The sequence below is a fragment of the Strix uralensis genome, chromosome 8 (assembly GCF_047716275.1).
Source record: "Strix uralensis isolate ZFMK-TIS-50842 chromosome 8, bStrUra1, whole genome shotgun sequence".
NCBI classification, from domain to species: domain Eukaryota; kingdom Metazoa; phylum Chordata; class Aves; order Strigiformes; family Strigidae; genus Strix; species Strix uralensis.
In genome coordinates this window covers 22,337,338-22,409,426 of record NC_133979.1, presented here as the reverse complement: position 1 = coordinate 22,409,426, position 72,089 = coordinate 22,337,338, and positions in this window count along the sequence as shown.

Here is a 72,089-nt window from a genome sequence, read left to right as displayed (position 1 = left end):
AGTCCCCCAGATGGCTGTAGAAAACAGTAACTCCCTTTCTACGCAGCACTGGGAAGTTAATTCCCCTGGAATAGATAGACATACATTCTTTTCCTCAGCTAAGGCTAAACTTAACAGTGTAAGAGCCTGAGTCACACCCATAGCAACATGGTTCAACAGCAACAACAAAAAAAACCACCACCAAGACCAAAACTTACAGATTTTGAAATCTCACTGTTAAAGCTTCATAGCTATTTTTTCCCCTCTTTCAGTTCTTTGCATTTTTCTTCTCCAAAATTTACAAAATAAAGAAAAGCTATATACACAGAAAAATGAAAATGCAAAGGACTGGTTGTCAGTGTTTACTGTTAGAAGCATAAAAAAACCAGAAAGAAAAAAGTAATATTTCCAATTTTCAATATGATTTTATTTAAACTCAAGATCTATATATGTATTTATCTATAGTATATGGAAGAACTAACAATCATTCTGTTTTAAATCCTATAAAATAGAAATAAATTTAATTTTTTAATTTTTAAACATTTTTTTCTCAACTTGAACTGTTGAAATAAATTATGATAAAAAATTGGAAGAATTTAAAAGAAAACAAAAATGCCAATGCAATTTCCAGGTGCCATGAGCATGAGTAGAGAATATTTCAATACCCAAACATTTTTGAAAAGAAATATTACATTTTCAAAAGTTCATCTACACTAGGTTGCAATTCTTATGATCAATGCTACTATATTGCTTCCAGAAACATTGGTTTCTATATAAATCAAAGAACTTTAAAAGTCAGGTTTTATCACAACTCCAGAAAGTAGAAACACAAAAAAGATATTTTATGAACCACAATAACTGTATTTCTATTTCTAATTAAAACCTGTCTTGTATTTAATACTACACACTATACAGACTGGTTTTGAATTGCTATAATTACACATCTGAATATGTATATAATGGAAATGGGGTAATCAGAGGTAAGTAGTTTTCCAAAATTTTATAAATAGCAAGTTTAAAATATATCAACAGATGTGCTGAGGGGTTTTTTTGATAAAGTGATGCTGAAAATTAAAAATAATAATTAATGTATGATTTGCAGAGTCTTTATACTTAATTACATTGACATTGGTTCATTTTAATGGCTGTTTTAAATGATTTACTAGTTATTGTCCACAGCTTAACCCAGGCTCTCCAGAATTGTCCTTTATTTCCAGTATATAACAAACTTCATGGAAGTGTTGTGATGATTTTTGTTTGTTCTAATTTTATGGCAATGAAATATCTAAAATCATTGTATTTCTGCATCTGGAATAGTCCTGATGTTTATAGAGACTTGTGCATAATGAAACAGTAACTGGCATTGCACTATCCAAGCAAGATGCTAGAATGAATGTTTTGTTGACTGTGGCACCCTAACACTGCTTTGGAAATGTAGACTGAACCCTGTATCACTTATTTGAGTTCTGTGGCCAAGACCTAACTCAAAGGTGCCCTTGAGTTTATCACATCAGACACATGTTTATCTTACTGCTGGACTTGTTTATATGGGAAACCAATTTTTCATTATTTCCTTAATAGATGTAACCTATAGAACAGACACAGAAAAAGACAGTGTAAATTGCTTTGGTTCTGTATTCACCAGGGCATAAATTGAAGTAGAATGAATTTTCAGATTCATTGCATTAAAAAAAATATATATTTTCCCTATATTTAGGATATTTTATTCTACTCACAAAATCACTATAGATCTTTTCAACTTATAATCTTGTCCATTAGGTACAGATGTTTACATCATAAAACTTGAGTTGTACGATAAAAATTTGTAACAGTGTTTTTATAGCAGCTATTATAACGGCTTTGGAATTAATGCTTAACTCAAGGCTAGAGAACAGCAATTATTCAGCTGGATTTATTTGGAAGGAGCAAAATCTCCCTTATAATTGCTTTAGCAAAACAATTATCAGACAACAGAGAACATCAGAAAGAAGAAAGTAGCCTCAACAAGAATTATGTTTTTAAAAGTGCCTTACAGAGAAATTGGTATATTTATCTTATCAAAAGCTTGAGAAGCAACTTGACTAGTGTGTGTAAGTAAGTACCATCATGAGAAGAAAATACAGTATCTTTAAGGAAGCAGAGCAAAGCTTTATATGAGTCATTTGAACAGGTATTTGAAACAATTCTAAATCTGAAGGGTTAATTACCAGACTAAACCATCTAATGCATTCAGGTCCCTTCTTCAGCTAACCCGTCCTAGTAGAGGGAAACATCCATCTTCCCTCAAGATGACCCAAAATTAGGGGCTTGTCTATCAACACAAAGATTATGTCCTTCTTTCTATGAAAAAATCAGATCACCAACATCTTAGGTCCAGTATCAGGATTAATAAAGTTTTATAAAGATAAATGATCTCATAACTTCATAAATGTAGCTTTTCTTCTTTTAATTGTCTGAAGTAGTGTACAAAACACAGCAATTGGTAAATTCAGTGGAAAAAGCACCAGCGTGGTAAATGTACACATACAGATAGCTTTAAGTTCATTTCACCAGAAATCAGTAGCAATTAGTACACTGTACTAGTTATGTATCAGTACATACATTAGTATGTATACATTAGTACAATGTATTATTGCACCCAGACCAAATTATTTACTTGGTCTTTATAACTCCACTGCAGAGCACAAATGCTACTTCACTTATACTTTTCACTTGTGGTACCTTGCTTGGTCTCTGCATTGAATAATGGTCCCTATTTGCACTCCTGTCCTAAAAGCAAGTGAATATGTAATGCATTTGATAGAAAGAACTCCAAGTATCATTAAACTGATTTTCCTTGCATATATGCAATGCTTAGGCATTCCATGAAAAAAACCTTGTGAATCCAAAATAAGAGAATGAATTCTCATTTGGAAAGTCACCTTATGTAAATGTTAATTACTATTTGATTATGTTGATTTGGGGGTTTTCATAATGAAAGCAGTACATTTCTTGCTTCAAGTGTCACACTTTTAAAGGACTGCAGTAAGACAATGCAATCAAAACAGCAGATTTCGTTTACTCAGTCAGGAGATAGAAGCACAACTGTTTCTGATTTCAAAACTTGCCACAGGGAATAAATGAATCGGATTAAAGACACTGTGCTGTGAACAGCATTACAAGTAATCTGCTAAAACATCAAGGCACCCTCAATCAAAAGGCTGACATTCACAACTGAGGTTACTAAAACATAAGAGAATTTTAATTGCATCAATATTTTAAAGCAAACCAAGTCAAATACTAGTTTGAGTTCAGTGATACCAGTAAATATGAAATTATATCACAATACAATTTATAGAACATCCAAGAGTCTTGTAGAACAATGATACTGCATTTTTTAAAAATCTAGGCATTTACTTCATCATGGTATAGATGTTTCTTAAGTACTCATATTTCTTAGAAGCATGAATCTCATTGATTTCAAGTGGTGTTTTTGCTTCTAAATCACTTACATGTTTCTAAAAATCTCACTTTCTGGCATAAGTTTCTTAAATATGCTTCTCATGCTTTGGATAATTATTTCACCTAAAGAGCTCCTGAAGATTTTTTAACCTCACTTTTATAACAGCTGCCAGTGCACTTGGTGTTGCTTGTTCAAAATAACATGATTTACATTACATATTATTCTTTGAAATCTGAAAATACTAGATGTCTAAACAGTGAAAAATCCTAGGCTGTTATCTCAAGGGTTTTATTTAACTCAAAGAAACCTGAAATAAGGTGTTATACATAGAAAAACTAAAATCAGACATTCTGTATTTGATAAAACTATAATTAACAGCTAAGTTGTTTGGGTTTTTTTTAATGAGCATGTTTGATTCAATACTCAGACATGCAGAAATTAAGAATCTGATTATTAAACTTTTGGCACATTTTATAACAAGCTCCCAAAACTTAATTTTCACTGGCATGTTTAACCCTAACAGAAAGTTAATTAATTCCCTTAAGAGCTCATTTGTACAGCTCCAAGTAACTGTCATAAATAGACACTCAACTAAAATTTCTCAATGTTTCAATACAATCCTACTTCACTAGACCATTACATTGTTGAAAATTACATTTGTGCAAGAAGCAACCTGAGCACTGTTGATCCTGCAGGAAGAAATTTAAGAGAGGTAAGTCCCACCACCCCCTAAATAAGACAGCCCCCTCCTCAAAAATATGCTTAGGCAGGGAATATACCAATGAATACCCCTTAATTTGGGTCTGTATTTTACCTAATGTGTAGATTAACAGGTTTGTTATTAATCATGTTTTAATGTAAACACGTTGAAGCTCTTGCTACTCAGTAATGTTCATTACAAATAGTCCCTGTGGGAATCACCAGCTTATTTCATTAAAACTCCCATCTGCTGTTAATTGCTCTTAGGAAAACATGAACAAATTAACTGTGTTTTAAGAGACAGTGGTGTAAATTTATATGCTTGTGTGTTTGATTGCTGGGGACTAACAATGTTCCTGATAATCCTCTGCCATTGCACTACACTATATAATAGCCTGCTTTAATCAGTAACAGTTGATGTTACACAGGTTAAAGAAGAAAATATGGTTTGCAAACCATAGTGTTTATCATGCCAGGTAAGACACAGTATCATTCTGGGTCATGGGCAATTAATTTTTAAGTTTTAATGAATCTCTCGTGTGAAAGAAATTATGCTCTTTAGCAAGGATGATTGATGTATATTAACTGAGCAAATTTTAAAAAGCAGGATATTTTTACTATGACAGTGACATAAATAGGATATATGACACCTTGCTGTTGAAATCAAGGGTTTTCCATAATTCAAAGAACTATGTGACTTTGTATAAATTGTAATAACATTCAGTTAAAATACTGTAATAAAGAAAACAGCATTTAATTTAAATGTTCTCATTCAAAAAGTTAGTAAATATGCTCTATGTAGTAGAAACATCCTACAGTACAATTTGCACAGGAATGTTTGAGCAAAAAGGAAATTTTTTTTTTAGCAAAAAAATTAAGTCATGTTTGCAACAAATGTTAAAAAAAAATAAAGTTATTTATTATCTTCCTTACAAAAACCTATAGCATGATATGACATTCCTGCTACTTACCTGGGCTTAGATGCCTTGGAAAATATGTGGCTGCAATCCAAAAATCAAAAGGAATTGAGTAAAGAGTAATCTGGGAATATATTTATGTGCCATTAAAGAAATAATTATTCTCTCCCCTATTAGCACAATGGATCCTGAGCATCTAATTTGTGTATTCAGTATAACCCTCTAACTTTTTGGGGAACTTATATTTCAAATTCAGATGGATGTCTAAAAATTGGCAATGTGGTTGTCATTAAACTTATGCATTATTAGTCACTTGATCTCTTTCTCAAAAAAAAAAAAAAAGCAACTTAATGGGTAACCAGGGAGTGGGATACTAAAAATGCTGGGACTTTATTTGGAAAAAGATAAATCACAAAGGACACACTAAGAAGTATAAACAATGAAGGAAGATTAAACTTCTGTTCTCTTTGTCTCACAAGGTGAGAACATGGCGACACTCAAAATTGGAAGCAAGTTAATTTTAGACTGGTCAAAGGTAATAGTACAACACGGAAATAGACTTTACGAATATTTGAAAAGGACTAGAATTTGTATGAATTACAGGAATGTTCAGTTATGCTAGTGTGGACAAAGAAAAGAAGATTTAGGGTCGATGTAAAAACTGGATCTAAACGTTGGTTCCTTTGAGGCTAAAGACAATTGCTACTTATTAGGCATTAGGGGAAAACAAGCAGATTGTCCTAATTATTATGTTGAATGCTCTACTAAAGCATCTGTGGTTGGCATCTCCTGGGAACTGGATACTGCACTTGATGGTCTCCAGATCTCATCCAGCATGGCCACTGTCTCAATTCTAGCTGAATTGAGGGGGAAAAAAAAAAAAAAAAAGCCTATACATATAGTATCAGTAAATTCTGCATTTTGGATATGAAAATTATGCTGGAGCTGCATTAGATCACATTATTTATGTTTCAGTTACTGCTTGTAATATTGATCTTAAAACATATTCCTCATTTAATAAATAGTCCTACATACTTCATTTAAGCCAAAAATGTATAATTACACAAATGCATGCTTGCACCAGCAAGGAATGGGCTGAAAACAAACATGGTGTTTACATTCATGCTTAACTACATTGGTATGAATATTGTGCTATGGAAACTGAAAATATTTTGGACCATGTGGTGTCTAAAGGGCCATTCAGTCTGTGTTAAAAATATTTAACTAATGAAGTATAAATTAATTACTTTTGTAAAGCACTTTGTAATTCTGTAAGTGAATACTAAGTATTCACTTGCTGTTATTAAATCAATAGGGACCAGCTTATAATAGACATGTTTGTATTAATTCACACACTTTATAGATCATGCAAAGAGAACCTGACTGAGCCATACCATATCTAGGTTGATTTAACTGCTGTAACAAAGCTTACAAAACTACAGAGTCCAACGTATACCAGAAACTGTGCAAGTAAGTTGCAGTAAGCATTCTGCTGTAAACCATTATTGAAATACGAGTGAACAAAATTTCTTTTACCCTGCAATGTAATCTCTTTTTCAACACTGTACTGCTCAGACTTTTCTTTCACCACCCCAGCAGTACCTGGGGCTGATGCTAAGGAAATATGGGGAAAAGGGACTAAGTGAACGTGCAGCATAGTGCTGACACACATTTTAGGACCCCAATGTATCTGTTATACCAGAGCTAAACAAAAAGATGCACAAGGCAGTGAGAAATGTTATTGCTCTAAATTAGAATCCAAGAGCCCTAGCCTGTCCTTTTAGCTGCTGTGGTCACTTCCTATCACACCATACAAGGTTCCCCTTTTACTCATTTAGCAAGAGGGAATAACCACTTGCAAACAAGGCTTGAAATGCCCTTGCTAGTCATGGATTTGACTCCTAAAAGTTGATGCAACATGGCAGCTCCTTCTGTTTGAGATATGAATGAACAAATTGCCTTCTCTCACACTTTGCAATAGCTTATATAGGTGATTATGTGGTACTAAATAGGAAAATGGTAAATAAACCCCATAGGGTTGATAATGATTAATTGAATTACTCATTAATATGTAGCTGCTTTTACCTGTTCTGTTGTCCATGTTAAATTCAATATTCTGGAATGTATAGTAACCAATATCATATAACTGAAAGCTACTTTGGCTGAGAGGATATGCTTATAAAATATCTGTGATATGATACTAGGTTACATTCTGATCATTTAACAGCTTGATCTATTAGAGAAAGATGCAAATTAAACAGCATCTGTTGCAAAAGGGAGAGAATAAAGTCTCGCTTGGAAATTTGCCTTGTTCCAAGATGACTTGCTATATATTTATCTTTAGAAATATTCCTAAAACCCTTTGAAGGAAATGTATCCCATTTTCCAGTTATGTTATTTATTATTGTTATAGAAAAAGCATACAATGCTTAAAAAGGAATTTAATTGTAACTATTTTCTCAACTTGCTGAGTGCCATGAGGTTCTGAGACCACTAGGAGAGAAAGCTGAGATTCTGTCAGTCTTGAAAGTTACCATTCTTAGATTATATCATCTAAACACAGCATTAGTATTTTAAAGCATGATATGATTTCAAGGCCCTGGATTTTCAACACATGTAAGCCTATGATTAAATCTGACTGTAATCAGAAGAACATTTTAATAATACATGAATAAATTAAAATGTTTCCTTTAGTCCTACTGAAATTTTCTAATTAGCCCATTTTCAGTAATTTTTAATCAGCTCTATTATTTTTGCTGAGCAAACTAGAATTTCAGTACCACTCTGAGCACTCCTGATTATTGTTAGCACACAGAGAGATGACCAATACAGTGAAGGCCCAGTAGCTGTAATTGAGGGCTTTGGAATTTTTACATCAGAATTTGTCCCTCAAAAAGAGAGTATCATTGATGATTAATTGGTTTGTCCTATGTATCAACAACCTTATCACACTTCTGTTAATCTGTTCAATCACAAGAATCGTTGACTTTCTTCTCTCTTAAACTATGAGTGAATGTTTTCCTAGTTCAATATTTATCAGAACATAAACTACCACAAAAAAGCAAAGGGCTAAGGCAGAAAAGTTTAATAGTTGCTTAAATAATTCTCTGACTTTCTCTGTGTAAAATGGGTCTAATCTTGAATTAAATGACAGGATCATGTTAAATACATCCCTCCATGCATGAAGATTTTTACACAGATGTACCTGTTAATTTGCAAACCCTAGCATCTCTGAGACACTCAGACCTCTGCTTTTGGAGTTAAGAAAAATGAACCTCAGGATTTTTGGACTAGAAGGGGAATAAAGCAAACAAAAAAAAGAAGCAAAAAAGTTAATTCTTGGTTATATGGCTGGTTTACAGAAAAGCTTTTTTGTCTTTTAACAGATGGAGAAACCAGAAGTAATTTGACTTGTGGCAGTCAGTAGAGTCTTGTAGGGAGGAGGAAAATGAAAGAACAATTTTGGATGATAATTTCTTTAAAAAAAAAAAAAAATATTTTGTTTATTTGCTGATTCATACTTTCCCTATTTCCCTTGAAACTACAGCTTTCCAGGGGCTAGCAGTACAGATTTAAAAAAACACTTGCTGACACTGCAGAAATTCTACACGGTCACCCATCCCCAAAGTCAGTCATGCTTGCAGAGGACTTCTCCTTTTACAGATGGAAAGAGAAAGTTAATCAATTCCTGAATATGAGCTGAATCAAAAAACCATAATGGACTTGACTTGGCAAGGGTTAAAATGATGCAGGGAAATTAGTTTATATGTGCTACACAGACTGAACAACCTGACAAGGAAAATGCAATTCTCTGGCATGTTCACTGAATGAGCAGGTTTAGTACATGTTTCACAGTTGCAAAAAAATCAGATAATCTGTAGAAGAAACAAGCTTGGATCAGCTAGAAAGGACATCAAGGACAATATTCATAGTGCATTTTCACTATAAGAAACAGTCTGAAAATGCCAGTGGTTTTTGTGTCAAAGAAAAACTACAAGAAATTTGAGCATATGCATGGAATTTCCAGGTCAGTGAAAACTTTGGAAAAATACCAGAATACATTTTAGATTCATCAGCGTGTTTGGGCTAATATGGAGCCCAAGGAGATTACTAGGATGATTCTATAACTGTCTAATTTGGAAGGTAGTTTAATTGTTTGGATTCCCAGAAGGAGCAAAATGGAATAATAAGTCTCCCATGGAGCTTGATATTTGGAAGCTGGATTATCACAGAACAGCTCCAGAAAGTGAGACTGCAAGAGTAATTCAAAGTGTATGGAGTATGGTCAGAAAATCTTTGTTCCCTGACATGATTTCATGTGGAGGTGATACAGTATTGTCAACCTCTGCACTGGGAAGCAGCAGTGACAGGTTAACCTAGTAGAGAAGGATTCAGTTGGACTGGCAAATCACTATGTGTCTGGAGTCTTACCACATTTGTTAACTTCTTTCCAAAACAAAAATTGGCTGAAATTTTGGAAAAAGGCTGCCAGGGTAAAATTGCAGTCTTAGAACATATGAAACAAAAATTGGTTTAGATTTTGCAATGTCTGGTATCTTTTATGGTTACAATCAAAACTAGAGGCAAAACTTTCAAATTTTCAGTGCTTTGAAATTGTATGCCAAAATTAACTGCAATGAGTGGTGAACTCCCTGAAGTGGGAATAATGAAAAAAGTGATAGATTCTCTGGATATAATGTAGAGGTTACCTTAACCAGAAAGGCATCCAAATATCCTTTTTTTTTTTTTTACCCAGAATAAAGGCTTCATCTGCCTTATTACCTGGGAGAAGCATTTTCTCAACATCAACCTTGCTGAAACATATCTGGAATGTAAAGTACAATAAAAAGGGACATATTTAATAAAATAGATAGTACTGATCTTGAGATTAAGGTAGAGAATAGAACCTACACACAATATTTGACAGTGATTTATGGGAAGATTATTTTAGAACATCACTGGTTCACAGCATCAATATAATTTACAGCACCTACTATTAAAATGCATTTTGAAGTCATTTGAAAGATTCTTGAAAGTTTTTTAACTGTAGTATTGTAGAACGTAAGGAAAAATATTTAATTTTCCCAAGATTCCAAGCATATTGGAATAATACATTATTTGTAGTACTGGATCATCCATAAATCTTAAGAAATATGTGGTCACCATTCATTTGGGTCCTTGCAGTAAGTTCCAATAGACTATAGTTAATAGTTCAAGAAGCATATGTTTTCTGCTACAGTCATTATTCATTCTAATAATAGTAGTATTCTGTATGAGCTCAGCTGGATCAGAACCATCAGTAAGTGTTAAAACAGTTGTTAGAGGTTCCTGAACAGATTACAAGTGACAATGGAACTCAGTTCACATTTCAAGTTTCAACTATTTGTCATAATAAATGGTATTAAAAATCTCACATCAGCTTCCTACCAGGTTCCCAGAAATAGATTAATAGAAAGATTTGATCAGACACACATACATAAATGATTATAACTCCATATACATTGAGCCTACAACACAAGGTTACATTTTTTTACATTAATTATAGAACCACATCCCACACTATTATAAATCAGACACTAGCAATACTGTTTATCAAATGCTTGGCCGCCTTTGTTAGAGCCGGAGTGACCAAAAAGTTTCCCCAAAAAACAAAGACAAGGTTTTTTTCAGTTTATATTAAATAGGAAGATTACCTGCAAGATTATGTTTTTGACTTTGAATGACAAATTATTTTGAATGACAAATCAGCATGAGTAGCCATGCTGGACTGCACAGTTACCTAGAAAAAAAATATAATAAATCTTAAGAGTACAGTTTCATATTACCGTTAATCTAGGATAATTGAGGTTTTCTTCCAAAAAAAAGGAATTTCAGTTTACTTATCCCTGGCCTTGCTCTCCCACTGTTTTTCTTGCACTGGATCTAATTAACGATCATACAGCCAACAAGGTGAGTTGGTTCAGCTCACAGATCTGATAGAAATCCACAGATAAAATTAATAGTTTTCTAACAAATCTACAAACTGAACAGATTCACCTCAAAGGCATGTGATCAGTAAACTCAGTGCAAAGGGAGGGAATCCCCAACTGAGACATGATAACGTCTGCTCAGTATTATGCTCAATTAAGAGTAATGTTAAACCACATTTTAGATTTGAGACTACAGAAACATTATAATGAAATTCTGTATTGATTATGCCTAGTCATATGCCTTGCAGAGATTGCACTGAAGTAGCACGTAAAAATATGTGAACCAGCTTTCATGCACTAATTCTGGAAGAGGTTCTATAATCAGAATTTCTGATGAAAAAGCCAGCAATCTAACCACAGAGAGAAAATTGTGACAGCCCCCCACAAGTCTCTATATTTCTAAGGAGATACAGCTAATACTGCTGTTTCAGAAAAAATACTCTATTGGTGACAAAATTTCACAATAGTGACAAAATCCAAAAGGGCTTTTTCACCACATTGATAAAGCACATCACATAGCAAAATGAAACAAATATACACTTTATCTCAGTCTAATGTCTTTCAGATCCTCTTGTTTGCAGCAAAGTCTATCTGCATATAGATGTCTCAGAGAAAGTGTCCAGAACAACTGGAGATAGTAAACAGATATTATATTACCCAGTAGTCTGATCGTGTCAGCTTTAAAATTGTTTCTGTCAGAATCAAATGTGATGTAACCTTCTCATTTTATTTGACAATGAGTTGAAAAGATTTTAAAATCATAGTGGTTGTATATGGAAGTTTAGATTTAAAAAACGCCAATGTTTTTGTCAACCAGACATTCCTGTATATTTGAGAAAAGCAGAATAAATCTGCCCTTGAGTTTTATAATTTAAAAAGAAAACATACTGTAGCTTTTATGGTTGTAATTCTGTCTTCTTGATTTTGTCCAAGAACATCAGGCACAGAGACTAATTTTAAGTCAAGTTTCCAAAGACAGTCTGTGAAAGACACCTGCAGAAGCTGCTGCATTCTCCAGACAGTTTTAGTTTGGTCAGCTGAGAAATCCAAATCCATGAATGGTTGTGGCAGTCACAGGCTTTCTGAAATAGAAGCCAACATATAGTTTCAGCAGAAAAGTGCTCTGAGGGGGAATGTGTCTTTTTATTTCTGAAGTAATCCACTTGTATTGAAATTTATTGAATGAACTATAGTCAAAGAGAAGGTACCTGACTAGCAAATTGCTAGGAAAAGACAAATATGCTAGATGCCCTGCAATTAAAACCAAAATCAATCAATTTTTAATTGATAGACTAATTAGTTATAAAGCCAGATACAATGGTTTGACTATACTCAATGTATTCATTTTAACTATTACACTAACATTCAGTGACTGTAGCCCCAAACCCAGATTCTTCTCTACTAAAAAGACCACAAGATCTCTTCTTAAACTGAACTTTTCATTGATTTAAATGTTCCCTCAATATGTTTAAGAAACTTGAAATTCTGCAACTATTTCTGAAGGAACCTGGGATTTAGAATGCCTGTGCATTGTACTTCCCTCTAGCTTTAATTGTAACTGAAGTGGTAAGTAAGCAATCCCTTAGTTCAGGACTAAATAATTTGTTTATAGCAGTCTGGAGCTACATGCTACATTCTGTAGAAGTAGCAAGAGACACATCAATTTTGCTCATTCCTGAGGAAAGCAGAGACCAATTTATCAATTAGTCTTTAAATTTCTTTCTCTTTAGTTCTTTAAAAATAAACTCAAAAATGTACTCTGAGAATACAGCTAATTTCCAAGACACAGTAACATAAAGTGCTTTTTTTCATATATTTCCTCTGACCGTTCACTCCAGTTACTCTTCCCACACTGGAATCACTGGTTACAACACTGTTCTGACAGAGAAAACCCACACTTGTGTCACTCCCAAAACAGCTCTGTGCTAATGTGGCATAAGGCATTACATCCAGACTGACTGGCAGATGCCAGTCAAGTGAGCAGTCAGGTTCTGCTCTTCCATTCATTACTGGTCAGTGTACAACATTTCCTTCCAGTCCAAACATCAGTATTTCCTACCCACAGCATACACAGATTTTCTCATGATAAAAAGAGAATAGAAAGGAAAACTGCAGTGCAAAGAGGGAAGGCTAAGTCCTGCATTTTCCTTGATTACATCTAGCCTGTGCACTGTTTTACTGAGCAGTGAAACTGATTTTTTTAAAAATCACATTAACCAAAAATAGTTTACCTTCTGCTATTGCAACAGTTAGCTGAACTACACTAACAGAGAAGCATACCCTTACTCAAGGACACCATGCACTGACAGAAAAAGCCATGACATCCAGCTCTCAGTAAAAGCAGAGTAATACCAAGAGTAATTTCATATAGTTCACATGGGCATATCTGTGATTAGACTTATATAAACAAGATCTGGCTCTGATGTACTGACATTCATGGCAACTTCTCATTGTCTGCTCCTTGTAACTCATTGAAGCATAGGACGTGCTTTATGACTTCAGTTACAGAATCAATTGTTTTTCCCGATGCATGTCACACATTTGTCCTCATAAAGCATTAATAAGTGTCATGGGAAGAGAAATGCCTCTCAGACAACCAGTGAAACCTAGGAGGAGCTGAAAGCAGCATTAACTAAAACAGAGACACACTTTAATGGGACAGCTTAAACTCCAGTGTGTCTCTTATTTCAAGAAATTGCTGTAGCCTCTAGTTTTACCCTTGCCACCAGTGACTAAAAATGTTTTAGTGCTATCATACCGTCTGCAATATTCTCTAGACTGTCTGTAGTTAGAAACATTTACATTTACATTTAATGTTCATGTCATCAGTGATATGAAGTTTTCTATTAAATCAAATGATTTGGGAGGCTGTGCCTATACACCTAGGAAAGGCAATAGAAATATGTTATAAATACTATTTCAGCTGACCTTTATGCTTTTTAACACCCTAGTTCACATTAAGGAACACTTCATGTCTATGACAATACAATAAATAAACTGGATGACTACTTCCTTGTCAGGTACTCAAGACTTTCTCAGTTCTGCACATCTCACCATTTTTTCCTCTTGGAACCTTCACTTTTGAAAATATGTTTAACTGGCATGTAAAATCTGCTGCCAACATAGCCACTCTCTGTGAAGGATTAAAAAAAAAAAAAGTCTTGCATAAGCTACAGCAGGCTAGCAGCTTGTCAAAATATCAGTTGAAACAGCAGGTTCCAAGTCATTAAATCTCAGTCTATGTTATACTCCAGAGACTCCTGAAGTAGCAGACTGGTGTGCATTACTGTGTAGGCAAAATAAGGAAGACAGATGTTGTATTGACCTCTTCGCATTGGCATCTAGTCTACTATACTAACAGTTGCACTAAAGATGTCTCTAAAGTTGTACTGTGGACTCCACAATAATAAAAATAGAAGGTGAATTAATGAAGATAATAATGCCTGATTCACATTGTAAAAAGACTGTAAATTTCTTGATAGGAAGATGTTCTTGGGGGTCAGTTAATATTGACCAAAATCACTCTGTAACATAACCAAATTATTCCTCACCAATCCTAAAGAAGGGGGGCGGGGGGGAAGAAGGGGACAAAAAGAAGAAAAAGAAAGACACTGATATTCTAATGCAATATTTCTTAAACTATCTGGGAAAGCTTAAGTGAGAGAGCTTCAATATTGAGAGAATTCAAGCAACATCCGAAAAAAAGTGCAGCTCTGCTGCAGTTAGCATAAGCATAATTAATGTAGTTTGAAACTTCTAGTGTCTGCAGGAATTAGAAAAGCCAAAGCAGAACAGGAGTTTAATTTTTAATGGTTAGTATTATGTTATGCTTTTAGGGTTGACTGGGCATGCATTTAATGCTGACATTATAAAATAATTAAATTAAAACTTAAGGAAGAAAAGGGACTGTCACTTCCAGATGAAATGGGAAGAAGAAAATGATGGGTAAACAGGCCACATTAACAAATTCTGGAGGAATTTTCTATGGTCTTGTTCTACTAGGGGCTCCATGCTGAGAATTTCAGATGCTGAAAGCTGAAGCATAGTTCAGCAAATACCAAAGACTGCTCAGATGAAGTGTTCACCTCTGCAGCAAAGCTACTCAATGACATGCAATAAAAAGATGTGGCTGCAAATCCCCCCAAACGCAGGAGTAAAGTTTGTTTGAATACAAATATCCACATCTCTTCAACTCGCTTTCCTCCTTTCCTTCAAAATTTCTAATGTAGAACTGTTGCAGAAGTTGTTCAACATCTATCTGCTCAGTCCTTCCATCTTTATCATTGCTTAAAAATTTTTGAAAGCTGAAGATGATTTGGTCACAATGAGAATTAACTGTAATTTTTCCTAAACTTAACGAAAAAAAAAATATTTTCAAGAATTCTGTATCTTTCCAGCTTTCGCTTTTTTTTTTTTTTTTTTTTTTTGGTGGGATATTAGTTTCAGTTTTGCACTGAGGACCACAGCTGTGGCACTATATTTAAGCAACCGGAAGAAACAGTTGGTTTTAGCAATATCAATCAGAACATCTAAGGACAATTAAGCTTTTGGTTTTACCACTTAAAGTAATTATTACCTTGTAAAGACCCTAATGATTTAGTAGTGCTTTTTGTGAACCTTACTATCTTGACTTCATCTGTGCAGAGCACAATCACTTCACCCTAGTCTAGCACAAGATACATAAATGTTGGAAAGGTTTCCCTAGTGGTTAAACAATCAAAAGTCCTAAATTACGGTGGTAACTGAACCTGTGTGTAATCTTAATGTACTGAAGCCAGTAAGGCTAGTTATATGCTTGAAGTTTTATACCCTCTTGCTTTACCATATAGATTTCACTTCTGTAAGAAATATGAAGAAAATTAATTGGTTTTTGTAAGTTCTCTGATAAGATTCAAACCAAGATACACTTATACACACAGTATGGGAGTATTTGGTGAGGGGCATTCTGTCATTCTAACACTGTCACTGATGTTTCACCCATCTTTCTGAACTGGGTATTTTTAAGACACCTATCATCAGGGGTATACCATCTGGTATATACCATCTGGGGTACCTGGTCTGCAATGGTTGATGATCATTACCTTAATTAAACACATTTTATCTACCTCACAGGGATGTCAACAGTAATGGACTATAGTGGTAATGTGCATCACTTGCATATACAGGGTACACACCCTCCCTTGTGGGATTTAAAAGGCATTTGGAGAGCTTCTAAAATATAGGTGATGTGGTAGAAAGTAGTATTAGGGTCTGCACAGCACCCTTTTCTTCCAGCTGCCCTGATCTTAGCTTTTCTTCTTCTACCATTTGTCCTGCATCTTGCAATTTTTCTATAGCAATAATTTGCAAATCCCACTGGGAGTTTGTAGTTTGTATATATTGCATATTCAAGCACACTGCAGAACTGCTGTAATGACTCTGCACAATATTCACTGCAAAAAATTGCAACCCATTGGCAAAATTTCAGCCAATGCTGAAAAAGAAACACATGCTAGGGCCCTCAGAGTAACAGGGAAGTATTAAGTATTTAAAAATGGACCACCTGCAGATTAAATGGAAAGGGAGATTACACATTAAAAAAAAAAAAAAAAAAAAAAAGGATAAAACAACATCTTCTGAATTGTTTATAGACTCCTTGAAAGATTTCTTACAAACCAAATTGGAAGTGACAAAAGCATATAACTGTAATTAGGATAGGATTTAATAAATTGAATGGAACAGATTATGTATTACCTATTTTAGAATATTTAGAATGACCAAGGTCCTTTGTGCAGTGACAAACCTGAGGGAAAAAAACCTAGTACACCAGAAGTGATCCACTTGAGAGGAAAATACAAGTATATGTATTCATATACAGGGGTCCTAATGAGATTAAAAGCCACTAGAAATTGATCATAGCATAAAAAAAGATAGAACTAGGAAAACATCCACATTTCAGTTCTGTCTCCCAGCAGTTATCAGTGAAGCAGAGATGTGGATGCTGACATAGATTACCACAAAGCAGAAACTCTCTGGCACCGCAAGAAAGGCACGTCCTGCATGCTTGTTGTTTAACATAAAGAGGTGCTGAAGGAGGGACTTGCATATTGAAATGTTGAATACTGTTAAAATTATAAGAGCTAAGTGGTTCCAAGTAAGATACCAACCAACGCATCACTGTTAGGAGGGTTGGGATAGTAGTATAAAACAATGTTAAATAACCAGGAAAGGCAATCAAGCTATTATTCTATGTTATACCACCAAATAAGAAGGGCAGGAGATAAAGGCTACATCTCTGTTAGTAAATAAAATTGTTATGGGCTTTTCTTTGGCCTATCCTTAACATTAAATTATCTTACAATTTAAAGAAGAATATCCATATAAAACCAGCACAAAAATATCTACCGTAGCAGAAAGGAAGAAAATAAATTAATACAAGCCTGTCTATCTAGACTTGGGATCAGCTATCTGCAATACCTTATTTTAAAAACAGACAATTAAAAACCAGTCATCTTATTGATTATTTCTGATCATCAATTGTATGGTCAAAAACTAATATTGATTACTATGATCTTCAAACACAAACATAAGTAGAGCATTTATTTCAAAACTACTGTTGTTCTTTCTTCACAGAATCACAGAATCATCTAGGTTGGAAAAGACCTTGAAGATCATCCAGTCCAACCATCAACCCAACATTAACTAGTATCTTACTGAGCTACAGATCTTAGTGTCTTCCCTGGAAGCCCTAGAGCTCTTTCTGAAGCCCTGCAATTTTCGATAAACTGCCTCCTACAGCCAGCAGAAGGGCCAAACTGACCAAAAGGCTCATATTTTGCCTAGATGCAAATCTGTACTGCCACTTAATAACTGCACGCAGATTCAGTGATGAACATGGAGTCACACACTAAGGCTCTTTTTTTAAATTACTATGATGAAAGTAGTCTCAAGAAATTTTGTATTTTTTTAATATTTGGCTTAGCTTTTTAACTTGAATTTTTAGTGTTTACTTTGATCTAAGCATACTACTTTCATTAAAGAACAATCAACCCATTTTAATTTGTCCTCCTAATTTCTCAGTTTGTTCACTGTGATCTGAATAAACCTAAAGTGTCTAATCGGATGATGCGAAGAGTTAGCACAATTTCCATAATGTTCACTTGGTGTTTAAAATGCTTGCAATATCCTGGGATCAACTCTTAAGCATTCTTGCCTTTTATTTCTGATCTTGTCTTTTCTATTTCTCCAAAATAGAGTTTTCCTTGTTTTAACTGGAGTTGAAATTGGTGTGATTCTTTCTGGCTCCCCAAATCAAAACCATTCACCTCACATGCAGCAATCTAACATGTCAAGGTCCTGGCGCACGCATACGATTCAGCAACTTATGTTAACAAAGTTCTCACAATAGTATTCTTTAGTTGGCTATTGATGCCAAGCCAACAAAAATAGCATGGATTATTTTATCTCAGTCTATACCTTTAATATTTGATACTAATAAAGCCTGGCAGGGGGCAAATACAGGAGATACAGGGAAAATGAAAAGACGGGCAGATAAATGAGAAGGCCATGATGAATAGCACAATTATCTGATGATTTCTTATTTCTATTGCACACATACAGGGCTAGGCATGGTCCAAGGCCTCCAAACCAGACTCATCAGTGGAACTAAATAACTTTTTGATCTTCACATGGTTAGAGGTGCAGCCAACCCTGCAGGATCCCCCTATGTTAGCTACAGAAATATGCAGTTAGTTCCCCCATCAAAGAGTTTGCATGTGAAGTAGAGTTCTGTTAACAGCTGTATCACACTTACTACCTGCAAAGACACCCACTATTTTGGTGCATTTACCCCAAGCTTTCAAAAAGATAAATTCTACCCCCAAAGAAAAATGCAGGTTATTTCCCTAATACCAACAGTATTAACCCAATATTGAGCAGGTTAGACCAGCAAACCTTTCTATTGCTGTCCCCTGATGTTTGTACTGAGTATTAGCTGCCATTCCTCACCACAGGTTAGTAACTACTAAACACTAGGGGTGAGAAAGAAACTCTTCCCTCCCCTTCACTTGGAATACTCTTGGCCAGTATGGGTCTTCTTGCTCTTAAAGTAAATGCTGATACAATTCTTCACAAACCTCCCCATATCCAAAACAATAGCCTGTACTCTTCCAGAGCATTCACCAAAGTACATATATTTACCCAATTTGTCATGGAAGTGATATTTTGAGAAAAAGCAGAAATATAGGGGGAATTATTTCATAATGGGAAGAGTTTTATTCTGTATTTATTTTTATAAAGGATAGCAAAGGCATCCAGATAAGCATCTGACAAAACCCTTCTTATTGTTTCCATGCATCTAAAAAAAGAAAAAAAGGGGTTTTGTGGGATGCTCTTTAGCATTTGTACCAGTCACAGAGACAGTGAGCTTGCTAGACTATGTATTAATTGATTGGCTTTGTTATTTCAGGTGAAGAAGGAGCATCAATCCTAATGTGTTTTTTTAAACCACTGTCATGATACAGAATTCAGAACTGTATCAGGAAATGTTTGTTACATTTGACAGAGTCATACTGCTGTTATAACAATGTAACAGTGAGTTTCCCCACCAAATCAGAATACTTTTTAGTGTTAAAATGACTACTGACCATTTATAAAAATAAATGTACACTGATTTCCATTTTTAAAAAGTAGTAGCTCTGTAGCAATTTCTCCATTTGAGAGTTTAATGGAGATAATATTAATTTTGCCTTTAATTACATTTAAAAAAAAACCAAACCACAAAACCCAACTTGTACCTAGTGACGTTGTTTCAGTGGAATTAATTATCTGCAGAGCAGCACATTAGAATTATTTATTTTTCTAAATTTCATTTTAGCAAAAATAAGTATTGTTAATTGTTCAGAACGGCTTGCTAAACTGAAAGCTCTGTATATTAATAGTGAGGATGAAGTTATCTATGTACCATGTGATTTGACATGACTAATTACTATTAGCATAATGAAAACTGCAATTAGGAATCATCACATAGTTATAGTATCTCACTCCATCTTTACTTCCATTTGTTTCATTTATGGTTTTTAGTTACACTTGAGAATGAGCATTAGAAAAAACAAGCCAGAAAGAGAAGGAAATGAATGTAAGGTAAACAAGAGTGATTTATTTCTAGAAAACTGGTGATTGACACAAAGAAGGATATATTGCTTTGCTTTATCTTGTTACAGAAGATCAGTGCAAAGAGAGAAGATTTCTGAGGAGGGAACAACCTGCACTGTCATAGACTTCTGCTTAAACCATGGAAATGTCTTTGTTTTATGGCTTGCAATTGCAAATAAATTAGAATCATTAAGGCTCAGATTTTGAAAAGGAATCAGAAATGTTTATATGTCTTCTTGTAAATACTCTGAACAACAAAAAAAGGAATGTACAGAGGTGAATATATACAAAAGTAAAAGGGATGGATTTTGCACTCAGTCATTTAAAAGAATGTTCATAAGGTCTTTTTATAGAGCAAAATAGTGGTGACATAGTAGCAAATTAAGAAAACCATTTAAATGCTATGGCTTGCAGCAAAATGACTAAAGAAATGGAATCCCTTCAAAAGCCTGTTTCTGTATGGTAAAAGAAAAGAGAAACTGTGTCCTCCTCCCCACTTGAAAGGGAAATTCCAGCAGTTCTGCTGTTCAGTCAGTGTTCTTCTAATTAGATTTTGGCACAGTCATTCACAGTCCGGACAGGCAGTATATACCCAGTTACAGAGGGTAGGATGACTAGCTCTTTTGAGTATGGAAGTTTTTAACAACGCCATTATTTAGATGTTTTGCTCAGAATCAAAATATAAGTTAATATCACTGCGAGATGGGCTGGTTATCTCAATTTTTCTTGCATCATAGTTATCCAGAAAACCACTATTTAACAACTCTCTAGCAACAGCTTGTTTCTCTACCGAATAAAAACAATAGTGTAGCATCCACTTGTTTCATTTTCACTACAAATATAAAGAATATACTTATATTAAAAAGTTCCACTCTGTAAGTGGACTGGAAAAATAACTACTAAAATTAAACTCTCTATTTTAGAGGACAAAGTATTCCAGTTCCATGTATGCTGTATGCTCAAAGACAGACATGAAGTATGGCTCAATAAAATATAGTAATTGTCCATCAAAAGTATGAAGATAAACCTAAAAGCTGTGCAGTGAAGCATGGTAAGACCTATCTTTTGTTCTTGAATGTCACAGAGAAAAATAAGTACTTCAAAATAGTAGAACAAATGGTTGAGGTTATGCAAGAGACTGGCAAAACCAAAATTGAATCGTATAGTTTATACTACTAGGAGGAGATACGAAGATTCATTTAGCATCAGCCTATCACATATTAGCAGGTGTTGAATGAACAAAGATTAATATAGATAAGAAAAAGGAATGCTGGCTTCAAAACATGCCCACACTGATTTGTTATAAAGTACCACGGCAGTAACACTTAAAACAGTTCAATTTCAAATGGATTGTGGGAGGGATTAGTAAGAAATAGCTTGTCTTTTAAGTCCAAGCCTGTATGTTTTTTACGTTGTTTAAGAATAAAATTTAAAAAAAAAAAAACAAAACAAAAACAAAACACCACAAACCACCAAACCTTGTCAGATAAAGTAATCTGTTTATTACCAAGGAACCACTTACCACTTCTCTACCACTACTGAGGTATACTAGGATAGAGATGAGGGGCACAAGCCATGGATCAGCACCTTTTTTATTAGTAAAACAGAATAAAAAGGTGGGTTATGTCCTCAAAGCTTACAAGTGGGAGAGAAGAAAGCTGAATTTACACTAAATGCCCTACATTCCCAAAACCTAAAAAATTAATACAAAGTCCCACTCAACCAACTTTCTAGTCCTGAACATATCCAACCTACAGATAAGACTATAACCATAACTCCCAATTCAGTGCATTTTCTCTTATTAACAGTAAAGGGCATTACATGCTATAAAGTACATTCAGCACTAGAAAACAGAGCTGATGGATCCTCTCAGCTTTCCTGATATCTGCTGGGCCACTTGTTATTAAAATGGTGTCAATGCCAGAGGAGAGTTGTGCTCTCTTGCTCTGTAACATTTGAAGTTCTCTTTCTCCTAGTTGGTTTTTTTTTCCCCCTGGCTTTAATCCGTGATGATAAAAATATGACAGAGCTCTGCAGCATTAATTGCATTTCAGTGTGGCTTTTAAACCCTTCAGAGATGGGTATATTTTTAGCTCTTGAAGTAGCAGCCACATTATCAGGTGAAAGGCATGGCCCTTTAGCAATTTGGAAAGGTGGGGCAAGAAATACTTCAGTGAGAAAATGATGTCTGAGATAGATCCCTCTGATTCTTCAGAACCACATACTAGGCCCTCTAAGCAACATAAACTCGTTTTTTTCTATTGTCATAACAGAACTAATAATTTGAGGATTTTGAGTAAAATACTTCTGATGTCCTAATATCTGTCTAATGTTTAGCTAAAGCATACCCTCAGGGCAACGAAAGTAACAACAGAAGGGAGGGGGAAAGTAGAAAACAGCTGTTCTGTACTGCCTAAATTCTCTGTCAAAAGTGGCCTTGAACTTCTCTCCTCTATGCTGAGGACTCAGGCTATTTTCTTCCTTCCTCTCCTAAAAAAGAGGAATCTCACATTATACTCCAGGAGAGGACTGGATTTTTAGTTTAAAATGAAAGCGTTAGCAATATGTGGAAATTCTTGTAAAGACAGTCTACACAGGCACTTCCTTCCAGTGACCAAACCCTAAATCTTTATTCTTACTGGCATTATCAAAAAATATCAATCCAATATATATGCCATTTCTTTCCTGAAGTACACTTATTAAATAACTACACTGTGAATTCTGCCCTGTTCCTGAGAAATTAATGTTTTCCTTAGAGGATAGCTCATGCACAGAACCTGCGCATTGAAAAGGCAAATAACAAGAAAAGTAGCTGAGTTTTTTCATTCAAGTAGCAATCCTCTACTCTCATACATACAGTAAGAGCTGTTCAGTTTTCCTTTGCACTGCATAAGCAGACAAGAGCATATGGCTCAGACTCCAATATCCTGGTGAATGTTATTTCTCAGTTTGAAAATAATTCCCAAGGAAAAGCAAATAAAGTTCTGCTGAATGATTTAATTTTAAATGTGTGGGGTTTGTGGGTCTTTGTGTGAGATACTGTGAAAATAAAAAAGAGCTGCCTGGAATCATGCAATTAAAAATCTCTTTGATGTGAAAGGATCCTCCACTATTATACAGTTAAAACGAATGGAAATATAGCTTTGTTTCTGTAGAGTATACTGATGAGTTGCTTTCAAGACCACCAGGTTGACAGTAAATACCTAATTAGATGGATAGGCTGACAGTTTCATTTGTACTCACAAACTCTGAGTGATGTGAAGACAATCAGTTTGGTTGTGGAATAAATTGTCTGAAATTTATTACTGAATTCAGAAACTGATATGAGAAGAACATCATGCTGAAAAATGTGCTGCCCTTAACTTTAATTTCCGTGTTACTCCCCAAAGTATTGAAACTTCAGAAAGAAGTTGTGCAAGGATAAAAATATATGATCAAATGTCTAACAACAATAAACATATGTAACATGATATATAAGCAGTTCTAATACCAAACCTTAAGCAAGCATTCCAATTTACTATAATATGAAGCACAGTTAGTGGGTTGGAAACTGAAGAATAGCATAATTATGACATTTCTAGTAATCTACCATTCATAAAAAGAGACCAGCTAAAAGAGACTTTCCTAGGAAAAAATATTTTGCCAGATTTTCTTTACTATACAAGGTTCAAATTCATGTCTGTCCTAGATAGGTTTGAGTTGATTTGCACAAGGCACGATCAAAGTCCTTAGGAATTAGAAAGTATAAAGTGAGTAAGGGTGTTATTAGGTTCATTTCTACTCCTGACACTACAATTACAACTATATCAATGCAAATCTTATTTAAAAATTTGTCAGAGAAAGGCATCCTGCAGAAAACTCTTTCTAGGATTGCAAGAGTCATGAAATCTCTGTTCAACAGCTCCTGACACAGTATGCCAAACGGAGCATAAAAGCAATGCTGTACAAATGCACAGCTAATATAGCTAATATTCTTGCTGTAGAATTTGTGTTAAGCAAATGCAGACAGTACAAATAGTTCATGTTACTGCAAGATTGCAGTTTTGCTAATAATTCAATAGGCTGTTTTAATTGCTACAGCTCAGCATAGTGTTTTGTTCACTTCAAGGTCCCGTTAGCCCTCAACCACCTAACCCGATTCTTTCCCACTGAGCTACAGAGTAATGAAGAGCAGGAGAGAGGGCTGGTTTTTGTTGATGATGCTGATCTTTTTAAAAGCATGGTTACAGATGATGCTCCACTTACTATGCATTGACAGATTGGAAACATCAGTCAAAATGATTTGAGCCTTTTTTGTAAAGCAAAATCAGCTCTGATAAGAACAGAAGTAGTCTGCTGAGATCAGCTGCTGGTGGACCATCTTATCTTAGGGCAGTACATTTGAGCATCGTGTTATGAAAGAAGATTCAGATACAAGATTATGACTAACATTCTCATCCGAAATGTGAATTTCCTTGGTTTGTTTTTTTCCCCCGAGTTTAAATAAATTTTAAAAAAAAGGTATTTTTCTCAGAATAAAAAGGTTTGAAACAGTTCAGTCAATAGGCATTGCCATTTCAGAAATCAATAACAATCCCATTCAGAAGTTATAAAACACATCACTTTTAACAGCTGACCTTCTCTCACCTCAGCATGGCATAGAAAAGGAACTTTTCCCAAAAGCATCATACTGTGCTAGGTTGCTTTAGTGGGCTTTAAACAGCTGCACTAAAGGAGTACAGGAAGCATGGAAGAGTGTCAAGCATTGACCTTCCTATAGGTCTTCCTGTCTTAAACAAACTTAAGAGACGAGACAACATGCACAATGCAGTGAGAGAAGATGCATCTTTCCAGAAGCAGCATTTAGAGTAAAATCCTTCTGTCAAGAAAATATATACAATATGATATTGGAATATTTTTCCCTTCATGTGAGGTTAATAATAGTACTTGTAATTTCAGACTCTCGCAAAATAATATGTAAAGAATATAAAAAATTTATTTTCCGATTAGTATCTGTTCTGACTAAAGTAGCCTCATACAAACAGGATGCGTAATCAGAATTTCAAAACAGAATGACAATTCAGATTATAAAAGGAAAATCTTCTTTGGCATGGTTTGGACCAAATACTGAGCTTCAAATTCAATAGAAGTGTAGCTTTGTCATTAATTTTGACAGATGTTTGACAACTACAGTAATAATATAAAATTGGGGGGGGAATTTAAACTTATTTTAGAACTTTTACATAATGTGTATTTGTACAGTGTCTGAAACAGTCTAGCTGTAGTAATTAGGCAGTGCTTCATTAAAAAATAAATAGTAGGGATAATTATTCTTTGAAAACTGTATTAAGGAACAACATAGTTGTAACAAGTACAGCTCGGTCTTCCTGGAACCCTTCTAATGGTGACCAGGCTTTCTTTGTCACCTCAACTTACATGAATCCACTAAGATGATTTTTAATCCCATGATGCTTGCATCACTGTAACTTATGTGAATGTATATGCTATGCTATGTTTTGGATAATGTATTAGCTTAAAAAGTAACAGAATATCTACACAAACACATACATAAATGTCCTACAACATTGCTATAAAATTTCAAAATATCCCCAAGAACAGGAATGAGTCATGAATCTTCAGCTGGGTTATCACTCAGCAGACAGAAGCTGTCCCTGCTTGGGAATCTTAACCCTTGCTTGCATTAGAAATCATTCTCCTAAGATGCTGAAAACTAAGTCAGGTTGTAGGACATACTGGATACATAGGTAAATGAGCTTGATTTTCTATTAAAAAGAACAAAGAAGAAAGAAAAAAAGAAGAAAGAAAAAAAGAAGAAAGAAAAAAAGAAGAAAGAAAAAAAGAAGAAAGAAAAAAAGAAGAAAGAAAAAAAGAAGAAAGAAAAAAAGAAGAAAGAAAAAAAGAAGAAAGAAAAAAAGAAGAAAGAAAAAAAGAAGAAAGAAAAAAAGAAGAAAGAAAAAAAGAAGAAAGAAAAAAAGAAGAAAGAAAAAAAGAAGAAAGAAAAAAAGAAGAAAGAAAAAAAGAAGAAAGAAAAAAAGAAGAAAGAAAAAAAGAAGAAAGAAAAAAAGAAGAAAGAAAAAAAGAAGAAAGAAAAAAAGAAGAAAGAAAAAAAGAAGAAAGAAAAAAAGAAGAAAGAAAAAAAGAAGAAAGAAAAAAAGAAGAAAGAAAAAAAGAAGAAAGAAAAAAAGAAGAAAGAAAAAAAGAAGAAAGAAAAAAAGAAGAAAGAAAAAAAGAAGAAAGAAAAAAAGAAGAAAGAAAAAAAGAAGAAAGAAAAAAAGAAGAAAGAAAAAAAGAAGAAAGAAAAAAAGAAGAGGTAACATACGTAGGACTCCAGAAAAGCCTTAAAAGAACTTAAAAGCTGTCTGACAACAGTGCATTTTCAGGAGTTCAGCAGGGCTGGTCTCCTTGAACAGAAGAGAATCCTGGTTGCTAACTAAAGGGAAACAAAGCAGAAAACACATTTAAGTAATGCTTTAGTGTAAGTTTTTTACAAGATTAATTTCAAATACAGTATATTATGAATTTGCAAAAACACAATTAGCCTGACCATTCTATACTAATAGTAACTGCCATATTTTATCATGATTTTAGATAGGCATAAAAGAACAGCAAGGAACTCAAGGAAGAGAACACCAAAAAGCTCAAAAATATAAAAAAAAAATTCATCTTTCCATAAAGTATGTTTATCTAACACAGTAACTTTTGTTCCCCTACTGGGTATTTAAACAATGGCATTTGAAGAGCCAGTTAGTGTAAGCCATGAATCATAAGTCAGAAAACAATTATCTCTGACCCAGACATCTGCTTTCTTGTGAGATGTTACAGAGCAACTGAGAAATTCTACTGTCCTTTGGGTGAATCAATAGCTAGAGATGTAATGGGTTTAGAAAGATATACCAGAAAAATAGCATGCAATCTATTTCTTTCAATACAAAATAACTCTGCCTTTTTTCTACTATGTCCTTTTTAGATACACATGATGACATTCTTGGTTTGATATTTTTTGCTACTCTTTATATGCAATCAAACAGATCAGTTAAATGATACCTTCTGAGCAAGAACCAAGAGGAGAAAAAAAAAAAAAAATCCCCCTACTTAAATGTCTTTACTTCACTGGGAATTGTTTGTAGTGGAAAAGTAGTCTAAAAGGTCACTATACACAATCTTCAATTCTTCTCTCTCAGTCCCAAATGGTCTTCCAGCCAAATGCTTTATATCTCCTAAAAAATCTGCCTTTAGAAAACAGAACAATTTTAACTGAAAAAGTAAACAATGATGAAAATAGTTGTTTAAAGAAAGTAAAAATTCTTTAAAAATACAGTAAGATATTTTCCATAGTAATTTCTTTGGCGATGGCATTGAAATGACACCTGTGTGGTTTGATTTTTATATGTTTAAGTTGATCTCTTTTCTGTGTTTACCTTCCATTAAAATTCTAGCTCTTTTAATGAATATTCATGAACTGCACAGAACTGCAGTTGTAATGAAGCCAATGGCAAATGGCAATATCAGTAAGAACTACAGACACATTCAGCCTAGCAGTTTGGTTTTAACAATGGGCAGATGAGGAAGGTAGCTACCCTTAGGTAAGCGTGTAAGACAGGGGTGTACAGATGACTGAATTCTTCTTGTATGACCTTTCTGTATTTTGGCAGCCACTCAGCCTGTGGACAAGAACAGCAGTCCAATAAATTTTAAATTAACATTATAAATTATTTGCAAAAGTTTTTTAGAGTTATTTTTCCTCAGGATTCTCCTTCTCCACTCTAAGTGGTGGATAAATGCAGTGGAAAAGAAAGCGTGCAATATTTTTGTGAGCATCCATATTATAAATCTGGTGCTATCAGTTTTGCGTCCCCACAGAGAAACATTCCATTTGAACTAACAAGCCAATCAACTACGTGCAACTTCAACAAATTGCTCACAAGCAAGCAATGAGAGCTAGAGCAATATTTGTACATGTTGCAAACTTTCAAATAGCTGAGATGTCCTGATTTGCACAGATATGTGCTCTTAACTGGCTAGTAGATGACTTCTTACATCACAGATAGCATTTTGACCTTCTTAGGTTTCAGTGCTATGGTGAAATACATAACTGAAATTGCCCATGTATACTTTATTAATTATAATATATATCTATTTTAATGTAAAATGAGAAGAAAGAGAGAAAGACCTAACACAAGTAAACATTTTGTCTGGGTCTTATTTTATCCCATCCTGTGAAACATTACCAAATTCCTTCCCCTCCCCCTTTTTTTTAAAACAATGTTGTTTAAGTTTGCTGTACTGTACATGCAGTACATGTACAATATATGAATAAGAACTACCAGTATCTAGATATAAATCAAGTATGTATTCCAGCCCTTTTCTAAACCGCTTATTTTATTCTGTCCTAAACAAATTTAAAAGTTTATTTCTTTTCTTTTCAGACCTGGACAGGCTTTGGCTGTTTGATCACCATAATTTAGGAGAGATTGAAAGAGACATCCTAATGAGAAATTCTGCAATGGCTGCTTGCCAAGAAATCAGTCAAGTGATCTCTTTCAAAGTCTATCACTAACCTCATTAAACTAGTGAGAAATGAAGCTGTGACTTTCTCAACCTCATTCCCTACAGGCTTCTGACACACTGAAGGGCTAATACTGAGGAACCCTAACTCTGCATCCCCCAGACATGCACTGACAGTCACTGGCTAGGGTCAGAGATACTATGGATCTAATAAGGTCACAGAGATTAAAATGGCTATAGGGGTAATGCCCCTTTATTTGCATGTAGTTTGCTGTGTAAAAATCAAGTGAACTTAAAAAAATGTCAGCTTCACTTTTCAGGCTCCCAGCATTTATCTGGCTGCCAGTTACTACCATGATAATTCATCCTAATGAGTAGTAAACCACTGTTAGTAGGTGCCCTGAATCAGCATAGCAAGAGGCAAACAGACTGGCAGAAGCCTTTGTTTAAAGCACAGGTACTCTAGAAGATAAGAAAGCCCAAAGGGAGTGGTAAAAAAAATGTTATGTATCTGGTACATTATAATTGTGTTCTATTCACCTGGCTGCTGCAAGCAGGCATACATAAAGCTTGTATTGCCTCTCTCATATTTGGCATACCATTGTCTGATCACCTCCTGTTCTTTCCCACATGATCACACAGGCTTCTCTTTAAAATGTCACACATGGTGCCACACTTCCAAGAGGAATAATAGAATTTATTTTCTAATAACAGCATTAAACTTACAAACTACAGAAGATATTGCCAAACACTTGGTATATACCAACAAAATCTTGAAGACTGACTTTTTTGAACTGTATAGTACCAAATGTCTGCCATATTATTGCAGCTCTCCGAACTAAAAGATTTTTCAATACGTATGGTTATAAAATGTTTGTTCACCCACCAACTCTTAATCTTCTGGAAAAATTCCCTAACCTCTAGAGCCTTCGTAATTTTTCTTATGGACAAAATCATAATAAATTAAGAGTTAGTGATTTGATTAAAGACTTTCTAAAATGAAAAATGTTCTTTTTTTGATGATGATAATGTTCATTCAATATGACATCCACTCACATGCTGAGGTCCAGCACAAGGCCTGTGGTCTGTTTAAGATATACTTAATCCCACAGGGCTCTCCTTACATAAATCAGCTTGTTCTCCACATCTTGTGGCACTAAATCATGAATGAACAATTTTATCAAGAGTTAGAATTAGATATCAATTTGCTTAATGGAAGCATCTAAACAGCAGTCAGAGAAATATTACCATATTACCAACCTATGACATATACGATACACCATGAATCATATTGAAGATTCAAAAGTTTCAAGTATACACTCCCTGAGGCACAAATTTTTGACAGGCTTCTGAACATCTTGAATATAGATAGCCAAGATAATAAGAATCTGCACAATTTTACTGTGCTGTTATCCTGAGAAGAATATGCTAAATTCAATATATTTCAGAGAAGCTCTCATAAAAATTAGTAAAATATTTTGATCTTCCAATAGGAGTGTTTCCTACTTAGGATAATTTTTTTTTTTTTTAATTAGACTAGAACATACAGGCATTCCTTTAAAATACATTTAGAAAAATCACATCCTCCTATAAATAAGAAACACTATATAAGGGATTAATCCCACACAATGAAATGACACAAGTTAAAGAAAGGTATATGTGACAGATACATATTTTGCTGTTTAGTTGGTTTAACTAAACTTAACCTAGGTATCACATTCTGACCAGCCCAGTCATAATATAATATCTCACAAGGGAAGGACGTAGGCATAAGTGGGTCCCAAAACTCTTTTCCATACTGATAGAAGAGAGAAGCTCTTAGAAGAAAGTGAGAATTTCATTTTCTCAGCACATGTACATTCAGGAAACCTTCACAAGAAATCTAAAATTTAAGGCTAAATCTTAAGCATTAAAAGTGTGTATGGATGTGTGTGTTAAATTCTCTTTTTTATCACTTATTCAATAATAATCAGCATACTTTTTTTTCTGGTTCAAAGCCAAGCTGATGGGACAATTCTATTTGCATTATTTTTAATTAGCTTAGTACAATTTAAAAAAATCTCTTTCTCTTTCAAATAAAGATGCAATAACCCAGAAACAACACCACAAAAATGATATGTGCATAACTGCAGCTGCAGGAATTATTGGGATTCAGGTATCAGAGAATCACAGAATGGTTTGCATTGGAAAGATCTTAAAGATCATCTAGTTCCAAACCCTCTGCCATGGGCAGGGACACCTTCCACTAGACCAAGTTGCTCAAAGCCCCGTCCAACCTGGCCTTGAACAGGCTCCTTCCCATAGCTGAGGTAGAGGGTCATAGGCTATGTTTTACCTCTCAATGAAGCTAAAACCAAAATTCTTTGGTTTCACAGTATTATGAATAAAACTATAGTGAAAATTGCTCAAAAATACTATCCAGAACAGCATGGATCCTGGTGTCCTTGCTGGCATTGATTTTGCTGTAATGATTTCTTTATTATCATTTTGTTTGGAGTAGTCTTCAGAACTTCAGTGTCAGGAGGTTATACAAGCACATAATATACTGTATGACAAGAAAATACTTGAAAAAACTTAAGCAAGGTTCAAGAAAAGCATCTGCAGAAATATTTAGTGAAAACTGGGAGCCCAGCTCTCAAATTATCCTGAAATCTTTACTGAAGTTTCATTTAACACTGAAGGTATTCATACCAGAAAGAAATACCAGTTTCTCACTGTACAGGTCTCCAAAGATTTGAATACCTAAATGTAACTCAGTTTCAGTAGCATTGCTCAGCAGCTTTTCACATATGTGCCTAGCTTGAATTAGTTTTCATAAGCTGTTCCTAGTTTGAATTCATTTCCATAATGCTGTTCCAAGGGATATGAAAGGATTATACATGCTTAGAAGCATTTCTAAAAATGTTAATTTCCCTGGTTAGAAAGTGTTTTTTTCCCTTTTACTGAAAATTGGGCCTTTAAATTTTTGTTATACCACTACTAGGTATGTACCACTATTTGGGGAATAATTTCAACAGCCTGAGACTCCTCACCCTCTCTCTTATTCCTTTCTCTCCATCCCATCATGATGGTTAGGGCATCCTTGGGAACCACATGCCAGGAAGATGAACATCTTTGGTCAAAACTGAAAAATGAACCTGGGCTTTTCACATCACAGTTAGTAACTCGGATATCATAGTGACCATTTCAAGAAAGGACAGCCCTGCTTGCTTTCCTTGGGATAAAGTTCAGGTTATCTATGAATCCCATGAGGATGAAGAGTGAGATTTAACCCCTACCAACAAAGACTTGAATATTTAGAAAGTGACCTGCAGATGCACACTGAGGGGCTGCTCCTGATGTGAGGGCACTATGACTTCCATCTGTCCTTCATATATGGGCTTATTTTCTCTGGAAACCAGAATGCAGATGTAAGAGGAGAGGAGATGGAGACAAGTGAACATGTGAGGATCTAGTGTTACAGATTGCATTAGCAGCTGGGGTACCATAAAGAGTTCAGGGCCTCAGAAGCCATAAAGCACTGTGAAGTTTCCCAGTATGAGCAGTATCTACCAACAGCTCTCAGACAGAAGTCTGGTGATTTTGATACCCCACTTTAAGGCATTACCTCACCTGTGGTGTGTTCAAGGAGCTGTTGTGCCTCTCCTATTCTTAGAAGTGACATGTTACAACACCCCACATCTCAGTGACTGTCTTTTTTAGAAATAAGTCTCAACAGAAACAAGAAAGGCTGAGAGAAACAGATGCAGAACACACAAAAGTGGTGAGATAATACTAGAGAGTATGCTAAGCAGTGATCTCTCCTGCTGAACTGCTACTGCTGTCAAGCTTTTGGTAAGCCCTAAAGCAGAGGAAATCTGTAATATAGGGCAGGCCTTCCACTGATGGTATGACCAGAAGGGAAGATACAGCCTTTGCTGAAAAAATTATGGAGTAACAATTAAAACAGTAGCATATAAAGTAGTTAGTAAGTCACAGAAAAACTCTAAATATGTGACAGATTTTCCAATGTAAAAGTTCTGTCCAATGTAAATATTACACTTCTCCTGTTGTACTTGTTTTGTCAAAATACTTAATTTGTCTTTGTCCTAAATGTTTACAGATACTGAGGATATTTTGTAAGATTTCTGATTACTTCCTGTCTAACAGAAACTTTATTTCCTAAAATAAGCACAACTAGAGAGACAGGTGGTTCAGAAAACAAATCAGAGCCAGTGCAATTACAGCAAGACTTGACTTGCCCTCAGAATGTAGCCTGGCTATCTGCAAAACAGATTCTAATTTAAATCCTAGTGGGAAACTAAGAATTATAAATGGTTACCACTAACATGCTGTTCCTGTGTGTTATTTTATTTGGATTTGGACATGCAGCATTAGGATACAACTGGGTGAGAGAGTATAAATATATTAGAACCATGTCTACCTTTATTTTAGTTTTGCACACTCTTGCACATCCTTAACTTTACTCATGTAAATGCACTGAAATCAAAAGGACTATTACTGTGATTAAGGTTAAGCAGATGCTAACATGATTTACAAAACTGGACCCCTAAAAAGCAAACAGTTTCAAATTGAAAGAGTAAACCCAGTCATCTCTGCTTTCTCTCTCCTCCCCTCATTTCTTTAAATTTTCTTTACTTTTACAATCCCCTTCTGTAACAGCACCCATGACATATATGCTGTATGCAAAGGAGACAGTCTTATGTTATTTTCTTTTTGTAAACCTACTGATTAAAATAAGGGCTGAACTTAATATTACATGTAGGGAAACACAGTTGAATTCTGTAACTGTGAAAACAGCTGTTATGCCTGGACAAGGCTGTGTGTCTTAGCAGTCACATCTTCATTTAACAACCCTGTGCAAGACACTTATTCATTGCCTTTATGAATGACTGCAAAAAGAAGCAAAATATCTTGTGGTCCTACAGCTGTAACATGCCTCATCAGAAGTCTGTAGCTAGTACCATTACCAGCCACAATGACCAAGCCAGGCAAGCAGCTCAGTCTCTGCCCCATACAAGCCCCCAGTCCCACCAGCAGCCAGTAACCTTCATCATCAATACCAAGCACATGCAAGCAATTTGAATAAAAAATTTCTCCAACTTGACAACCCTGCTACATGAATCTTAATACCAACCCAGCTCTCATCTCTTATCCTTAGCTTACTGGTATTTTCTCACCCCAGACCTAAAAGGTTGTTGTCAAGTGGCACATGCCAGCCTCAGGTCTTAGATTAGCGTATTAGCCCCTTTCTGAACTCACACCTTATTCTAGCTCATTTGTATCTGCAGTTCAATGTTCAAATCTTAGATATACTCCAGACACTCTTCTAGTAACAAAAATTGGCCTGTTCTAGCACTTTTGGAACTGTACCTTACTCTCCATTAGCCCAAATTTCTTCTTCCCTTTGCTGTATTTTACCCAGCCGTTGAAGTCACAGACCTAAGTGCTGGCAGCTACCTGTCAGCCTCAGGCCTTCACTTAGCCTGGCAGCACCTTCTGAATCTATGGCTTACTCTGAATTATATCTGTATCCCACCCGCTGCCCTGCACTGCTTTACACCAGCACTTCCCTATTTCACTTCACCTGTGAGCACCTTGCTTCAAATTAAAAGATGCATCTGAGCATTTTAACCTCTGCTGATGCAGCCCCAACCTCTCCCCTAAAATTAGAACTTTTTGACCCTCCACCTAAAAGTAGTAGTGTAGCTCATCCAAGAAGCTTCAAAAATCATAAATTTAGCCTTTTTTTTTTCCTAATTTAAAAGAATTGTGGTTTTTTACGGGGGACAGGGAGGGGGGCAGAATCAAACTCTCTTTTACTTTCGCTTGAAATACAGAATCCTACAAAACACAGACATATTGCTCTGCCACTTGCAAACAGGAGCACTATTTCAACCTGCCCTGTTCTGCTGCTTTTCTTGAAATCCAATAAAATTATTTCAGTAAGAGAGGGAGTATATGCTGTCAAAGTACATCTGAAAATAGTGTGTACATAGGCCAGCACTGACAAGAGTTACAGCTGAAATGCAGTTGAGGTGTTTTGCTGCAAAAACTCATTCAGAAGGCATTTGCCAAGGAACAAGTCTGAAAGCCTTTCCTTGAATTCCTGAAAGATACCTACAATTGCAACAGCAGGCATACTGCTCCTGAAGTCTGCAGTCACAGCTATTCCTGACCTTTAGAACTACCCAATACCTAATCCCAGTTCTGAGTGAAAGTGCCCATGCTTATTAATTGTAGTCAACCCTGAAAATGCACAGGCTGGATGTTCTTTCCGGTAATTCCTCTCCCTCTCCTCCAGTGTCCTTAGAGTATAGATGTGTACATTGAGATGTATTGTCATTAATTCCTGAGTTCAAGGGTGACCCCTCTGTCCCCAGACCATATTCTGTGTATTGGAAGAAGAAGGACAGGCTGGGCCTCTAATAACCAAAACATGATTAATAATTATGTGGTTTCATTATGGTTCAAGTCTCATACAAAAAATATCCTAGATTTGGAATTACTTTATAGAAGAGGCAAGAATCTTACAAATCTGCACTGCTACATGGGCACTGATGAAGTTTTTGCCACATGCCATCTTAGAACCTACCAGTTTGGATGGCTATAAAATGCATATATTATGATCTTTTAAATTGCTGAGTATACATTGTCATCCAGAATGTAATTTAGTTAATAGTATCTGGTGTGATAGGTAGCTTCAGAATAAACAAAGCATAATATGAAACCTGAATTAAAGTAAAACTCTCCCATGGACTAATATATGTCTTTTCTTATTAATACAATAGGGAAAGAAAAGAATTTTGACATGGTGGTGTTTTAAAATCAGAAACACTGACACTGCATTATAAATGATCCTATCTCTCTTTTTACTTTATATTCATGTAGTCTTAAGAGTTTGTGATTTTTCGTCTCTAGGCATCCTTAAGTATGCGTGAGAACTAGAATAAATGCAAACTCAGAGGCCTTCTTGAACCTTAAGACCAAGGTCAGTAAGAATTTACTAGGAAATTCCATTAAATTCCTCACGCACATTCTCTATTGTCACTTCAGCACATTTATGATAAGAATGCAGAACTGCCTGCTTTGAATGACGCTTCTACTTGCTATCTACTGCCTTGCCAGTCTCTATTAATAGTACATCAGGTTTCAGAGGATAATACAGTCTGAAATGAAACTATCTCAGGATTAAAAAGATGATTCTTAGACATTAATTTTAACTATGAAGTAGAACTATTTGGTTTTAGCTTAAAAATGATTAATAGGATTGGATTTAATGTGCTAATTAAACACATCATAGTGATTTCATAAACTGTAAATTTTCTTTCCAGACACCTTGCTTCTATTTCTTGAAAACATTCCCTCCTTCATTTATCTGGATGTGAACACTATGTGAAGATAAATTACGCACCACAAGTTTCCACATACCATTGCACCCCCCACCTTCTGATACAGCAAGCTCTCCTAGAACTAAATTAACAGAAAGAGCATAACATGTTAATAAAAAAGGGAAGGAACTTGGGTTTATGGGATTATGCTGAGCATTTTGTCATGTGTTTTGTATTCAACAAGATAACCAAACAACCATTTTCAAAAAAGGAAGTCTACTGTTCATTTCTGAGGGTAAATATTTTAAAGCACTTATCTGATTTACGATCACAAAACCCTAATGAAAATCAGTATGGTTTAACGTGAGTTATTTAGTACCTTGTTTTCAAAGGTAATTATGAACTATGAGATACAGAGAAGCATCCAGTGGGATCTTCAAAATACTTTGTGTCACTGTTTTCTACATGTAAATATTTTCTCTCCATGTGGGTCAGAAAAGGAGGGGAAAAAAACCAGTAAGTCAGTTATATCTCCAAAATGTCAGCCTATCTCAGCATAATTAAATTAGCTACAATAAAAGAAACACAGCAATGTATGTGACATTAAAAAACAAGGGTAAATTCATCCCTGCAATGAATTCCACAACAATCTAGATGTATGAAAAGGATCAGGATATATGCCATGATACTGATATCATACCATACACAATGTGGTCTAAGAAGCCAGCACAGGTATTAGACCTTTGACCTAAGATGCATTTTTCAGGGCAAAATAAACATAAATCTTGAAGACACAGAAGTATAACAACTCAAGGTTATGCAAGTAACACTTAACTATACACTCAAGAATTATAGTTTAAAATTACTCAATCAATCTGATTAGATTATGCTCCATCATGTGCATAAACCCAGAGCATCTTACATATATTTTTGAATTAAAAATGCTGTCTCTAACCATTTGATACTGACGTTTCCTAATGCTTCTTGGTTGCCAACATCCATCTGTTATGCTGGCAGCATGCTCAATCACAAGGTGCTTGGATCTTTTCATTTTAGGCATCATTGCCAGAGAAATACAAAAACTTTGAACTGACAGTGTGAATGCATTCAGAAAGCACCAGTTAAAAGCTATATGGGTGGGACAACACAACATCAGGGAGAAAACAAAGAACAGAGGAAAGAATTTAATTACTCTAACAAATGTCATGCCTTTGCTTGAAGAAGTGAGCAAACATTGAAAAGGGTCATTACCAGTCAACAAAAATGCTTAACGATACTTCCCAAGGGACACATGTTGGAAATAATAGCACTACCTTATATTTCTTCCACAGAGCTTAAAAACCATCTGACTTCTCTCTTACATGGGTGCATATATATCTATATAACTGTACATACATATAAATACACATGCATATACTAAGTATATACATATGTATAGCATACATATATATTATACACACACATATAATAACGAGGCATGTATAAACTATATATATACATAATTGTTACTGACAAGCCCTCTGTGGCCTACTACAACTACTGAGGAGCAAAACCTACTATGCTATAAAGTCCTTTTTTTTTTTTTTCAGGGTTGGGGGGTAGTTGCTGAGTGCTTCAGCATAACAAAACACATTTTGCTGCACAGTTACACGGCAAAAAAGTCACACAAAACAGTATGGCTCTTATTAAGAGCAAATCCATTAAGGCAAGTTCTGTATGTTCTAGAAAACCACTGCAGTCTTTCTTCACCACCTTGACTCTTTCCTCAAGGAGAATTAGGAAAAGGTCTTCACCTGGGCAACAAATTTTCCAGCCATCATTATTCACAGCTTGAAAATGCTTACCAGAAAATGGAAATGGGCCTTCCTCTTAATGGATTATCCTGTGTGGTATTTATAGCTTGCCCTAGATACCTCTCCTCCTTTGTGCTCTTTATTGATAGAGCATCCTCATTTGTGCTTCAGATATATTAACTTGTGGCAATGTGGGCCTAATTTTATGCACAGCTATGTGGACACAGATAATGTTTTGCTAAGGTGTCCAGGAGTCCTATCTTAGGTCACTGAAAGCCTAAAATTAAACCATGCAGGGAGAGTAGACTATTTTATCAGATTTGAATCCCGTGAAAACCAGGGAATCCTATGACCAAACAAATAGTCTGTATTGGCATTAAACAGAAAACAAAATAATTCCAGTCAGTAAGGACATTTGTTCTGCTGTTTTGGGTTTTTTTCCTTGTATTTTTCCTTTTCTCTGATGTGACAAACCTATTCCTTATAAATACTATACAGAAATTAGTCTTAATCATTACCTCTCCTCAACCCATGTTTCAATAATATCTCTGGGGCGTTAAGTATTGGACTAGTCTGAAAGTGTTACATAGGCATAACACAATATTGGTTTATTTTTCTTGCTATCCATAAGTATATTATTTCAGAATTATTTAAGCAGGGAAATCTCACTGGGGTTTGTGTTCTTTCTGTGCAAGTATCAAGAGATCCTTAAAATATTTTATCAGCTATAAAATCTTTTATCAGGCATGCCAAATAATTTTCAGATGAATGAATTTCCCTTTATTCCACTACACAAACTCAGCCTAGTTACCTCCTGAGTTTTAGCCTGTGCAGAAACCTGATCCAGGGTGATTTTTCACTAGTCTATAGCAATATGTTTAACTATATGGAATTGTTTAGGTGGAACAGCAGCCCTTCGAACATCACTTTTTTTAATGAGCCTGATTCAGCATCCTACAGACATGATCTACAAAAGCACAGTTCTCAAGAGTGGGGAGGTACAGACAGAAGAGGACAGAAGTGGAATGTATCTCTGCAGAAGGGCACATCAGTAAGGAGCCCCTGTGAAGAAAGAAAGGAAGAGTGGTAGGACTAGGCTTGGAGGTGAAGTTGGAAGCAGTGGTAAGGCAGCAATGGCCAAGTGAACGATCACATTACACTCAACAGGAGACAATCCCCAGTTTTGGCAGGAAACACCTGCCCAGCTCTCAGGGATTGATTGCTCTGTGAAGGAAACAATGGCAAAGGACTGAATGGCAGCTGTGCAGCTCCCTGGGGCAGATCCCTGCCCTGTCACTAGAGTCTGCTCACTGCTGCTCCATCCCTATCACCCTGGTCTGCCCCCACGGTTTCTTCCTGGCAGTGCTCCCAGCAGATAATCCAAAGCAACATTCTCCTGCCTCAGGATATGGACCCTACCATGCTCAGGGCACATTTCTAAATTTTAGAGCTGTCCTTGTAAAGCATGTTAGCAGGAAGTTATATTTATTCCTGCAAGAATCAAAGTAAAGATGTAAAAGATAAAGTGTAATTTTTCTATCAGATTTCTTTAATGAACTGTCAGCCATCCATGAGCAGATATAGAGGTAGTGAAATGTTCTGTTCACAGTGTTTTCTTAGTGATGTTAAGTAAAATATAAAATTATTTTGCTAGCACTGATTTTGAAAATATTTTCCAATTCCTTACAAATGGCATAATATGGCAGAAGTTTGCCACCATTAAAACCAGTTATAATAAAATAACTTTAAACACAAAATATGTGACTGAATAGTTTCTCTAGGTCTGTTTTACGAGCTGTCTCAAAGCAGACTAGTAAATGGAAGTGACCAGTAATTTTGCTGTACTGTGCAGTCACAGAATCAAAGATAAAAACCCCTGGGAATACAACATTTACTCATGTACAGTATCCATTAAATGTGTGAGTTTACCCATACTTATTTATCATTTCCCTACTGATATAGTTCTCCCTCCATCCCTTCCCTAGGTTTTTTATTTCATTTACATATTTAAATTTCTGTACAAAAGGAAGACCTTATCCTATGAGACGGTTACTCCTCTCCATAGATTTATCTAACAGTGTTCCTTACTAGATTTAACCTAACTGTTTTCAGGTTAAGGCACATATGCTTCTGAGCTCTCCTACAATGATTCTAATAATCTTAGACTATACATTTACCTATAATGTAATCTACTTCTAGGTAATACCTTTCTTTACTACACACCTAAAACGTTGAGTCTATAGGAAGATGCTACAGTGTTAGGATCCAAATGTCTTTTACTGGAACTCTAGATCTGTCCTAAAGTTCACTATTTGAGAAGTTTTTACACCTGATAGGGGTGCACTTGATGTAACTCACAAGATGGTTAGCACTATCTTTTTCAGCTAGTAAGTTTTCCTTGTATTCCATAAAACCTGTTCCCTAAAACTATTTTTGTTTGTTTTCCACTAAAATTTGCTTGCTTTCAAATAATTGTGGGATCACAATTTTGGAAAGTAGAGAAGGCAGAAGTTTTCAAGATGCATTTGCTAGATATATTACCTTATTCCATGACACAGTGGAGAAACTGTAATACATACTGTCTGCTGAATGTCTTCCACATCAGGTGCAAATTCCCCCTTTCCTTCAATACAGGCTAAACCATGTCCCTAAAAGTCAGTTTCTTTCTTAGAGTTTCAGGTTATCTAATTGTGCTGAATGGATAGGCACAAGGCCTCAGTAAAGCAGTCTATGACAGACAATTTTTCAAAAAAGTTCCTAAGTATTAGTTTCCTTTTTATTTCTTTCTCTGCACAGTCTGCCCAAAAAAAGACTAAATTCATAGAAACAAAGCTCCGTATTTTCACATTCACTTATTGATGCTCAGGTTTTGCCTTTCTACAAAAGTCCTAGTGAATATGCCAATCAGAAGAGCAAAGGAGCAGTGTTTAGAACCTCCACATTCAGTTTAGGAAGCACCTTGCATTACCAGCTGTCACTGAGAGACTGAGCCCTGTGGGAAGAATTGTGTTCTGTCTGCAGCACTTCTCTCAGCTCTGTGGCCATGGGCTGCATCAGGGAGCATCCTCACTGCCAGCCACATTACAGTTTCCAGTGAGACCTGATCTAATTTCAGCAAGAAGGGGCTTAATCCCTTTGATGAATGTGACTGGAATAAATGAAGCCAGTCAGGTTTATAGATGAACACAGTCAGTGCTAAACTACCACTCAATAGTATCTAATTGCAAATACAGCAGAAATGGAATATTCAGATACAAACTTGTCAAGGAAAAAGAGATTTCTTAGCAAGCAAGAGTGCTTCACAATATCAGCTACAGATATGATTTGATGATAAAACTACAATATACAGCATTAGATGTCACAAAGTGACAGTAAAATGTAAGAATGTTGATCAAACCAGAAAAAAAAAAAAAAAGTCTGCACTAGAATGGAATACTTTAGCTAAAGTAGTGAAAACTGTAATAAATACTTCATTTTTAATACTATTTTTGTAAGATTAATTCTTTGAGGTTTCATTTAATTACTGCAACTTGGTAATTTCCACCTATTTGAAGGAATGTGCCACAGAATCTTCACTTCACGTAAGCAGCTCAATGTATGAAAGCCTCAGTTTACTCACCACAGAATAGTTCTTAATCTATAATTCAGCTCGCTTGTTGATTGCTGTCTTTGTGAACTTTATATTATATGGTTCTCTTAGTCTGGAGGAAGATAAAACAGTTCACCTTTTGTAAATACATTCATGAATTTTGTACACAGTCTGCAAATTATTTTAAGAAAGCATGCAGTGCATCAAAATTAAATTCAGAACATGATTCCATCACTTTGACTACTGAAGCAGTATTTTCCAACAACAAGATTTACAAATATTGTATGTTAATGTCAGTGTGAAATGATGTTAGTGTATAGCTATACAGTAAGACTCTGTAATTCAGAAAACTTAACTGTGTTCTTCTGCAGTGTGACAGTGAGCAATGAGAATTGAAAGTAACTGAGAGCGACATCTAATTTCAGCAGATTTTAGACCTTTCACCTGTCACATGCAGGAACACTGAATTGTAGTTTCTTCCTTAAATATAAAAGACAAGTTCTCCACAAAACATTTATATAAATTTCAATTATCAAGTTCAATTCACTGATCAGATTTTTTATAATAATGAACAATGATAATTATTAGACAGATCCATAGAAAATATAATAATTTGTAAACTGAGATTTTTTTTTTTTTTTTTAAAGTTGTTTTAACTTGCAGGAGATAAGCCTATATCTGAATCACAGGCAGAAGGAATTGGGACCTATATCCAGAGAATGTGTTGTGGAAAAACTGGTAGAGTCGATCAACTCCCAGTTTCAAGTTTAAGATATTGCTTTTAGCCTCAGATCTTAGATTACACAACATTATGCTATAGGTTAAAGGCATCATAAGATGTGCGCTAGTAGATTTCCAATCACAGAGATGGGAAAGAAAGTAGTCTTGTAAGTCAGTCAGTGCATTACATTCCACAATTAATTATTTACATGTGTAAAATTTTAGTCTAAATTGGGCAGAATAAAAGCATCGATAACTTTATGATCTCCTGGAGTCTTCTACTGATGACGCAAATTTTTGTCTTTTAACAGTTACGAAGTCAGCATTTACCATACAGTACAGACTTGTAAATACACTCAGACAAAAGATTAAATAACTTCAGGGCCTAGTTCTCTTCTGCACTATCTGCTTGACTCCACTGGTAATTCATCAATTTACACTGACTGATCAGGCTCAAGATGTTTTAAAGCCTCAGGAAAAGCCCCAGTGACTCAGAAAATTTAGACAGCATCACTTCCCTCTGAAAAACTTTTAAGGAACTGTAAATACAGCAATTCAGCCAAATATTTTTTTAAAAGCTAAGCTTTCTGATAGTCTGTGCCTCAGATGAAACATTGTGTATAGTAAACAAGACTAAACATCCTTAATAATCCAGTTTTAAACCTATAATTAGATGGAGAATATGGCAAGTGGCTAACAATAGGGTAGCTTGCTGTTTCTCCTTACTGGCTTCAAATTCTCTGTCATCCTTGGTTTTTTAGACTATTGCTAATGTCTCAGACATGGTTCTCATGTATGACACCTAGTCATGGTTTCACTCGCTTGGTCTTCTTTTCCATTCTGTAGAAAATTCTTTTTGGATTCTATAGAAGTTTCTTCTCTGACACTAGGTCTATTATTCTTTGTGTGAAATGCAGTGAAATGTTGTTTGAAGCTGTAAGTGAAAATGGAACTAAAGAGACAAGGGAATTATAATATTTTATAAAAACCAAATTCTTGATACTTTATAGTAATGACTGATGGCAAACTACTGATGAATACTGAATGCCAGAGAAACCACACAGAACAAGACTAAAGAAATAATGCTAAGAAATGTGTTGTTTATATACCTGTGCAGTTAAAATGTACCTTATGTAGAATTAAGACCCATAACAGTTTGCCTTGGTCATCATTTCTAATTTGGCCCACACAATAAGAAACAAACCAACCATGCTATTTAATCCATGGCTGGCTGGTTCTTTGTGTGTAATGAATTAACAGTCTTAGTCCAGTTATGAAGAGTGTTTTCACATTACAAATATGTTCTCATAATTGATACTAGCTGTCATATCTGTCATATTCATTAATGAAAAATCCATACCTGTCCAACAGCCATAGTAAATGGAGATCTTTTGGAATCGGAGAGCCTCCACAACATTATATAGGGGAACAGAGTATTTTCTTTGCTACCATATTCCTGACGTGGGTACAGTCCCAGGGCTGCCAATGTTCAGGTTGGAAACTGGCACATCTTAAAAGTACTCACCTTATTTGGAGATTTTAAATAGCAAAACACTCTTAATATTAACCAAATACTGGAGAGGGGGGAATTTTTGCAAAGATATGCTTTTGCAATATTTCATTTATCAAGCTGTTGATTTCCAAACCAAAACAGGATACTATGAATTTAAGCTCCATTTTACCTGAATTTTGCAAAGCCCAGTGTATCTGTGTGGAGTAGTTGAATGTGACCACTTTGATACAAAGCAGTATGAGATCAAAGGCAGCATCAACGGCACATTTCCATTGTTAATTTGCAATAAAATTACATAACTCATGTTGCAGCACTTACCTTAATAATGACATACTTTAAACAAACTAGGTCTTTCTACAAGAAAGCCTGCCCCTACTCTTCCCAAAATAAGTTACAGGTGACAGAAACTTCTAAATATGCTATTGACTGATACCTTAATAACTCTCTCTGAGCGTTCAGTCTCATTTGGATTTGATCTGACCTATGCCTTAACTTTGCTTGTAAGCTTTAAGCTTGTTTGAATTTTTTAAAAACTCTATGTATTCATAAGTGTTCAGATGGACAGACAACATAAGAGTCAGGAGTACAACATAGGGTACACCAGGCAAATGTAACTACCAAAGCCTAGCATTTCTTAAGGTTCTCAGGAGTTCCTCCTGATGACAACAACAGTCACAGAATCACAGAATCATCTAGGTTGGAAAAGACCTTGAAGACCATCTAGTCCAACCATTGACCTAACACTGACTGTTCTCAACTACACCATATGCCTAAGCACTATGTCAACCCGAACAAGACTATAATGAAATATATATAGTTCTGAAGGGTCGAGATTTCTGCAACATCTCTGCATAACTCCAGATGCAGATGGAGTTACTCTGCATCTGTAACAGAGTGACTACTGCTAACTCCAAGCCTCTGTACTCTTTCAGTCTTATGCACATGGATTATGTTTAATGCCACCCATCATTCTGGCAAGCTAGTAGAAGACATGCCTGAGCAGAGACAGACCAGAGCAAAAATGATACTTGTTATTACATGAACCGTTCATTGAGGAGTAAAAATCTCCCTCCCAATTTCCAGTTTTTCCTTCCAGTAAATCTTTCAAGTTACCTGTAACATTATGAAACACATCAAGTCACATCCATCTCTAGTGATATTTGCGGAGCTGCTGATAGAGTTCTGGTTCTGATAGAACTGCATCAGTTTATAATGAATTAAATCAGAAATGCATTTCTCCCAGTGCTTTTCATACTATTCCTGCTGTACCTCAGGCAAATAACATTGTCTGCAAAAGTAACTCATAGAATAATTTTCCCAGAAAGCAATCAAAAAAATCTCCCCTCATGCACTTCCATCTCTCTGCTTTCCTGAGAAACAAAGCCACTGGCTGCACTGGCACCTTTGATAGATGACTTAGTGAATTTTTTTGGACATATTCCTTCTCTCTTAAGCATATAAGTTGCAAAACCCTTTTTCTGTAGACCCTATATATCATTGAGGAACATTCAACCATTCAGTAATCCTGGAAACACACCAACTGACTTCAATCCTGGAATGAAAGCAAACCAGCCCAGCTGGAGACCTGAAAATGCATGAAAAAAGTCACACTGAATTTAGAAAGAAAAAAAAAAATTCACCAAAGCTGAGCAGAATTTTCTCTAAATGGATAATAAAAACTGCATTATTGCTACACAATGGACACAACAAAGCCTCTTCAAGCTTTAGGAGACTACATATATTTTTTCTTACTTAATTTACTAATTCTATTAGGGGTTTTTTTTAAGATATTGTACATTCCCATCAAATTATAAACCTAAAAATTATTTTAAAATAAGGCATAGTTATGTATACAATAATTTCCTCAGAAGTATGTCTAATTATATTATATATCATCTATTTTTAATCACAAGCAGTGTTAAAGACTTATAATGACAAGTAGTATTTTATCACTGGTATGGTTAATGTACACTTCTGTTTCAAAGCAAGTATATATTTAAATTTTCTCCTACTCCTTAGCATAAAATGGCAATGATCTTAATTTAAGTTAGAAGTAAAACAAGAGATAATTCAGCTACAAGAAAGGCAAGTCTGGTTATGTAAGCCTTGGGATGAAATTTCACTGCAAATGAAACATTTGAAATTAAAATCAGCCAGTTATACTTGCCTTTTTCCTAGGCCTAGAAGCAATACAGTTGCAGCTCATCCACTCAATCACTTCTGATTTCCAGAGTTCCTTTCCAGAGGGGTGTTTAAATGAGATACCTAAATGTATTTTATGCCAAACAATCCAAGTACATTCATGAACAGAACTGACTTTGGGTTTTATACCTAAGAATAATTACAGAAATCATTTTTTCTGTCATGTGAAGGACCCAGAATAAAATGAGCTGTCACAAAGCATTGTGTCATGTCACCATACACACGCACATGCACATTTTATATAAGGAATATTACAGTTCACTTTCTCTCTTGTAGGGACACAGTCTAAGGTAGCAGCTTTCCTCAGGGAATATGCTATCATTAGATTTCCCATTTAGGGCCTTTTCCATGGAGAGATTTTTCCTGTATCACAGATGAAGTTCCGTTCTTCTTGAAACCATGCTATGTTCAAACTAGAGGCAGTCTTATCAAACTGATTGTTAGAAGTGGAAGAAAGACAGGTATGGTGGATGGTGTGACAGGAAGATGTAATATACTTTTTCAAAATCTTGCTTGTATTTCAGAAACCCTTGAGATTTGCATTATGCTATTTACTTCATCAAACATTTCAGCTCTACTAATTACTACTCACATACCTGCTGTGGGAATTTCACTGACAGCACTAGATTTCTGTGTCATAAGCAGGACTACAGCTCCTTTTTGAACTTATGTAGCTTAGTCTCATTGTTCCCTGGAATTAATCCAAAAGTATAAATATCAAATACCTATTATATCTTTGTGTCCAGTAGACAGTAATTTCTGCAAACAGAATGTAGAGCTGTTTCAGCAAAAAGCAAAAATACTACAAATAATAACAAAATCTTTCTGACAATAGGAAGAATCATCTTAATAGTCCCACTTACTCATGGGAAAATGAAAAAGATCATTACATGTCAGAATATTGTATCTGAACGAAGACTTGGGAACTTCATTCAAGAGAAGATAAAATTGGTTTTAGGAAGTATCAGTTTCTGAGCTCATGAAGCAGTCAGGGATGTTGTCATTGTTGAGAAGATGCAGAGCGACCTACTCCTGCTTGTCATGGAGAGACTACTGGTACATTCCTAGTAAAGCAAGTGGGGGGGAAAGCAAGAAAAGAGGGGTTCCCTCTAAAAGTCTGTGAGATTTTTAGATTTTGCTGTTTCAGATAGGATGGCTATACTCATACAAAGCATACAAAATTCAGTCATTAAAGTATTTCTAAATAGTTCTAAATTATCCTTTTCCAGCTGCACTTATATACATACATGTACGTGTGTGTTTGCATGTAAGTATATATATAGAATATATATTAGCTCTCATCTTGCAATTTGAAAAACTATCATGTAAAATATTTTCATCAGAATATTGCAGGCTAGCTATTACGCAACTATCCATTGTTGTGTATCTACTGCGGTTTTATGCGAGCCAAAAAAGTTCAAAAGCTGCCTTTTTAATTCTTCAGGAAAAAAATACATAGCAATTTATTTTTTCTCTTGCTTATAATAAAATTCAAACTTCAGAAACTAGAATCAGGATAAATGACAAATTAACAAAAAAATAAGAGTTTAGAAAGAATCTCCCACCTACTAAAGCACAAAATGTATCACCTTCCACAAAATATAGTAATCAAGATAGGATTAACCTCTTCTTCACCTCTCCAAAAACAATTCACAAACAAAGTTTTCTTTTTCAATTTTTTGAAAAGCCATTCTTCCCTTCCCTTATGAAAGCTGGAAAATTCATATTACCTAACTATTACCACTAACAAGCATGCCTTGCTTTACAGTTGGGATCATAAAAATTATAATTGTTTCCTATTATCTGTTACTTCAACATCCCTACATCCATGAAAAGATTTCACAAACTCTACAAACTCCTTTTGTTTTTTCCTTTTATATTTTGGGAAATACTCGGGATTTTAACATTGACAAAAACATTTAAGGCTGACTTTACTGATACTTTCTTAATCCCTTTAAGAGAGGAAAAAAATGTTCACAATAACCCAGTCTTCCCTGAAAAAAAAAAAAAAACAAAAACAAACAAAAAAAACCCCAAACAAACAAACAAAAAAACCCCACCCACCAACAAACAAGAAAAAACAGAACAAAACCATGAGAAATATGCAATTCTGAAACAGGACATGTTTTAGGAGATTTTTTAACTATTGGCCCAAACATTATCTAAAGTGGGAGTGTGGCAGACAATAAAATAAATTACAAAATTATATACAGAAACATAAAATGAGAACAAAAGGGACAGCAAGTAGATTATTACATCACAGTTTCATTTATATTGATCCTTTTATGCAAAACTTTCCATTTCAATAAACTTCAACTTTATAGTGAAATATTTTGCACTACAATGAATGAATTAGCTGTACTGCACATTCTAGGGAGACTTCGAATCCTGTAAACTACATTTTAAATAACTTAGAAATCAATAGTGCTTCCCCCCACACCCCATAAGGTAGTGACCTGTGTAGTCTTCTACTACATTACACAGAGAAGTGGAAAACCATGAGAATTATGTTGGGTGGGAGAAATAGCTACGCACTGATATTCAAGACAACATGGTCCTATGACTACAATGGGAATACTGACTACCATGTCAGGATATATAATTGGTCCCAATAAAGAAATCCCTGAGGAATTTCTGGAATTCCCAAGTCCACCAGTAAAATAAATCAGGCATATATATATACCTAAAGTGACATGTGTACTTAAGTAGTTTGCTGAATAGCATTTTCAGGTATAAAAAGCAGTTATAAACAACAGGTTGACTAAGGACTTCACTTTAGCTCCACAGGTAAAATTAATCTCATCTAACATTAGTCACCAAGCAATCAGGTGTCCACCCAAGCTTTGAAGGTTCCCATTACAATCAGTGGTGAGAACTACCTCCAGGCAATGACACATTCTTCCTGTAAGAGGCACCTCAGGTTGGCGGAGTACTACCTCAAGAGACTCATGACCTCAAAGGTTCTCCTAGGCACTTAGTTCTGACTAGATGCCCAGCTGGTAGGAAGGGGAAGTTAGGTGATAAAACCCTTACACTAAATTAATGTGATGTTCCGAGGTTAATGATACTAAAAGGAGAATTAGCAAAGCAGTTAAGTTAAATTCCCTCCTCTTCTATTGCTTGTTCTTTCAGATGGAAAAGAACAAAAATATTTGAGAATTTTTGCACTTCTATCTCACAGTTCTATATTAGTTATTCTTTCATGAACAGTGGTATAGGAACCCACATGAAGTGAGCAGCAATGGCAAAAGTGACTGTTATTAAGCAGAGAAGCAATGAGACATTTCAGTGTGGAATATTTGAGAATTTTAAGAACTGCACAGGTTCCCCCCATGTATCTCTCTCTTATCAGTATATATAGTTCATTTTTTCACACTGTGTGACGATAACGTGAGACATCAAAGTAGCACTTTTACTCTAGTTGAATCATAACAATTGAGAAGACAGATTGCAAATTTCACTATAAAGCAAAACTGTTCAAAATCATATCCAGACTCTCCTCTTCCATCAGTGAATAGTGACTAACTTCTGTAGCATTACTCCAGGTGTTCACTGCTACCAATTTAAAGAAATTCAGCACCCTTAACATTGAAAATGGCTTAAGATACCAATTTCTATATATCAACAGTAGCAGAATGATGCCATAGCAACTCCTGTTGCAAATACCTGAAGGAAAGAGCAGCTCCTATCCTGTATCTATGCCTCATCTATATTTAATATGAATTTGCATGAAAATCTCATATGTCCTGGCATCAAGAAGTTAAACTGTATTGTCATTACCCATGTAAGTTTAGCACAATATCGCGTAAACCTAGCATACCCAGGAAAATTGTTCATGCATTTCATACATGAAAAAGATACAGCTGCTCTTAGCAGTGACCTCTGACTCTTCATTGGCGAGATATTTTTTCCAGATGCACACTGAATTACTGTACTTTATGCACTCCTCATCTGTTATGTTCTTTAAACACAAAGAGAACTTCTAAGTTTATTTTATGGTTCACACAGAATCCAGTGGATATCTCTTGCAATTTTTTCATGTTTTTCCTGTCATAGATACCTTGTCTCTTTTGGAAGAGCTCAGTGACCTCTTTCATCTCAATTATTGTATAGGGGAGTATCAAGCAATCTGGTGAATATGTCCTTTGGTATTAATTCTTTTGGCATCTGTAGTTCTACTGATCCAGTCATTTGCATTTGTTTAATCAGGACCCAGAACAATTACATTAATAACCTTTCATTCTAATGAATGGACCTTTATTTTTAATTAATAATGTACAGTGCATGTGAAATTTAACGTGAGACTGAAATAAAAGGCTATTGCTACTGTTGTGGTAAAAACATTACCCCAGTTTTTGGACAATGCTGAAAGAATTTAAAGACAAAAATTGAACCAACAAATATAGCATATGTTGTTCCTCTTTTAAATAAGCAAGGTAGGATATATGCAGCATCCAGTATAGCACATCACATATGGACCAAAAAAGGCTGATTTAAAAAGGTACTTGGGTGCCTACAGTTTCAAGGGGAATTTTAGTCACTAAAGTTCTTTTGAAATTCCCATTAGCTGCCAGTCCACATCTATGGAAACTTAAAGATTATATGGCCTGAAGTCCCTACTTTGTAACCCTGTACTTACACTTTACTGCTTCTCATTCAAATAGTTGCAGTGATTTTTTTGAGGGACTACTCACATGATCAAGGCATACAAGGTTATGCCTGTACCATTGACTCTACTGTACATGGAGTTGATCACACTGTTGCAAATTCTGCAAATGAAACTCTTTAAGCATTCAATGGTAAATCAGAAAGATTATAATGAGATTCCAGTATTAGGTATATTAGGCTACAGAGGAAGTTTAAGTAGCCGTTATTTTAATTTCAAAATAAGCAGTTAGACTATATTCTGGGAGGTACTAAAAGACAATCTACATCCAAGTGATCTGCCTGCAAAGGCTAAAATTAAGACCATGACAAGAAATTGTCCAGGCTCAGGTCACCTTGAGATCTGGGAGCTGGTCCTCTGACAGCCAAGAGGATGATCTTGTTTATATTCTGTTACATCATGACTTTTGGATTTACCTTTGCCAAAATCTGGCTTGGCCTGGAAGATCTTACAGTTCTCTGCGCCTTTACTTTCATACCAAGCCATAATGGAAGTCCTAAAGGAGGCAGTTAGCTTAGGCTACCTTTGACACAGGTCACATTCTGAAGAATTAATAAAAACAGTAGTTCAAGTTTTGTTTCTCTTTATACACCAGAGAGTCACCAGTTTCACAAAATAGTCCTGATTTGAGTGTGACTCATCTTTATTCCTGTGTACTTTGTATTATAAAGTCATGTCAGTTACAGTGCTACAGCTGGATTCCTCAAAGGGCCACTTAAATATTCAACATCAGAGATTCTGTACATGATTTTCAGCAGAGGCCTTGCCAAACAGGGCTGGCATAGCTGTAGGAGTACTTCAATGACATAAGCATATGAAGCATTTATCAAAATCCTTAGTCCAGTTTTATAGGTAGCTTGCAAGATGAGAACAATGCCCTACAGAAACCAAGGATCTGCCTTAAGGTATTTGTTTTTCTTTCTATAAACTTTTGGAGTTTGTCCTAATTTGGATCCAACACAAAATACTCAGCCTTAGTCTTCCTAAGCATGGGCATGGTTCAGTGATTTCACCTTTATCTACACTTGCTCTTGCCTATACTGGAAGAAGGAACAGCTGGGCATCCAATTCATCTCAACTAACTTCAGTCACTTAAAATTCCAGGCATCCCTTATAGGACACTTGTCTAGGTTCTGTCTACAGGCTAAGGAGAAAGATAGGAAGGGATGACACTTCTATATTTCTCTCCTTCAACTACAGAAAGAAGGTGGACAAGCTTAGACCAAACACCTCCTATTGCTTAACTGTCCACTAACTGTTCTGAAACATTCATTACCATACAGTTTATACAGAAGCCTCAGTAATTGCTGAGCTTCATGATATTTACAGTTTCAAACATCTCCCAGGAACCAGCATACAGTCTGTGACCTCTTCCTGGTCTCCCCAAACCTCTTCCGTGCCCAAAAGAGCTGAAATGCAGAAGAAACCTGTGTCTTTATTTCTCATCCTCCCATTCACTTCTTATGAAACCCATCACTGAAACACACATAATACCAAATGCTTTAAAGGAATGTACTCTGGCTTAATTGCAACATGCTCTGAAATCTCTAAAAGATGCCACAGAAAAGGAAAGGATTATTATTCTGCAATCTGTATACAACAAAGTATTTTGAAAAATTACAACAAAGATGCATGCTGATATATCCTAGGAGAATAGTTTCCAATCCCTTAGAAGACTTCCCCCCCCCCCCCCCCCCCCCGCCCCAGCAAATCATTGACAGGAATCATAAACAAATGAAAAACTAAACTACAAGCAAAGCTGAGATATATATAAACAGCTCTTTTTTTCAAAAGGAGTTAAGTCTCTAAGTAGAGATCACATCAGTGTACAAATTTAAGGAGTAGGTTTTTCATTTCTAATCTTAATAAGAAAACCAAAGAGGTTAATTTTGTTGAATTTTCAGGACTTACTTTAGCTTTTTGCTACTATATTACAAGGAATAAGAAAAGTGTAACACTTAATTTCAAAAGTCAACAATTTTTCCTACTTTCTATTCTGAAAGTAGGAGTTTTTTGTTTATCTCCTGTAATACTTATAATCACATGGCATAAAATGAGTTTATTATGCTACTTGAAAGCAATACAATAAAGAAGCATAGTGGATGAACTGGAATAATAATGAGATAACTTTTTGATTTGTTAATTTGGAATTGACTCTCCTTTCAGAAGATATTCCTACAAAAGTTATCAATATCACATAGGAACTGCAATCAACCCAGATTCTAAGAATAATACTACATGATTAGTTTTAATTGCCACTACTGTGAACAAGTTTTCAGAGACCTTTTAAATCAACAGAATGAAAGAAAAAGGAGAAAAAAAAAAAAAAAGGTAGAGCTCTGAGAAACTAGAAAATAGCAAAAAAACAAAGCAAACTGTTTTGCCTGAAATTGGTCTTATTCAGACTGAATAAGGGAAAGTTTCAGGGTTAACCAAGCTTCGGGGGGAACAAAATAGCAACCTTTCAATATCCACTAGGAGGTTACTGAAAAGACAGAGCCAGGCTCTTCAAAGTGGTGAATGGTGTTATGGTGTGAGGACAAGTGACAACAGTGATAACTTGAAACAATAAATGTTCAGACTGGATATAAGGAGAAGCTTTAACCAGGAGGGCAATCAAGCAGCGGAGCAGGTTGCCCAGGGAGGTTGTGCAATCTCACCCTTGGAAGTTTCAAGACCGAAGCAAATAAAGCCCTGAGCAATCTGGTCTGAAGTCATAGGTCACCCTGTTTTAGTAAGAGTTTGATAAGAAACCTCTTGAGGTTGCTTCCAACCTAAATTATCCTATGAACTTACACTTACAATGTACAGAATAGCTACAATACAGAAGAATCTAAAATGTTATTTCTGACTTCAAGACAGTTGGAACAAGCAATTACACTTATACATCTCAATCCCAACTTGTTACACCATCATAAAAAGACTGATGTTAGGCATGTGCTGCAGTAGTTTTCTAAACTTCAACTTATTTAGATCTTGTTTAAGCTGTTTTTTTATGATTTCTTACATGGACTGATCCTCATTTATTTGATAAATATAAGTAACTTTCCATAAATATATTTTACTATCTGTTGTAAGACTTCAGGATAAAGGATATCTTGTCAATGATTTTTTGGAAGATTTTTCTGTCCTTAGATCTCTCATTCATAAGTACAAGCAATAATTTGTTTTCATAAACAAATATCTCTAAAAAAAAAGAGAAAAATTAAGAAAAGGTAAGAGTTGTTCATTATTTGTAATTTTTCTTTCCATCTAGCAATAATAAAATCATCAGCTTCATGCATTACTTGTTCAATATGCATAAAAGATATTTTACAATATAGGCTTTAATTAACTTTTTTTCATGCTTAAAATGGATAACGTTGTTATGAAAATAGTAAAAAAGTTTATTCGCTATAACCCTTTGTTTATCTAATCCTCAACAGATAAATAATGAAGTTTCAAATTTTTAAAAATACTTTTATTTTCATTTTTGATATTAATATAGCAAGACAATCGAACCGTGTTGAACTGTAAAAGGCCTTTAATTGTAAAGTAGTAGGTTTTAGTTGAAAAGGGTGAAGCTTTCATTTTCATTCTTAGATTCCAGGAGAGCAGAAATAAACTGAAATCTACTAAAATTCTTTGCAGTCATTCTGATATAAACTTTAAAATGTAATTACCACAAAGTTGTTAACAAATGAAATACTATTGTAGTTTCACTTGAGTTATGAACACTGATAAACAATTTAAAAAATAACAGTTATTGTAACTTATTCAAATTGATATAAAAGCTGTGACAATCACCAATATCTGAGCTGTGTGAAAGTCTGTCAGCTAAGGATCTTCATACTAACCTGCTATGCTGAAAATGTTCTCATGTTTAGCTTCAGTATCTTAGTTCTGCGACAAAAACTATTACACATATTATTATCTTCCTGTTAGCATTCTTATCATATTTAATCTGTTTGAATTTAACGTGGCACAATCCATCTAAGGCTATATTTCATACTACCTGTGTCTATATTTTCACTTCTACCATGCAACAAACTGCATTTTACACAATGGATACATTTACTAAGCTGCCATTTTACTGAGTCCTAATATATTTGTATTCAGTAGAAACAGCAAGTACATGCCACAGTGATGTTAATATAACAAGGCACTAATCAGGAAATGACATTTTGAAATCCACTGTATTTTTTAAATTACATTGATGCAAAGAAAAAAGTCAACTAAAACCACCTCCCTGCTTAATTGGCTAGTTTAATGCATAGACCTGTCACATAAAGAACACAACTGCCAGAAACACTCAGTGTTCGCATTGCTGCCAAGATTAAAATCAAAGAGAATGTCACCATTTCTTTTAAAAGAGGAAGAATCAAGGTGGGGTTTTATTGTAACAAAATACCATGAAATACACATGCAATATGAAAATAGAGAGTATTTATTTCTTTTTTTTTTCTCCTTGTGTTTCTCAAAGCAGCTTTCCTACAAAAACTAAAACAAATAAGTTTTTTTTTTAAATCCTAGAAAAGTAAAAAGTTTTCCTAGAAATGGTGATGGTTCATTACACATTTCTTGACAGGAAAACACACCTTCTTTCCTTCAGGGCCAAAGAACAGCTGTTTGTTTAGTTTCAGGCAAAGATTTTCACAATAGAGGTGCTTTAGTTCCAAATCACCAGTGGGAAAAATAAAAGCCAGAAAATATCTAAAATTCATTTTGTGTTTATTTACATAGATTTAGAAGTTAATAAAACAAAAACCAGAAAAATCCTTATTAGGAACTTTTAGAACTCTGGGTGTTCTGAGTTGAAATGAAAATTCAAAACCTGATTGATAATTTCTGACAAAATGAGGTGGACCATTTTTAGCTCCTGCAGTCCTTGAGTATACAAAAGTCAGGTTATCTCAGAAATATTTGATTATTTTTACTTTTAAATGGAAAATCATTTCTACATCGTTGTTGAGGGTAGGAAATCTAAAATATTTCTATATGTATATTAGATTGTCATGTTTTTCAGTAAATTTCAGTTTAAGATGCAATTAACAGAAATAGCTTTTTTCCCCCCTAAGTATATCATTACTTTAAAACCACATTTCTCCCAGGCTTCATTCACTGCTATTTTGCAACAGATGGTCAGATATTAACTGTTGTAGAACTTGCACAGGAAAATGTGTTTGTAACAGTTGGTCAATACATTTTAACCTTATTTTCCCCAGTGTAATTTCATTGACTTTTCTTATCGAAGAGTTCTGCCCCATATATGATAACTGTAGTTATACTTAAAATCTATCTCAACCAACAGACAGAAAGCTACGTAACATCTAAAAATTATGATTTTTTTTTTATAAATATAAGCCTAAAACCATAAAACAGCAGGTCAAAATCAGCTCTCAGTAATACTGAGATAAATTCTGAGTAATCAATAGGTTTCAGTAGTCATGACAGCTTTCTTTTTGAGTGAAGTATTTGTGAGAGTATAACTTTTTCCATATATCCACATTCCTGAGGATAAGCTGTTACTACAGTAGATCATATAAAAGCTTTCACAGCTGAAAATATCAGGAAAGTATCACAAACAAACCATTTGGGATGGATGAGCTGTCCCTATATGGCAAACAACCAGAAACAAGATATTCTTCTGACAAAGAAACTGAGTTCCCAGATGCAACAGTGCTTATTGCTCAAATGCTGAAGACAGGAGTTATTTAATGACTGAAGTCACCACATTATAACATAAGTTATGCAGGGGACAGCTTTGCTCTTTCAAGAAGTCTCCTTAGTTTACTCCAACTGGCAGAGATATTGCTATTTATTTTAAACTTAACCAAAACAACTATTTTCTGTTTCCTATACATTTCAATTTTCCAATATGCTGCAAAATTCTGTATTCAAACCACATCGTTGCCTTATAGAATCAATTACAAGAAAGTACAGGTTTGTAAGAGCTGATTAACAGACACTGAGGACTCCTGGCATCTTAGAAAACACAGTAGAAGTTTAGGTTATTGGTGCATAAAAGCAATTTGACACCTTTGTTTTGAGAAAAAGAATGCACCTTGGATAACAGCTAGAGGAAACATGAAACCTGGAGAATGGTAGTTTGGCTGCCATGTTTTCCAGGTTGGCCACCACATGAAGAGTTTCCCACAGGTGCTCACTTTTGAGCCCACAGTCACAAAAGTCACGTTTCATTTTCAAGGCATGACTAAAATTATTGACTATGTTGTAGTCAATATGAAATAAAACCATAGTGTCAGCAACAACAGAGTAAAAATTCAGATACTTGTTTAAATGCTTTAATCCCTAACTTTTAGAATGAAATTAAAATGTTAATCAGAAGAAAATTAGTTTTCTTATTTTGTAGAAAGAGCTCTAGAATGTGAAGTCTAAAGACTTAAAAATGCAGTGGAAAAAAGAACAAACTGTCAACCATTTGAAATTTCATGATTGTTTGATGAAGCATACAAAAGTGGCACTTTAAATCTCAATTTTGTAATTTTCTGACTAGCATAATTTTGTATTTGAAAAGATCAAAACTATTTTTTAAGTATTTTTTAAAAGAAATGAGGTATTTTATGTGGGTATAAGCAGCATTTTACTCCTAAAGCCCAATTCTGTCTTAAACCTGAAGGCAAAGTGTTGGAGGTTTTGATTTGTGTTTTTTTCAAAATAAAAGAGTGAACATGCCCATGAAAATCTCTGAAAGGCTTGCAAGTTTCTTGAGTAATATTTAATCTACTTCTACAACAAGTTGTACCAAAAAAAAATGAAGTGAACAATGAAGCAGCTGTTGGTTTGCACTGGAAGGTGGCAGAACAAGGGGGATAGTGTAATGCAGAACAGCAGGGGCAGGGGAAAGTGATTGTTTACTAGCACTGCAATAAAGCTTTGCTTTCAAAAATGGTATTAAGACAATAAATAAAAATTAATTTAAATCTCCCCAAAATCAGGTGTCAAATTCCGCTCAAGAAAAGCTGCATGGGAACAAGAAGAGCTTCAGCAGAATAATGTATTTCTTCCAAAATCTAATACTAAATGAACTTGGGGAGTATACATGACTAAACCTCGGAGTTCTTAGATGATGGTATTTCAGTTGGGTGCTCCTATAGTAGGTACAATTTTTCCTATTCCTCCTAAATGCAGACAAACAAAGCATTTTTTTCTTGTCATCACTGTCTCAGAAAAACAGCAGGTTTTTAATCAGAAGGTGAGTATGCTGACTTTGCTGTATGAAAATCAAGCCAAAAACTGATCAGGTTTTCATCCACAGGAATATTTTTTTTTTTTTTTTTGCAGGCCATAAAATGACCAAGAGTAACAAATGGATTAATTTCTTTGTTTATATTCAATTCATATAACCACATTTTCACTCCTTGTCCTCAGTAGTCATTTATTTGTCATTTGGGCTTTATGAAGAACCAATTTATTGTTAATAATAAATATAACCTGACCAAGAACAGCTGATAACACAGACATCACCAGCTTTTGTACCTTCTTATAAAAGGTTCTTTTTTCTCAGCGGTGTGGTTTCTTCAGCTTAAAAGAAAGCAGCAGCCATGTAGACAGTCTCTTGAGCAAACCTTTTATCAAGTACTTCACTGAACCTAATAGAAATAATAATGCATAATTTCTCAAGCAACAATGCCTGTCACCAGTTTAAACCTCAAAGTACATGAAAGCATCTAGATAGCTATCTAAGGGTGAAATACACTACTGCCATACAGAGACCAAAAAACTGCTCTGCAGAGATAAAACTCCCAGAGGCAGGATATCTGAATCACTCATTAAAGCCAGGACAACAGTGCTGCTTTAGTCATTTAGATGAATGACAGAGTTACTGGATCACATCTGAGGACCCCAGACCGTCTCCCCAGACAGCTCCATCTGCACTACATTTTTTCCTGTATATAAAGCAGTCTTCCTCATCAAGCCATACCGTCTCTTGCCCCCTCTACATCCAGCAAGTAGAAAGACTTTTTACCAACTTTCTATCCCAAGGCAAAATCAGTCTGTACATATACCCTGGGCTAGGAGATAAAGACATACAGAGAGCAATCTTAAGAAATAAAGATATCACAGAAAATATATTAAATGTATTATAAGATCTAGGTGTTTAAAATTATTTTGTTCCTTACCCTTTCTGAAACATTTTAGGAAATTAAAAAGAAATCATGGTAGGTCATGGGTAGGGCTCAGGAGTCTTCAATTCCAATACCTCCCCCTGTCACTTAATTTCCCTCAGCTTCTTTTTGGCCTTGGAATGAATGCATAAGCTTAAACTGGGACTGTTTACACATACACTAGCAAAAGAGGAAGGCAGAAAAAAATAAGAGCAAGGTAGAAGAAAGGGACATCAATAAACAAATCAATTTGCTCTCACAATACTGCAGTGACAGCAACTATCCAACAGGATTTACTATGTTGCTGTGTAAAAATGAATTATTACACTGTGAATTGTTAAATATTTCATTTAATCATTAGACTTATCTGAACATCACTCTGCAGGATAGACTTCACAGTAAAGTAGAGCCCAGTCTGATTCACAGGTAGTCATGAGGAATAGAATAGAATCCCTTTTTGTGGGACAGGAGGGAGTGGATGGAAAAAGAAAAAAGTGCAATCAATACAAAGAGGACCTTTTGTGTTACAAACACAATATCTTAGGTAAATGTTAAGTAATTTTTTTCATTTATATGTTATTTTTCGTAACATGGAAGATAATGGTCTTGGGTTAGGAAAAAAGATAATGGTATTAACTGAGTAGATTTTTTTTCCTAAGCAGTTGTGTAGAAGTGCAAGTGATACAAAAAAGGATTTCATTTCATCTTTGGTTAATCCATCAATTCTAATTAATTTCACACTCATTTTTGTAAATACAGTTACATTGACCAATGTTTTCATGGCAAGTTCCCCTCTAGAAAAATCAGAAATAAGCAATGTGAGGGGTTTCAGTAAATTCCCATAAGTGTCCACAGCAGGAAGTGAAAAATGGGATTAATCAATATTTTTAATCAGAAGCGGTCATATTGCATTGCTGCACTTGTTTCAACGAGTGTTAGGCAACTATGCTATTAAAATAAGCTTTGTTGCAATGTTATCATGCCAACATTATAGACTAAATTTTATATATACATAAAATCTTTTTTTTTTTGACAATGTTACAGACACATATAATGTCACTTGTGATATCAAACATAATCTATTTCACCTTGAAAAAACCACTGTCCAGAAAGGGACAATTTAAGAGAAACTTGCTTTAGTACTGAGGGATGACTGAAGCTAACAGGTGTACAGTAAAATGTTACCATCTCCACAAAAACTGAACTTTACAAACTATCTTACATCTGCCTAAGGAACTCCTCATTAGAAACTTTCTCTTCATTGGACTTTCAGCTAGGATTTTTGAGTTTGTTGCTAAGAGAAAAGTTAATATACTTTATATCTTGTAATTGTATTTCAATATCCTAACTCTTAAACGTACCTATTTATTTCAGCTACTTAGGTCAATGACATAGGAAGTTTAAGCTCAGTATGATTAGCAAGAAAATAATAAATTGAGATCAAAGTACAATCACAATCAACATTATTTTACAGCCACCATAACTAAATTTATAACTATTTTGTAAATTAGAATTACACAAAGAAACACCAAAGATTGAAAGATGCTGCAGAAAATAACTTTTTCAAAGACATACAGAATACTGATCATTTCATGACAGGATAATAACAGCACCCACAAAAAATTTAAATGTACTAGTATCTATTGTGGAAAAGAGAAAAACATCCATAAATAGGATTAGCATTAAAGTGACAAAAGAATATGTAAAGCAAAATAGTTCATGCAAAGAATCTGAAATACTATATTTGCCTAAAACATGATCTTTTTGAACTGTATGGACACATGCAGAGGGAGAAAAAATTAACTCAAGAACAGGACAAAATTAGACACAATTTGGAAACAATTCCATCACAAGTATTATTTTAATGACACTTTATCCAGTGTCTAGGAGAAAAAATAGTCATCACAGAATCATCTAGGCTGGAAAAGACCGTGAAGATCATTTAGTCCAACCATTAACCTAACACTGACAGTTCCCAACTACACCATATCCCTCAGCGCTATGTCAACCTGACTCTTAAACACCTCCAGGGATGGGGACTCCACCACTGCCCTGGGCACATGAAACTGAAAAATATAGCCTCCTGAGTAAAGCAGAATGCAACGCATTTCTGCAATGGCCTTCTGAAACAGCTCACTGAAGTAGTCCAAATAAAAACAGCCTGCTCTGACCTTAGTGAGTGAAATATTATCATTTGCAACTATATTTCATCAATAACCATTCAAAAGCTATGTTCATAGTATATGTTTATGTAATAGGTCCCATTTTCTACAGCAACCCAAACTCACCGAAATAGAGGCCAAAATGCTAGCAAATGAATTGGACCATGGAGCAGCCTTGACAAACATTTGTAGACGTCAATCATCAGTATGCATTTGTAAAAGCAGCTTGTAGGAAAGCTCCAACAAAGACTGCCACACTATGCAGATCACATTAAATAATTTCTTGTTTAAGCTACAAATCTAATGCTTAAATTACCTATAAACCATTAGCCTGAATAATCTCAGGGGAATGGTAATTACAGATACAAAATCTTTCATCTCAATTAGACTGAATATAGAAACAGTAAGTGGTGAATAACTTTCCATAAACAAAAATCTGCTACCATTAAAGAGAACAAGATTTGTTATTGTTATTCACACATTGGGGCAAAGAAATAATTACAAAATGAAGATTCATCTAATCAGGATTCAGCAGCACTCAAATTTGGAATGTTTAACTCATAATGGGTCTGCAGGGCAACCACAGCGATGGAATAAGAAATGGATCTGAATGTCTCCATAAATCATAAGCTGGTCTAGATTTTGCTGAAGAAAATTTAAGTAGTTAAGAAATCAGCACGTACTTTGATAAGAGGAACCAGCTGTCATCTGGCTTCGGGGCTGCACTGGCATACAACCACTTTCTCATCACACAGCCCTCATCCTTACTGTTAAACCCACTCCTGATTTTAACCATATAACACCCCACTAGAGCTGTAAAGGAATACTGAGTCACCTTCATCGCACAGATAATGAAACTAACCACTTCCCAGAATAATCTCATATGTGCTGTAAAGTGAGACTAAAATAAAAACCAGAGGATCATTCCCCTTTTAATGATAAATTAATCAAGTCTTCTGAACAAATGTTTTAGTACAGTAGTGCCTAACTCAGAGATCAGAAACACTGGAGTCCCCTACATGAATGTGCATTTTATAGGGGGTTCAGTAAAACTTTGAAACTTAGTTATCATTGCCTTGAAACAAATATTTAACATGAGATACTCTTCCTATTGTTACAGTAAAAAGTCAAGGGTCTTCATCTGCAGATGCTGGAACGTTGTATTTGCACTAACACGCCCCCAGTGAAGTAGAAAAATTTCTAACCAATAATAAACAAGAGAGCTGCTAATGGATGAATGATGTTAATTAAACATGGTAAGAAGGTGCTGTGAGACCTAGTTACAAGGAAAGAAAACAGTAACCAACATCATTTCCCTCCGTTTCCACTTTTCTGTTTGAAAATAATCTCCTCATCTGCAAACCTTCTCTTCTGCTTTATGGTTATGACACAGTTCTCTTCCTCCAGCAGCTTGTTGTGTTTAAGACAAAATTCAGTAGAAGACAAAAAGCGTTTGTCATTCAGCAGCTTGTAATGAAGAAGGCTCTGCAATATGAGTTTCCCTTAATTATAGCTACAGAAAGACATATAAGAAGTTGTCTATGAAATACATAATAAGTAAATTTCTCTCCTAATCCAGAAATGATTTCCAGCCTTTCTTTTACCTTTCATGCTATCTGACTCGATGGAAAGTAATGACTCCTAATAAAACAATGAAGCCCTAATGATGGATTTTTCAAAAGAAATACCAAATCTCTTCCTACTCCTTCTTAACTGTGAAGTACAAGCAGAACAACATATTTCATCACTGTGTCCTGTTAGCAAAGGTATTTTACAAGTAGCCACACTTTACATTTCTCCTGTGAAAAAAATAATCTAATAGCTCATTACTGAATTCTTATTTTTAAATACCCCACTTTTCTGTTAGAGGAATTTCTCCCACAAGCTGCAATGTGTGTTTGTATTCTCCTTTCTTTTTTCTTAATAACAGTTAAGAGAATTCTCAGTTAAATAGGTCTTCTTCCAGTTAATAAGTTACTAATCATGAGTAAAGTTAGAATCTGATTTTGCACTACAGTGTGTATATATTCCTCCTGCTGATGTGAGCAGATCTGCGTGTGTAAGGGTTCCTGGAACACCCAGAATACACACACTTCACAAAGGACTGAGGAGTACTTCTTTGCATGCCTTATGACAGAAGTCAGCTCTCTTATTCATGGTTTCTCTCAAAATATAAGGAAGTGTGTGTGCACTGGGCAAGCTAAGGGTGCGTGAGGAAGTGCAGAAAATAGAAAAAAATGAAAGTCTCACAAATAAAACCCTTTATGTTGTTAAATAAAGCCAAGTTTACAGACAAAGTCTGCACTAGGTATAAAGACATACATAAACCATGAAACTGCTTAACAGTACAACACAACAGACAGACAGACACAAGCTGTCAGGAAAACAGATGGGAAGGAACCTATGAACATACTGAAAACACGAAGTTTCATAACTGCGCTGCATCAAATGCTAATCATAGCAAACAATGGCATAAGGCCCCATCATCAGTAATTATTTATTTAGAAAAAATACCATGTGTGAACATAAGAAAGAGGCCATGGTTTTATGCTACTATTTTATAAAAAAGCTCCTTCTTAATATTTGCACTATTGTACATATCTGGATTTACTTTCCATTATTATTTTTTAAGTATCAATTCTTTCTTTTGCTTTTTACTGAAAGGGATGCCACTGTATTCTATATTCTCAAGGGCCTATCTAGATGTGACAACTTTTTAGCATCTAATTGCATTGGTTCATATCGCTTACTTAGAGAAGTTGTAAAAACTGTGCTCCAGTTATACTTCATTCCCAGGACAATATTTTCCCTTTTCTTTAAGCAGAATAATGTTGTAAATGTGACCTCGTTTTAACTTTGTTAAACTTTCAAGTAGATCTATTTGGTATACTTGCAAAGGGGCTAGTATTTTTCATTATAGTTTTACTTGCCAATATTCTAGCATCAAATACATGTAAAAGGAAGTTTGATATTGGTATTTTAAGGATAAAGAGCAGGAAATATCGACTGTTTCAGTTTGATAGAAATGCCACTGCAATTAGTAAATACTTTGTTACAATTCAGTGTTTCCTCTCCTTTTGCCAGTACTCCACTCTCCAGTACAATTTCATTCCAGCTATTTAGGGTACAGATCATGAGAACAAACCTGTTATTTTGAAGCACTTAAGGCCTATCAGAAAAATGATACTTAAAAGGAAACTTGCAATAAAACTTTTTAGGAAAAACACAATGCTGAAAGACAACCTAGGAAACTACTTCAGTCCCTTCACAAAGCATAGTGCATGACCTCTTGGAACACATTTCAGAGCACTTCAAGGAAAAGTTCATTGGGAACAGTCACAATAGATCTACCCAGGATAAGACCCCACTGAGAATACTGTGTCAGGTTCAAGCATCCTGGAGCAAGTTTTACTTGGACTATATTGCTTCCTGAAGTACTTTTCAACCTGAATTTTCCTATGATTCTATTAAATTAACAACTTTAATCTGAAGGCATAAAGATTTTACAGCTACAGTAACACACTTCTGGTTTTCTATATTCTATTGCTTGTATAAATACATATGAGGAAAGCAAACCCACTCTTACTCTACCCTATGTTGCACCAACTCCAGTAAGTTAGAAAACATGTTCCATATGAATTTAGGTAATTTTGAACTTTCTTTGCATTCTAAATGCCAAAGAAAATAAAATATACTGAAAAATCCTTAAAATTTAGATTACAGTTTAAAACTCTTTGACAATTTAATTTCATTGCAACAAAAATTTTTTTTAAATCATTTATAATCACATACTTGACATGAAAGCTTTCAGATGCACAAGTTTAAGTGAAACTGCATTTGCCAATGGAAAACTGTTCCCTCAATTCTTTTGATCATCCCTAGTTATATTCACCCAATAAAGCTGCACAGTTACACCACAATTCCAGGAAAGTACTAAAATATGTGTTTAATGCATTTCTGAATCGATGCTTTATACCATACACAATCACTCTGACTTCACAGTGACTCACATCAGAATTTTACCACTTTTAGTTTCAATTAACACTCAAAGTGTGATCAAGCCTAAAGCTTTCCCTCATTCCTCCAGCATCATCTCATGCTCTCCCCATCCATCCTGCACACACCAAAGTGGTCCTGGATGGTAAATAATGTTTTTGCTCAGCAGATACCCAGTACTAAAGTTTTCCAAACTTTAGATCTGGTGTATTATGTTGAAGAGTTTTTAAACATGTTCACTTCAAAGATGGCCAAAAATATAGCATGCTGTACAGTAATAAAATAATAAAAAGTCATTATTTTCTTCTGTAGCTGTTGTCTTATTGAGTTATCTTTCATAACTCAGAGTGACACATAAACTATGAATGCTTTCTGTATTACCAGAAGTATTTGGATATACTTAATTGGTGTGTCCCAAAAGTGTTTTCCTATTTCAGGAAATGGCTCTGACGTTTGGAAGAAAACCCAGGGAAACCCCAGAACTGGACAAAAATTAATTCAATTCTAGTCACATGTACGTTATCTTTTAGTAGGTTCAACAACATATTCTATAACTTAGATTTAATTAAATTATCACCAATGACCTTACTGACTGCTCTCTATTCTTCAAATTTTTCTTTTTGCCTGCATTTTAATGCAGGAAATTTTTCTCCCCCTAACTACAACTCCAGGCTCTAGCCTGCAGTTACTCAGATAATATTTTCTCTTTTATGCCCTTTAAAAAAACAAAACAAAACAAACCTCTTTCTAATGTCTGTGCATTACAACCTTTAGGCAAGAGTAATGTCAAGTTGACATATAAAATTTCCTTGAGTGTCTTTCAAGAACTTTTCCATTACTATAGCCTTAAATAAGGGCTTTGTGAAAACAAAAAGTGTTATTAGCTCAAACGATTAATATCTTTGTATTACCATTTGCTTCTAGTAATTTTTTATATTTGATTCATTAAAGATATGATTTAATTTTGGTACTAAATAGAAAGATGTAATGATCTGATTTTTAGTATTATATTATATACATATTTCTACTCCATTGCAGATTTAAAAATTATTAACAAATATGACTTGATAAGATGCAAGGCATGGGGATACAAAACTATCACAAGTATTGCTGCAACATCACATTCATTTTCCATTTTCTAGTGAGTAAGCTTTAAATAATCCTCAATCTATTTCACTCGGAAAAGATTAAAGGAAAATTACTCTCTTTGAAATGTTTGAGCTTGAATGTGAAGAAAAATGTATATCAATGGCAGTATTATTTTTTCCAAAACTAGCAATCAAAATGAAGTTTTTTAAGTACCACTATAAGGTATGATACTGTAAATACAATGGGTATTCCTATAGATTTCCATGTCTTTAGGACATAATCATCTTCTGATGTCACAGAACATCTTCACAGTTTTGTCACTCACAAAGGGAACTGGTGACTGCTTCAACTTCTTGAGGCTGAGTTTGACTGCCAGAGGAATTCATAACACACAATCCAGGAAAGGGAGTTAGGTTCTCAAGATAAAAGGATGACCTTCCTTGGCTCCTACACTTTCTCTAAGGAAAAAAACTTTCCCAAAAGTCCAGGAGCAGGAGTCTCATTTAAAAATGTTCTGACTTGTACACTGGAGAAGTCTATTTGTATCAATCAGTTGTCATGAAAAGCACCTATGTGTTGTCCTGTTTGCATTTTGGGGCATAAAGACTACTCCCTCAAGTTTTGTGGTGTAGTAATCCCTGAACCTTTACAGAACAAGATGGCAGATTTTGCAAAGCTTTCTGGTACAGATTTCCTCATTAAAAAAAGAAAAAAAATTTCTAGACATTCAGTCTTAGTCAAAATCTCCAACTAAACCAAAATTTAAAAAAAAAAAAATCTAAGTAGAAAAATACAAATTTTGACAGATCCTCATAAAGAAAGCTGTATAAATAATTCCATATTACATAAAACTCTTATTCTTCAATTTATCCCCTTAACTGTTCACATCTCTTCAGAGAATATTCAGGCTGGTCTTGTACTACGTTAGATTAACTTGATTCAGGAAGTCAGTTTATTGGAATCCTTGTGGCATCTTCCAAGCTAACACTCTCTTAAAGACAAACAAAGTACCCCAAACATTTTTTATTCTCAGTGACTACTAGTTAAAAGTTTCCTTTCAAATTTGCCTGAGGGCAGAAGGCTGACCCAAGTAGTTCACTGATGCTGATAGCTGCCCACATATGCAGTCATTTTTCATGGATTTTGTCATGAGATCTGGGACACACAGAACATGAAAACTTAGTAAATAAATGGAATCAAAGAAGTAAGGTATTGAAGAACTGGCTGCACAAGCTAAAGCTACAATAAAAGCTTCCAACAAAAAAACCTAATTACTCAGTAAGTCTCATTGGGCCTATTCTAGGATAATTTCAGTAGTATAACTTTACATATTCATGAATTCAAAAAAATGCAATCTGCAACAAAGAGACTGGAAAAATTGAATCACCTTTCCTTATCGGTGTCTCACAGTCAGTTATATATAAACCAGATGAAATGTTTGCTGCAGTATGTGCCTGCTCTATAGAAATGACTTGCAGGTGTGAAAAAAAAAAATGTTTCAAATACTCGATGATTTTACCCTTTTTTTTTTTTAAGCAAAGACACCAAGAGACATAAAATGTATGCCAGATCAGCAACCATATCTTATTTAAAAATTTAATTTCCATAAGGTTCCATTAAGTATCTTCTCTCAGTTTTGTTCTCTTCTTCCCCAAAATCCAAACCAAATAGTTTAAAAGACTCTGGTAAACTGCAAGACATGAGTAATTACTTAACACAAGAAAGATTAAGAACAGAGCAGTCAATAACAACATAAAAGTAGATTCTTTGCAAAAAGCCCCATTTCAAGTTCTGATACTTAAAGAATCATGACAATCTTTCCTTAAGAACAGAGAACAAAATAGTAAAGAAATGAGTCATTACAAAAGCAAATGATATTCTACTTTAACAGTATCATAAAAGAAAACATTATGAACAGCCTAAATTATGGCTAAAAAAATAATCTGCAAGGAAAAATTAATCTAATCTAATTTTCAGCTTTTAAAAAAAACACAGTGAACTGATCACTGGCTTTAGTATTCTCAAAGACGACTATTCAATATATTTAGAAAACTTATTGTAGTTGTTGTTAACTCTGAATTGCTCAGAAGCATTAAAAAATCCGTGGTGCATTACTTAGTCTGAACTGGTCAGAGAAACTATAGAGAGTTCCGTAAATTCTGGAATTCCATAAATTAATTAATGTGCAAATATATCTATTACTAACACAAATTTCCATTTAAATGTCATTGTTTACAAATAATTGCGCTTATTTCTTTGGAATTCAATTTCCATTAGCATTTGTGCAAGCTAAATTTATCTGTTCAAAGATTTGTACAACCTCCCTCACCATATTGCTAATGCATTCCAGCACTGACTGATAGCATCTCTTTCTACTACATTCTGGTTCTCCATACAACAGATTGTCAACGAAGAGAATTAGAATAAAGTGGACACACTCATTTTCCTATCATTGATGATAATCTGGGGTTTAAACAATCAATTATACAGGTTTACAGTTGTAATTCCAGTTACTCCAGCAGCATTTGTTCTCTTTTCAACTGATATTTGGGAAAAGGGAATTAAGCTTTACTGATATTTTCAAACTTTACGCTGTGGGTCAAAATGTGATTTTACAAAAATTTTAACTTCCTTTTTACTTTTCCTTTTTAGATGCAGATAAGTATATAACTAGCTTTGCCAAAGTCCATATTGATCTCAAGTCCTCTGTTAAGAGGACAAATCCTTTTCTTTCATTGTCTTGAGAGTTCCAAGTCTATTGAATTGAGCCACATTTTATGACAGAAGCAATTAATTCACTAACTTGAATCTGTTATTTTCCCACAAAACAAATCCCAATACACAGAAATACAGACAGCTTATATGCTGTCATATTCCACTGTGAAAACACACACTTAATATTAAAAACAGAGATTAATTGAGTATCCAAATGTAAATTTCCTGATAAGGTTTCCCCACTCTATTCAAATTATTTGTTCTGATGAGTTACAAGGCCAGCTAAAATCATACTCAGTCACACCAACAATCTATAAAAATAAAGATTTAGGAAAACTTACATACACATTTCACATTAGGCAGAAGTTTGTCAAAGAATTAGACACTGATGCATGTTTGTATACATTACTAAGAATGTATACAAAAGGTTGTATTAACAAGAATAGGTCAAACACAACCAGTTTAAACCTATAAAAACTAATATAGTTATGCATTGTATAGCAGATCTGCAATTTTTTTTTTTTCTTTTAGAATAGATGGATGTATTTTTCTGCTCTGCTCTGTCACTGGTTTTTCTTGAACTGCTGGATCAAGGATCAAGATTGCCTGAAAGAATGATCTAAAGTCCACAGTTTCAAAATTAATGTTATACAGTGATAAACTGGAAAGAACCAAATAAAGATTATAGGATTGAAAATAACTGTTATCTATCCTCTATTAGCAATTCTACAGTATAAGATTGATGGGCTTCCATCAGTTTATGTTAGGAAAAGTAAAAAATTACTTCATCACACCTTATTCTTAAATACCTACAAAAGGAATATAAATAAAACAATGTTATCAGACAGCGGTAGATCAAGAAAAATTGGGGGGAAAATCAATCTAAAAATTAAATTAAAGTTTTTAATAAAGAAAAAAAGAGCTGTGAAGAAAAGCAGTAAAAAAATGGGGTCCTTAGCACTTCATCTTTGAGAAGAAATTTTATCACTGAAAAAAACCACACACTGTTCTTTAGAAAGCCATTACTATGTAGACCAGACAGAAACCCAGAAAGAACACTCATACTGCAAGAGAACACTCCTATTCTTCTACAAGATATCATTAACTTACCTGTCCCAAGAGAAAATACAGGTCTGAATCCTGCACATTAAGTTCTTTCAGAACAGTAGAATTCATATTTCCTTATACTTTCCTATTAACTTGGCTAACTTGGTACTTTATCACAAATGAATCACTGAAAGATTAAAGTCAATTTATCACTATTGTATCAGCTATAAATTATTAAACAATGAAAAGCCCATCAGAAGTAATACAAGAGAAGCCCTTTTAATTTAGTATGGGTCCCCTTGTAAAATACTTGTATTCTCAGAATTTATTTTAAATAGAAGTTATTTGAAATAATAGTTCAAAAAGCAATTTTTTATTAATGACTATTGTACATTAACAAGAAGATCTAGGAAAGCTATAAAAGGTTCAGACTTAAACAGAAAACTCATCCTTACATAATTCTGATGCCCTAAATAGCATGAACTTCACAGAATATTTCTAGTTAAATTCATTCCATAACTAACTTGCAGGTCAGCCTACCTGTTTCCCAAGCTCACTTTAAGCACCCACAATCCCACAGCATATAGGCATGAAGCACAAACCTCTGTTATTTGGCAAACAAATTAGCAGTAATTAATTAAATCTCAGCTGACTACAATGGATTTCAAAGGCTCTCCAGGTATTTAAAAAACAATCCTAGCAGTCCTTCTGTGTAACACAATATTTTCCCAGGAGCAGAGAAGGGAAGTAAAATTTCAGTTTTGAGTATACTTCTCTAATTATTGTAGCTTAGTTAAAAGCTCCTTATAGGTGTGTATATATACATAAAATAATATATATATATATCACCAAAGCAGCATGGTTTCTGTTGGGTTTTTTTCTTAAGGGTATGTTCCAGTGACTTGCATTTCCTAAGATAATACTATTTTTTACTGCTTAGCAAAGGTGGCGACTGTACACTCTGAAATGTAGAAAGATTTCTTAGAACATAAACTTCCTTATGTGTTACATTTCTTGCCATAGCAGTTAATCCTAGGACCCATTTCTTCTCTCTTCTCAGTTCTGCCACCCAGAGGGACCTTAACAGGCTTGAGAGGTGGGCCTGTGCAAACCTCATGAAGTTCAACAAGGCCATGTGAAAGGTGATGCACATGCATCAGGGCAATCCCAAGCACAAATACAGGCTGGGGGAAGACTGGATTGAGAGCAGCCCTGCAGAGAGGGACTTGCAGCTATTGGCAGATGGAAAACTGACTATGAGTCAGCAATGGGCGCTTGCAGCTCAGAAAGCCAACCATATCCTGGGCTGCATCAAGAGAAGTGTGGCCAGAAGATTGAGGGAGGGGATTCTCCCCCTCTGCTCTGCTCTCATGAGACCCCACCTGGAGTCCAGTGTCCAGCTCTGGGGCCCCCAACATAAGAAGGACATGGAGCTGCTTGAGCAGGTCCAGAGGAGGCCACAAAGATGATCAGAGGCTGGAGCACCTCCCCTGTGAGGGCAGGCTGAGAGAGTTGGGGTTGCTCAGCCTGGAGAAGAGAAGGCTCCAGGTAGACCTTATAGTGGCCTTCCAGTACTTAAAGGGGGCTACAGGAGAGATGGGGATGGGCTCTTTATCAGGGAGTGTAGGGATAGGATGAGGGGTAATGGTTTTAAACTGAAAGGAGGTAGATTTAGATTAGATATAAGGAAGAAATTCTTTCCTGTGAGGGTGGTGAGGCACTGGAACAGGTTGCCCAGAGAAACTGTGGCTGCCCCCTCCCTGGCAGTGTTCAAGGCCAGGTTGACAGGGCTTTGAGCAACCTGGTCTAGTGGAAGGTGTCCCTGCCCAGGGCAGGGGGGTTGGAACTAGATGATCTTTAAGGTCCTTTCCAACCTAAACCATTCTATGATTTTATGATTCTCAAAAAATTTTAATCAAGAATAGTATGATCAAATGAAATGCAATATTTCTGCTGCTCTTCATTCCTATGAACCAATGCAGAGAAATGTTAGGGGAATAGCAGACAAGTAGCAAAACTAAAGGTATTTCATGGGATCCTATCAGACTCAAAAGCACAGGGTTTTATTTTGGAAAGTCTTTGAAAAAAGGAACAGGAACTATGGCCAAAATGTACAACACACAATCTTTTCATTCAAACATTCCATATGAAATCTTAATAATTTCTTTCATCCATCCTTTTTTTTATTCACCTTTTACAAATATTTAAGCAATCAAGATTTTCTCCTATAGAGGTCCACAGAATAGCAATTTCAAAGAAATATATGTCATTACTCAAGAGAAATTCAATGCAAACTCGCCTCTGCAAGAAAAATGCTAACATGCTCAAATATTGGGGAACAGAAGCAAAAACATGAAGGGTTTTATTTTTTTAATTTCTTAGTTCCATTCTAGATACTGTAACTAAACAAGATTGCACTATGTTAGTACTTATATAGAATATTGTATAATTAATCCAGATAATTGAGATTATATGAAAATAATTTTAATTTAAATTGTTATTGTAAAAATTAATT